This window comes from Thermobia domestica, chromosome 7, assembly GCF_964235325.1.
Source record: "Thermobia domestica chromosome 7, izTheDome1.hap1.1, whole genome shotgun sequence".
Lineage (NCBI taxonomy): Eukaryota > Metazoa > Arthropoda > Insecta > Zygentoma > Lepismatidae > Thermobia > Thermobia domestica.
Window position 1 is genome coordinate 292,165,379 of NC_137460.1, and position 72,089 is coordinate 292,237,467.

General features: G+C 34.2%; 1 protein-coding gene across 3 annotated transcripts; it reads right to left on the reverse strand.

Moving 5' to 3' along the window:
* Positions 1-29,176: 29,176 nt before the first annotated feature.
* On the reverse strand, positions 29,177-51,660 carry LOC145691047 (uncharacterized). Of its 3 annotated transcripts, none has more exons than XM_081766661.1 (3): positions 51,601-51,652; positions 50,286-50,835; positions 29,177-32,793 (listed from the first exon to the last, which is right to left on the reverse strand). In XM_081766661.1, the coding sequence occupies exons 2-3, from the start codon at positions 50,759-50,761 to the stop codon at positions 32,064-32,066; spliced, it is 1,206 nt and encodes a 401-aa protein (XP_081622787.1). In that variant the 5' UTR covers positions 50,762-50,835; positions 51,601-51,652; the 3' UTR covers positions 29,177-32,063. The 3 variants fall into 3 exon arrangements, with proteins under 3 accessions (XP_081622787.1, XP_081622789.1, XP_081622788.1); XM_081766663.1 differs by lacking the exon at positions 29,177-32,793 and adding an exon at positions 35,621-39,342 and having other exon boundaries at positions 51,601-51,660; XM_081766662.1 differs by lacking the exon at positions 29,177-32,793 and adding an exon at positions 49,919-50,134 and having other exon boundaries at positions 51,601-51,660.
* Between the last annotated feature and the right edge of the window lie 20,429 nt (positions 51,661-72,089).

The following is a 72,089-nucleotide window of genomic DNA, read 5'->3' on the forward strand; positions in this document are numbered from 1 at the left end:
GATTAATGCTTTTTCACTATTCTTACTTCTCTGAACATCCAGTATATAATGAAATAATACATTACATACAGAGTAATAATGAGATTAGAGATTTGAAATGTTTTCTACTAAAAGAGTTGTCGAACGTTAAACTAAAAGGAATCATTCATATATTTCAATTTAATTCACTGCAATGTTAGAGCGTCTATTTCTGATATGAGAGGTTCCTAGTTCGACTGCAAGACTTGTGAGGCTATGGTGATTATTATTGTGTATGTAATTTCATTTTTTCTTTCAACAATTATTATATAATAAATTCGAACTCTTCAACCTTCAAGAGGCCGCGGTGGCTAAGTGGTAGAGCGTTTACCTCTGGTGCTTGGGGTCCCGGGTTCGATCCCAGCCCCCACCAAGTGAACTTTGTGGTGGACAAACACCATGTGCGTGGGTTTCTTTGGAGTTTTCCCGTTTCCTACCACTTTCTTCATTCCACCATTTCATTCATTACTCATCATCACCATCTCCTTTAGCCTAACCGGCATAATCGTGGACGTAAAACTCAATGATTTCCTTTAACCTTCAAGACATAAATGGGACAATAAATTAAAAACTTAATGAAACTTACTTAAAATGATATAATTTTACGTTCCACGCTTATACTCTATTACGTTAAAGTAAACGGATTATGAGGTGATTTTAGTTTAGCGTCCCGTTCAGCAGCGAGGCTATATGAGACGTGGACCTACTGATTAACGTGGAATTCGAACCACATGAGCTCCCGCCGGGAATCGAACCCGGGTCTCCCACGCCAAAGGCGCGTATGCTAACCGCTTAGCCACGAGGGAGCTCTAGACGGATTATAAAAAAGTTGTGCACATAAAAAGTGTTGAAGGAAACAGATGAACCTGAAGGAAAACTCATTAACACGATTTGTCTACATCAATAATTTTACTTCGAGTGGTATTGAACCAGGGACCTCAAGTGCCACTAACACATTGTGCTTATTGAGGCTGTTACAGGAAATTGTCCTTTATTATGGATGTTATTCAATATTGGCCAGGCCCACAGTAAATGAAGAATGTTTGTAATATAAAATGAAGTATCTTTTAAATGAACAATACAAATACGTGAAAATAATAATTTAAAATGAAATTAATAATACTCTGCGACACTCTGTAGTGCCTAGCTTCGAATTTATTGCTATCTAGTTTGAAGACAAACAATGACACGGGAACCGATACATGTCATTCTGAAGCTCACGTAAGGATAAGCAAAAGAAATAATGTTGACTTACAAAGAAACACTGACCTTTCCTACGCACAAAAAATAATATCCAAGAGTTTCGTTCTCGAGATGATAAAGTTATGCCACAGGAGTCACCATTCCCGCTGTTCTGTTTCCTGTACTGAAAGTTATTTTGTTCAAATGTCTAGTTATTTGTAAGTAATACCTATACTAATATTAGCGACGTATAGAGCTAAAAGATTCTTGTTTGATCGTGATGGGATGAAGGCATAAATTTGACAATAAGCTGTATGCTCAATGTTGGGGATCCAGGATTCGATTCCCGATGGGTTGCTCGAACGAAAAATTTAAAAAGCTTTCTTCAGGACATCTACCCTATATACACTACGCGGATATCTGGACGGTACGTAATATTCTTATTTGCGGTGCGTTATGCTTCCTCACATATGTTAAATTGTAAAGAGTGAAACTGTATCAAAATGGTCGAATTCAAAGTATTGATTTTTCTTTCTCCTCTGATCTTCTCAGAAATTGTTTGCAATATTAACTCTTTAAATCCAGTTTGTACTATTTTCGTTTAATATCTACGTGCTTCAAACAATTTGATGTCACATAATTTGTGTCTGCTTTGATTATGACAAAGTTCCCGTGTAAACACTTACTCTTCCTTGTTTTCATGAACTAATTTAGGTCTAGATAGGCCATAAATTCCTATGCAGTCATATCATTCTAAATTATGTTTTGTTTAACTATAGTGATGCCATTTTGCAGTTCTACCTTGTGTCACACTGTGATAACTGAAGGAAATCTATTGCTGATCCATTGGATGGTATAAAATGATGACGATAACAAAATATGATCCATACTTGTAAATCGGTTTCCACTCTTTCCTGAAACTAGACGTGAACTCGAACCTAATGAGCTTCCTCCACCTGGAATCGAATTCAATCTCCCATGCCTAAGGTGCGTACGCTAACCACTTAGCCACGGAGTATTTCTATTCGAAGAATTATTCGAATAATTTTTCAGAGCGAATATTCGGAAAACAAATGAAAAATGATAATTTAACAGCACTAATTTGAATCCAACCAATCCGTGTCTTATACATTACCTAGCAATATATTGCTAATGATATTGCTTGGTATTTTTTTAAGACTCGTACTGATTGGTTGAGTGAAGTTGATTTTGGGATTTAACGTCTCGTTTAGCAGCAAGGCTATATGACGTGGACCTACTGATTAACGTGGAATCTGAGCTCCCGCCGGGAACCGAACCCGGGTCTCCCTTATCATAAGCGCGTATGCTAACCACTTAGCCACAAAGGAGCTAACGTTCCAATTGGATTCAGACTAGTATTGTAAAATTACTTGAATATTAAGTACAATTTACTTGTTCTGCGTGGAAATTTTAGCATCTATTCAGCATTTCATCGCTGCAATGCTGTGGTTATGGCAGCTAACAGCAAAATGTACTTAGAAAATTTATCTTGTAAGATCAAAGTTATTGCAGTGTACATTCTAAGGTATAAGTATATACAGAATAAAATCATATGTCTGAAAACTGTCTGTATTCCTGTTTGAAAATAATAAAATTATTAAAATTATTTAATATTAAGATGAGTTGGAAGCAAGGTAATTCAATGATAGAGTGCTTACCCTTGCTGTGTGGAGGTCGTTGCTTCGATCCTTACCTACGTAAATTTGTGATGAACACTATCGTGCTTGTGGGTTATCCATTAGTGCTCCCGTACGTTTCTAAACTAATTGTTATTCGTGATCAGAAGATCGATTCTCTACGGAATACGTAAGAAAAAGAGTTTATAAGAACAAACTGTTTTCTTTAGTTTGAATTCACAAAGCATATTGTGTAACGGACACGTTAGCTCATTGTTAGAGTGCTCACCTTTGTTCCTTATCTCTTTAAGTGAATAACAACAAACTGTCTTTCTTATATGAAAATGACTAAAGATTTGAAGACATGTTAGTTTGGTGGTAGAGTGCTAAACTTTTACAATATACAAGTGCAATTCTCTTCTCTTTCTATTCACAGATTACAAATAATAATAATAAAAAAACAGAAGTTTCTTGTTTCGTTTTATTTGTTCAGTGATGGAGTATTCAAATTTGGTATTACAAATCTCTATTTCTATTCTATTATCTTGGAAAAAGGACACTCTGTGTGGCGAAAGAAAGAGGTGTTAAATACAGATGGAATAAAAATGATTTCATTTTTCTTTTCAAATTCTAAAGATTCTACATACGTGGGTCCCTGGTATGATCCGTGAATAAGTAAGTTTGTAGTACTAGATATATACTAAATACTAACAATTTATGTAAAATTTGCATCTAGAGCTAAAGGACATTTGGCATCATTATTAGTAACCTAGAAAGAATCGCATATAGAAAAATTGTAGTATTCATAAAAGTAATAACACTATTTATAACAACAATAATAAATACACTTTAGTGATATAACAGTCAATGCCGGATCTATAAATCACAAGAATCCACCCAAAAACCTAGTGAAACCACAATTTCAACTGATGACTTTTTAAGTGATTTAACAAATGTATTATTCGAATAGTGTTTCAAACAATTTGATGTCACATAACATGGGTAAAGTCAGTTTTTCGTGTGAAACTGGCCATGTGGAGACATTTACTTAGGAAGAACCACAAGAGAAGTCAGTGGCGGCGATTGGGCGTTAAAAGTGGGGGGCAAGACATGATCTGAATATTTGTTTTTCAATGTTAGTTTACTTGGTTGATGCTAACACTTTGTTTGACGAAAGGTTGTATAACTAATAGGATACTATCTTTTTCAGTTAAAATACCGTATATCGTATATCATATTTTATTAAGTAAATTGACAAGAGCATCGCAAATAGGCACTAGCCCTTTGTATTGTTAAAACACAAAAGTGTAAGAAGAGGTTTGATTTCTTCCTCAAGAACATCTTAAAATTCTGTCTGAAAAACTGTGTGATCAGATTATTTAATAACAAATTTGCAAAACAAATAAATGGAAAGGATAATATTAATCATAGTAATGAAGTAGGGGATACATGTAGGTTCTGCAGACAACTTTCCCCTCAACCCCCCAAACTGTCAAAAATTTATGAAGCCATCACTGTCTATTGTACTTTAACACAGAAGGATAACCTAAAGTGAGATTGAATATGCTTTTATGACATTTAAAATCATAAAAACTTACATCTAAAATTACACTACACTACACTACACTATACATAATTACACTTTTATTCTATCCCATAATGCCCCCAAGCTAATGTATTTACTCCATCCCGTAATATGTATCTTTTGTCATCTGATGAATCTAATGGTAGCTTATGAACGGTTATACTATATATATCGTGCTATAACTCCTAATGAGGTTTATGTTTTTATACGTTTTAACATTTTTAAATAAGCTCTGGTTATAATCATTAAACTGCAACTCTTTTGATATTACAGCTTTAGTTACTCCTTTAGCTTTTTTCTCTTCTTTATTTTCTACTCTATAAACATAAATCTTTGATCTCAATCCAATAAACTCTGTCATTATCTTACCTTTATTCTCATCTTTCATCTTACCTATTACTTTTTTGTTTATTAGTGGTAGTCCATATGTTATTTTCCTTGTATTCACTCGTGTCAAACTGGTCAACTATTTCTGCTATATCTTTGTAAAAGTAATCAGTCTCAATCTCATATATAAAGCTGTCAGTATCCATATAGCATAAATCTATATTGTTTCCATATTTCGGCTTCATCGTGTTATAATGAAAATCATACATTAACAGTTTTGATAGTTCTAATACACTCATACCAACATATATTGGCTTATTAAATGTTAATCGCTCTTTTTTCATATGTATAGCACATAAATACTCTGTAAATATTGTTCTGTAATCAAAATTAGGTTTTGCAATTAATTTTTCTACTCTTTCAGGATCACATTCCAATTGTATGGGTTACCTTTTTCGAATATTTTCCATTGTTTTTCCGAATACCGAGTTATTCATGAGCTTATAAAAATCTTCTTCAAACTTGTTTTTAGCTCGCTTTCTCATTTTTGTATTTAAATCAATGTATTTCTTTAGCCAGTCTGATTGTTTGAATTCTAATATTCTATGCACTTTCTTTAATATCATTCCAAGTGACATATATAGTTTTAAGTTCCTATAGTGAATTACATATCTTTCCTAAATATAAAGTGTCGTTAATAATTTTGATTGTTTAGATTCTGGTGGACACATATTTTCTGGAGCTAATGGTAAATCAGAATGTTTGTTGTGTAAATACTTCGGATATTCTAAATCTACTTCTAATATGTAGCCAGTTTCTGAATCATCTGGAATGTTCATTATATCTATGCAAGGTTTAATCCATTTAGTCTTTATAAGGCATGTATTGACTCATTGCCCATCCATATAAGTTATTTGCGTCTAGATATGCTAGGTATATTGGACACTCATCTTTATTATAATCTTGCATATATTTGTTATTTGCTTTTACATATCGTTTACTACATTGTGAGATTCCTCCGTATTCCCTTTTCTACCATTAGTATTTTATCATAATCAGTTAACATTTCTAAGTTAATTTTAGTCATCTTTAACATTGCATCCCACGAAAGACCCGGTGCTGTATAATACCATGCAGGATCTAATCCATATGCCTTTAAACACACATCTTTAAAGTTTTCAAATATATCTGTTAATTGGACATCTGTTTTGTTATAATGTTCAGTTAAGTCCCTCACTAACTTCAGATCGAATTCTTTACAAACTCGCACATGAAGCTTATGACGTTCAGGACTCATTTTTTCTCCTGTTAATCTGTTTGTAAATTTGTCTATAGATAATGGAACAGATTCTTCTAATTTTTCAAATGAATCAACATAATCAAATGGATAATCACCTTTAGTATTAACTAGATCAAGTTTATCAATTGAGAAAAACTTTAATATTTCTCGAAATTGTTCCGGTTTTAAATTACTAGTTAACTCTGCTAAACTTTTTGGCATAAATCTAAATGAATCAACAAATCTTAAATTTATTCCATCTTTTTTTGGTCCTGCTTTTACATATTTTTCATATATTATATACATTTTTTCATTGTTTGCAATCAGTTTAATTTTCTGTGTATCATAAGCTAATTCCTTAATAAACAAATGCGTATCATAACCAGTTAAATTGTGAAGAAATACAGGAATAAAGTTGGGATTTTTATTGTTTAATTTGCAATAACTGTGAGCTGCACCACTAAACTTTCCAGTTAAATGATCATGATCTCTTACTTTTGCTTTATTTTTATTTATCTTATACAAACACATTTTTAAGTCATGCTTCCATCCTTTTATCTTTTCACTCATATCATCTCTATCCTTATAGAACTGTATTTTCCCCTTTAATACATTTATTTTTTATCAACGGCTGGTGGTAAGGCATTCAAGTTTTTCTTACATATATGACAAGTATCCGAACTGCTATAAGCTTCTATTTCCTCCTCACTAAGCGGGGTCATATCAACTACCCTGTTATATATTTCCTTAATTTCTATTGCTTCCTTTTGTAACATTTCAATAAATACTTTTGCAGCATCTGGACCTATATAACTAACAGGGGCTTTATAGTCCCCATTTGATTTGACATAGTAACAAAAACTCATTGGTTCATGCTTTTGATATTTTACTGTTTTACTACAATTATGTTCTATTTTTAACTTACATAAGATGCATTCAAAGTCGGCAATTATAAGAAATGGAACTCTTAATGATCGATTATAGTTTTGAAACTCTATTTGATTGTCGTATGGTTTTGGAAGTTCTATTCTAACAGCCTCATGCTCTTTACAATATAGCATATGGTTTTGCAACTGCTTCTCATTTCGAAAGTGCCTCGTTAAACATCTGTCGCAGAAGTATAGTTTTTCCTCATGTTTTGTCACTTGATTTCTTATTAATCGTGATAGGTTTTTATCCAACAAAAATGACGGTTTTTTCATCTTTTACATATAATAAATTGATATGAGTTTCCTGCTTATTTTTTGTGATTTGAAGTGGATATATATTATAGTTTTTGTCATAGCTATAAACATTGATGGAAATATTACTTCTTCTTTCAAATTTTGGAATATCTTTTAATTGTACAGGAAATTCAATGTTATCGCAATACTTCTTTTGCAACTCATTAACAAGCTGTTTATAATGTGAAGGTCTTTGATACTGAGAACATCTGTCTATAGGTTTTAAATAGCTTGCAATAGAATACAAGAAACATTTGTTGTCTTTATTTTTAATATTAATCACTGCTTTCTTATCTTTAATTGGTTTAGGAAGTTCAATATAGGAAGAAGCTCTTAATGGTACATACTTGTTTAATCTGATTTGTAAGTATTTAATTTGATGTAGTGTCCATCCTGATCCTCTACCTTCAAACTCTTCCATTTCCCTACGAAGTTTTTGTTTTGCATAAGATATATATTCATTTAAGTCAGTTGATTCTAATATTCTCTCGTTTGATGTTTTAAAATTGCGCTCTTGTATTTCTTTATCTTTAATATAGTCACAAATGAAAACAAGGTTAACTTTAACAGGGTGAAATTTTAATTCCTCTTTGATTTTGTTAATAGCAACTCCTCCACTTGTATCTAAAAATTTTATTGGGTCTTTATATCCTCCTGTGTTTTCAACTTTAATGGTTTGTAAACGCTTCTTTAATGCTGTTTCTTCTAATCCTACTTTTATAGGTATACGTGTTGGTTTCGGTTCTACAATTACTTCTTGTTTAAATGGGAATATATCTCTAATCTGTCTTTTGCTTTGTTCATCATCATATTGTTTAAGAAGGTTTATTAGCTCGTGTTTTCTTAATCGGGAATATCTTCTGATTCCCTTTTCTTTACATTGTCGTCTTAACTCTATTACAGTAAACTTACTATAATTACTCATCTTATTTACTATATAGAAAATCTTACTATACTCAATTTTTATCTTCGCCGGATTATTTCAGTTCATTTTTGTACTATTTTTACTTCCATATATCCTAATACAACACTTAACATTGTACACTCCTGCCATTGTCTACATATTACGCGTTGTATTAGAACACGACTTTGATGAGAATAACCCATCAAAGTCACATATACACATATTAAAATTAAATCATTTTTGTAAACTTACTCATCATCATCGTCATAATCATCACTACCATATTTATATTTATCATCACTACTCAAATCAGATGTTTCTTGTTGCATTATTAATAATTCTTTTTCCTTTAACAATATTTGCTTCTCTAGTAGTGCTGCTAAGAGTTTAAGATCATGATGATTTAGTTTAAGTCTATCATGTAATAAATCAAATTCTTTCTCCATATTTATTATATAGAAAACCAACAAAAATGAAATAAATTTAAAAAAATCTAAGAATAAAAATGAACATGACTAGTGCTAAGGAAATATTATCTTACAAACCTATATTTGATTGTGTATGTAAATATTTAGATATTGGTGGTTATAATGATGAAGACAAAATAAATTTTAGCATCTCCATAGGTATGTTAGATCATTTGTTCAAGAAAGCCAATAAAGAAAAGAACTCATTTCTTATACAAAACATTCTCTATACAAACGTTATGAACTTGTCTGATGAGATAATAGATTCACTGACTGATGAACAATGGTTATCTATAGGTTATAATGATTATGAGGAGGAATATAACTATGATCACATTACAGATTTCATACGCAAATATCTGCAGAAACTTAATTTGAGCGAAATATGTTCATGGAAAAAGTTATCAGAAGAGTTTATAAGAGAATTAGCTGATAAAGTTGATTGGGAGATTATTTCAGGAAGCCAAAACTTATCAGAAGACTTTATAAGAGAATTTGCAGATAGAGTTGATTGGAAAGAAGTATCGTATAATCAAAAGCTATCTGAAGAATTTATTAATGAGTTTATAGACAAAGTTGATTTTGATGCTATATCTTATGGAAGCAAACTCTCTGAAGCCTTTATACGAAAACATGCAGATAAAGTTTCTTGGGGACGCTTATCTGGAACTGAACAATTATCAGAAAACCTTATAAGAGATTACGCTGACAAAGTAGATTGGGAAATAATTTCATTGTTTCAAAATTTAAGAGAAGGATTTATTGCAGAGTTCAAAGACAAAGTTCATTGGCATAACATTTCAATTTATCAACACCTCTCTGTAGAGTTTATATACTTATTTAGACATTACGTAGATTGGAGAGTTATAATAAGAAAATACCGTATTAATCCCGATTTAGGTAGTATATTGAATTTAGCATTTGATGTTACAACAGATGGTTTGTTTAATGTTTAACTAATTAACTTTTATGATTATTATATCATAAAAGTTGTAGCCTTAATTATTATATCATAAAAGTCGTAACCTTAATTTTTAGATAAAAACCTATCATACAAGCGATCTATACTGTTAATCAATTCTTCTTCCGATAGTGATGTCCAAAACTCATTACCCTTACCTTTACGAATATCTAGTTCTTGCTGCATTAGGTTGAATAGCTTAATACTGTTAGGATCTCTAAACTTTTCGTATATTATTACATGATTCGGATATTTTTCTTCTGCTTCATTAAGAGGTTTATATAAGCTTCTCTGACAGCGAATAGCATAATAAGGGAAAGGATCATTAAGTTTGTTCTTCTTGTATATGATTAGACAATTATGTTTTGAATTATCGTTATATATGGTGCTGCGACTGTTGTAAGATGATTTATTTCCTTTTCTTGTTTCTCATTGTTTATATGTAATTCATTTATTTGTTGTTTTATTTCTTGTAGTCTTGTTTGAAGTTGATCGTTGTTAGTAAGATATAGCTGTTGAAAGTCTTTAAGGAAGTAATTGATAATGATTTGATTACATTTAAGACAAAACATAGGAGAAATCCATCTAGATATATCTAAAATCAATTCCTTACATACATATTTTCCTCTTATTTCATCCCATATCTTTCCTTTACCTCCTGTCATTGTTTTGATAATTTCATCTCCTATTATTATAGTAGATGAAATATACTCTATTAGTTCTTTTGATTCTTTATTTTTCAGCCAATTATCAAATCTTTTCCCACCATCTTGACACAACTTAGTAGCATTAAAATATCCTGTACTCTTATCTATAATCAACTTGAAATCACCAAAAATACCATACCAATAATTGTCTTTAATCTGTTCATAGCAAATATCGTTTAAACTAAGAGAACAATCCATAGTACCCATATTTATTATATAAAAAATGTTGATTTTTTTGCCGGAGCATATCTGCTCCAGCTAATTTTATCATAATATTCAAGTAGTTTCTTACTCCTTACTAATCTTAAAGACATCCCCACGAATTCGGTGCAATTACTTTATATAAGAAATTAACTCTTTAGATTGTTTATTTTCTAGCCATTTATAAAATTTCCTCCCTCGTTCTTTCTTTATCTCTTCCTGTTATTAGATATGTAGAAGAGCAGGTGCGTATTTCTTCTCCAGTCCTTTTTTTTGTATTGCTAATTTTTTGATAATTTCTACAGCCGGAATTTCAGCCCTGGAAATATATGCTATGAGTTCTTATGAATTTTTATAATTAAAGGAGGCTAATTTTTCCTGCTCGTAACATATCTCATCCAAACTAGCCTTTTATGGTTATTATTCCATAAAAGACAACATTTATATTTACACTACAACATTACTCTTATCTACCCAACTACTATGTGAATCATCAAAACCTAGCCATTTAACATATACTTTATCACCTTTCTTTCTTAACACCTTTTCCGCCAAGTATTCATCTTTATGTTTCATCTCTAATAGTACTGGTTCGTAAAATCTACCTTGTACATCCTCTTCTTCTAAATCTTTAATTCTATATGTAGGCGGATTAGATGGAATAACTTCACTGATAAGAAATACTTCTGTTGACCAATTAGGTGTATATCCTTTCTCAAATAACCCTTTCGATTTACTTATACGAACATGATCACCTAATTTGTATTTGGGTTTAACACGCTTATATTCTTTCTTATACACTTTCTCCAATATTGTTCGCTCATTCTTCTTATTAACTTCTATAGGCTTTAAACCAATTGTTCTATGCACTCTATTATTATACTCACTAACCAATGTTGGTAATATCTCTATCTATTTATAATTTACCTGTGTTGTAAACTTCTTCCACATGTTCTGTTTAAGTGTTCTATTAAATCTCTCAACAACAGAAGCTTTCTTACCACTATAAGTTGAGTAATGATTAATCTTATTTTCCTCCATCAACTTCTTAAATTCTTTATTGTAAAACTCTTTACCTTGATCAGTTTGTAAGTTACTAGGTTTTCTCATTCTTAATATGGATTCGAATGCTTCTGTAACATTTTTACCACTCTTATCTTTAACAGGAACAGCAAACGCATATTTCGAAAACACATCTATAACACTAGTTAACAAAGGTTTTGTTACATAAAAGGAAATACCTGTTCTTAAAGGAACTTTTTGCGCTGAATTCGAGTATGCACTCGGTTTTTCTCCATCACGTACGATTTTCCCGTAACAGAGGGTTTTTCGGGAAAACGCCTCAAAAATTTCCCTTTTCGTTTATTTTACACCCCAAGATCTTGTCCCCTTGCATATACTAACATAGATATCATACCTAAGTATACTTTGATTCATATTTAACAAACCCTCCAAGTTTCGTAATAATCGCTTCATTCTTTCTAGAGAAATAAATATGTTTGTATGTATACTGTGTGTACTGTTTATTGCACCTTATAGTAATGCTTTCAGATCTCTTAAGTTGAGGTAAAACGTTTTGCTTTATTACCACAAACATATATATAAAATATAATACAATATAATTTACAAGTGTGACAATTTACAATAAACAATAATACAAATGTACCGAAAGGTCATGAAAAGACAATCAAAATTATCACAATATATGAAACTTCCATTGGGTTACAAAAACGTACACTACTTCCTTCTTTTGTAAGAAATGTTGCATTCTCTAACAAGACCCCAACAATAGTCCCCCATCATTGAAGGATCCCATCGTCCCTGGTACCTTTTCTCCATTGCCATTATATCTTGGTGGAATCTTTTCCCCTGTTCGTCGCTGAGAGCACCTAGGTTAGCAGGAAAGAAGCTGAGGTGGGAGTGCAAAAAGTGGATTTTTAAAGACATCCTACAACCCAACTCTTTGTATTTCTGTATCATGTCCTGTACGATTTCTGTGTAACTCTCAGCTTTGTTATTGCCCAGAAAGTTGCGCAAAACACACTTAAATGCTGTCCAGGCAGCTAGCTCAGCACTGTTTAACTTGCTGTCAAAGCTATCATCAAGCATTAATTTCCTAATTTGGGGACCAATAAACACTCCCGCTGAAATCTTAGCATCACTCAGGTTAGGGAACTTATCTCGCAAATACTTGAAACCTTCACCAGATGTGTCCATGGCTTTGACAAAATTTTTCATAAGTCCTAACTTGATATGAAGTGACGGTAGTAATATCTTATTAGGATCTACCAAAGGAGCGTATTTGACGTTGCATTCTCCAGGTACGTAATTCACTCTAGGTTCCCATTCCTTCACTTCATAATGTTTGTCATCAGCTCGGCTATCCCATAAACATAAAAAACATTGGTACTTCGTGTAACCGCACTGCAGTCCTAATAAAATACCAACTATCTTGAGATCACAACATATTTGCCAACAATGGTCCTTGTAATTTATAAGATTTAGCAAAGTTGACATGGTGTCATAGGATTCCTTAATCTTCACTGAGTGCGCAAGTGGTATAGAAGGTTTTTTATTTCCATTATGTAAAAGGACAGCTTTAAGGCTGACCTTTGACGCGTCGATAAATAACCTCCGTTCTTCTGGAACGTAAGGAATTCCTAGCTCCGCCATCAACCCATTTATATCCGTACATACGCACACATTATCTTGCATTGAGAAATAGCTTGAGAATTGAACATGCCTTTTCCTGTACACTGATATGTTCGTTTCTGCATTAAATAAGTTCCACTGCTGGAGCCTTGATCCCAGAAGTTCCGCCTCTTGTTTTGTCAGGTGCAAATCACGGACTAGGTCATTAAGTTCACATTGCCGGATGAAATGTGGCTCGCGAACACAGTCAGGGATGAACGTTGGATCCTTGGATGTACATGTTGATGTCGATGGTTCATCAAGGTCATGATCATCATCAGAGTCTTTTGGCCGTATCTCTTCCCAGTTGGTAGGGTACTCGGGAAGTGGAAGTTCATCCCCGTGCGGAATAGGTCTAATTGCGGATTTAACGTTGGGATAACTTATTGTGTATTTGCTTTTTTAGAATGTCCCTTAACTACTGTGAGACAAAAATAACAATCATCCAGATGGTTGGTGGGTTCTCTCCACACCATTGGTACAGCAAATTTCATGAACCTCCGTTTCCCTTTGGCCCATGCAAGTAAAGTGACGTAGCACGACGCACAAATTATGTTGGGTGCCCAAGTTTTGTCCTGATCTCCCACACGACATCCGAAATATATATAATATGCTAGTTTCACCGATGGCGTAATGGATCTACACTGTCCTTTAACTACAAACTGGCCACACACATAACAAAAACTATTTGGTGAGTTAACACACGAACGCCGTCCTCTTGACGCCATTGTACTGATCACAAACTAAACTTCTGGTCTTAGTTGGGTATAATGCCGTTAAGATCAAACATGAAAGCACTCTTAGCAGCAAAGACAACTTTGAAAGTGAAGTAGTGTTAAACCACACGTCAATATAAAAATGTACAAAACTCCCTCACCAGGTGTCAAGAACACAAGAAAGAAAGAAATGCGCGGGGGGAGGGGGGAAACGATACCGTAGTGGAAAATTCAGACAGCATTAGTTCATTGTTGTCAACAATGAGTCTGTATTCCATTCTTTCTTTCTTTTGCATTCTGTTACATTTGATAACAAATATTGATAACCATTCCATGAACAAAACGAAAAAACTTGGAGAATTGTATATATATGTATTAAGATATACATATACTGTACGTTTAAAAAATATACGTTGGAAGTATATTCTATTTTTATACACGTTTCTAATTTACAGAGTGCAATACAAGTGTGTTGTTGACTATTGTAAATATTCATTTTTATGTCTGTGTTTGTAGTAATATAGCAAATCGTTTTTACCCCAACTCAGGAGATCTGAAAGCATTACTATCAGGTGCAATAAACAGTGTACACAGTATACATACAAATATATTTATTTCTCTAGAAAGAGCAAAGCGATTTTTACGAAATTTTTAGGGTTTATTAAATATAAATCAAGGTATACTTAGGTATAAGTTCTATGTTACTATATGTAAGGGGACAGGATCTAGGGGAATAAAATATCTGAAAAAGGGAAATTTTTGAAGGAATTTCCCGAAAATACTCTGTTAGGGAAAATTGTACGTGATGGAGAGAAGCCGAGTGCATATTCGAATTCAGCGCAAAAAGTTCCTTTAAGATCAGGTGATTTTTCTCATGTAACAAACAAAAAGTTTAAATTTGTTAACTAGTGTAATCGTTAGCAGATACTTATAGCCTTTATTTAATTTGGAAACATCTTTTAATACTCCACTATCCATTTCAACAAGATCAGCTTGCCAAAGATCATCAATACCTTTTATAATTACACTTAATCTGTCAAAGTTTTTTCTAGATGGTTTGTGAATTTCTTCTGTAATGTCTTCTCTAACACCTTTACCTTCTTCTAGTCAATCGGGCTTTTTAACGAATTGAGTTTTAGTAACACCAGATACAGAACAAATACCTTTCTTTAGATATCTTCCATTCTTTGTTTGTTCAATTCTAATAATATCTTTCTCCGTATCTGTCAATTTGTTACACTTAACACAATACCTCATTATTTATTGTACAGAAAATCAACGAAAAAAAATTAAGATTTATCATTACCTAATTCTATACTTTTAACATTATCGTCATCATCACTTGATTCGTTTTCATCTTCTGTTTCTATATACATAATAATCAATAATAACTTACCTTCTTTTAAATCAGAATCTTTGGTTGGTCTAATTGTTAACTGATCATGTATATTAAAGTGTAATGGAAAACTTTCAACTAAAGCGTCATTTAAAAATAGATCTATAAGATGTTTACTAAGACTTGATTCTATATGCATTAACCTACCTTTATAAAGAAATTTGTAGGCAGCAGCTAAATTATATACAAAAAAGGCTGGTTTCCCAAGATCATATTCTTCCAATCGACATGGTAATTCAACAATTTTTTCTCGTGTAAGTAAATTAAACTCTTCTTTCACTGATTCAAGCTGTTCTAATGTTACAGCATCTCTTTTATCGATAGCATTAGATACATTAACCAATCTTTTATTCTTAAAATCAACCCAGGATGTCAAATCTTCTCTAGATTCTTCTATTATACTTTTAACATTACCAAAAATATCCATATTTATTATATAGCAAACGTCTTTAGGAAAGCTCTCTCTCTATGTACATTACAACAAACAATAATTGTCCTTCTTCCATAGCAGAATTTTTATTTGGTTTAATCGTAATTATATCGTTCTTCTTAAAGTCAAAAGGTATCTCTTTAATCAAAGTATCACCCAAATATATATCTAAAAAGTATTTATCCAAACTTAAGTCCATGTGCATTATTTTCCCATTATAAAGAAATTTGTAACCGTTAGAGAGATTAAATATTCTAAAGATTGGCTCTTTAACGTATTTAACTTTTAATCGATATAGTAGAGGCATGGTTTCTTTCTGCATAACCAGTTTAGTAGTATCCATCCTAATCTTTTGAAAATCTTCTTTCTTTATGTATGTGTCTTGTAACGTTTCTAATGCATCTTCAAATCGTTTTCTATCGTTCTCTAATTGAGCTTCTACTGATCTAAGTTGACTTACGCTAACAACATCATTTAAATTCTCCAACAATTTTAATTTTTCTTCACTAATATCAATATTACCTTTTCTATCTTTAACATTACCAAATATATCCATACTCATTTATTATACAGAAAATGCCCATTCTAATTTTTCAAAAAATTTCTTTAACATCTCTATTTGTTTAGATGTGTGTTTAAAATCAATATCAACATGAACATCGTGCTTTTTCAACAGATGGTACAGTACACATTTTAAGTTAATAAACAATACTCTTTTCGGATACAGTTCTTTAAAGGTTTCGTATAAGTTTTCGAAGTCGTTTATAAGTGTTTCTTCCATATGTCGTAAGTTTAATGGCTTTTGATCGGTGAGGTGATAGTGTATTAAATAAACATCATCATAACATTTTGTGTATTTGTTTTTCTTTAGTACTTCTAAAACATCTTTTGTTGATATTAAATGTTTTGATATATCTCTAAATTCATCATTTAACACCTTGATCACATCTTCAGGAATAATTCTATCCTGTAAAGCTTGCAAACGAGATAACTGTAACTTAAATGTTTTTATAGTACCATACCATGGTTTTCTTACGCAAGCAGCTCTCATTCCTTCATTAGTACTGCAAACAAAACCATTCGCTACAGAACAATCATCACAAATGAATGTACTCCTAAATTTTGTTAATGACTTACTACCACAATTACTGCATTTTAATGGTCTAGAACTATAATTTGATAACATATCCTTTAAGGGAATTATTGGATATAACTTTACTAATTCTTCTTCCGTATACAAAAATTTAGGTATTAACATTTTCCATAACTGAACAACTGTATATGCGTTGTTTTTATCTTTTAAGTCTATCTTACTAACATCTTGAAAACACCAATTAAAGTTAAATCTAACTAGTGCATCTAGTTCATCCTCATGCTTCTTAAAATAATCTAAAAATCTATTGTGTATAGCTTCCACATTTATCTTAAAACAAAACTTTTATGGATATAAACCATAAAAGTACTTAAACTTAATAATATTTAATCATTTTTAATCATATACATAACATCACTAAAAGAATACCTTTGATTTAGAAGATTTAAAACCTTAACACAAAGATGATCACATATAACTGAATTAAAGTCTTGTATTCGTTCGTCATTGTAAAATAAGTTTTTGGTACCAAGATACAACTAGTGTTGTTTAGGAGGAACACCACCGTAAGAATCGAACACGTACTTTATGTTGTTATCTTTCCAATAGCATATCCAATGAGTACCAATGTTTTCTGATTTATCAAGGTTAACTACACCACACTCATTTACATAGGGTTTTTGTGGAAGTTCGTCACTCATAAATACACCTCTAAATCGTTTTATCTTTAATTCTTTAACCAACCTCTCTATATCGAAGTTGGTCAATGGTTTTAGTTTTTTGACTTCTTTGGTTTACCTGCTCCCTGCTTTTCTTCTATAGCCATATTGTGCCTTTTTTGTTCTTCAAGTTCTTGTTTATTCTTCTTAGCATCCAATACAGTTTTAGTAATCGCTGCTGCATCACCTGCTAATGAGCCAACTGCTCCTAAAGCTGCTAAAATAGCAGGAATTGTAAAAATAAAACCACCCATATGCTCTTTCTTAATCTTTTTCATTTGTGCAGTAGTTAAAGTTAAATCCATTCCTTTACCTTCTTTAATTTTCTTAGATTTATCACTAAGTTGTTTCTTTGTTAATACATGATCAATATTTAAATCTTTTAGTTCATTATAAGGAACACTAAACATACAACCTTTAATAGAACACATCTTCCTATTTATTTAAGAGAAAATCTTAGTTTGTAAAAGTACAGTTGTTGTTGCTCCACCAAATTCAATTAAGGAATCATTCTCATCTGTTATTCTTATCTCAAAATTGTCAACTTTGTCTTTGGATATAGGGAAAAATAATGGATAAGTAGGCTCATAAATAATACTATGTTTAAACTCAGCATCTGTTTTAAATGATGCTATAATTCCTGTTTCTCTATGTGTGTATTCTGTATCTTTAACAAACATACCATCTGCTATATTACAGTGAACATTTATAGTATCAAACGGATGAAACTTTGGCAACTTACTTTCAATATGTGTTTTGTTTTTTTCTAAAACTTCAAGAACATTAAACTCGAGGACAGTACCTATACCTTCAATTGTAACATCATTACTATCAGTTTCTATTTTAACTCTATTTCTTAAATGATCTTCTGATAATGTTATGTTGATGGATTCAGATTTTAAATACTCATTAAGTGATTTTAAATTATATTGCCCTTGTGGTATAAAAACTTGTCTATCACCATATGAGAAACTGTTTTTTTCTGTTGTTTGGAGTTAGATATGTATGTGTAAAACCCAACTAGTCCTATACTTAAATAGTTGCTACTGTTGTCTAATTCGTAATGGAGTTTCTTCTTTAAAACAGAAGTATCACTCGTTAACTTAAATACCTTAGCCATTTATTATATAATAAATGAATCAGTTTGATTTACCTAGAGATATTCCAAGAGAGAAAGTAATCAAGTTAATAGAAGATGTCATTCAAAAGTTAGAATATAGTTTAAAGAAGAAAAAGAGAAAACTACGAATTGTTAAATATGCATACTACACTTTCATCACGTTGTCGATTATACTTTCTGCAACAACTGGATTTATTAATATTTTTATACCTGTAACAATTTACTCAATATTAACAACATCTCTTGCAACTGGAAGTGCTATAATAACAGGTTTGTCTTTTAAGTTAAACATAAGCAAAAGAAAAGATGAATATAAAACCATTGTCACTTGTATTAACTCATTTAAAGAACAGTTAGAGATGATAATAACATTAAATGGTGAAATGGATAACGAATATATAAAAGATACGTTGCTTAAGATCAGAGAACAACTTAAAGATATAAGATCATAAAAGAGACGATTTTCTCTATAATGAATGAGTAAGAAAACTATTAATTGGGATGTGAAAGAGATGATAAAAGAAACAACAGTTAAGAAAAGAAATGGAGAACTTATACCTGATGATATTCGATGTCTTATAGTGGGTCCATCTGGGTGTGGTTAAACTTTTTTGTTATTTAATTTTTTATTACAGCCAGGTTGGTTAAACAATAATTACTTCTATATATATTCTAAAAGCATGAATCAGCCAAAGTATGAGCAGTTAAAAGATCGATTTGAAAAAGCAGAACTAAAGTTTGAGGAGCAAATAGCAACGTTCTTAAGCGGTAATGATTCTATTGTACCTATTGATGTGAAAAATACTCTGTTGTTGTGTTTGATTATTAGATTTTAGAGAATCAAGATACTGTTAGAAATTACTTTACAAGAGGTAGGCATAGACATTTAGACTGTTTCTATCTTGCACAAACATATTCAAAAGTACCTAAACAGCTTATAAGAGATAACGTTAACTTCCTATGCATATTTAGACAAGATGATACTTATCTTAAACATGTGTATAATGAGTTTGTTGGAGGAGATATGTCTTATGATAAATTTAAAGAGATATGTTCAAAATGTTGGCAAGAAGATTATGGTTTTATAGTAATTGATATGACAAGGAAGGTAAACAATGGTAAGTATAGGAACAAGATAAAACACTTTATAAACGTTTGACTTTTTTCACGTTTATTGACGTTTGTTCGTCTTCTATATAATAAATGGATGAGAAAGATATTAATAAGAATATCATGTTAAAGGAGTTCTTAAAAAAGGGCTTCAAATCTTGGAAGAAAGAAAGAGCAGGTATATATGATAAATTTAAAACACAAGAGCAACTTGTAATTGATGCTATTCAAAATTTAGGAAGTGAGATCAAAGAAGTAGCAGAACAAAAAATCTAATAACTGAACTTGTTCCAGTTGTACATAAGACGGCTTCAATAGATCCTAGTCTACTAGAAACACCTAAAAAGATAACTTGTGATAGTTCCCCAAGTAGTAGTGATACGCCTATAACAGGAGAAATAAAACAAATGAGAAAACAAATTAAAGATAAAGTGGAAGGAGTAGAGCCTTAAAGAACAGCACAATCATTTGGTAAGATTGCAACGAAATATTATAGTAAAAGAAATGATAGTGTGTTTGGAATAAGAACTGTAGAAGAAGATGGAAAAATAATAAATAACATAGGAAATTTGGAAGTTAAAGTGAATGGCGATGATTTGATAATTAATGGTAAAACTTATAAAGGAACAGAAGGTCTATGGGAATTATTAACGATGAATACTAATAAAACCATTGAAGATTATGATGATGACGATTTTGAACAGTACAAGGAAATAATAATAGACTCAGATGCTGCCTTCCAAAAATATAATCGAGATAAAAAATTAGCATCTAATAGAGGTTCTAAGTACATTAATATTATCAAGCCTTTTTAGGATAATTATATTAAACCATCTTTACTTCCAACTCCTAAAAGGACTGGTGAAGGAATTAAACAATATACAGAGATACCTAAAGAATATATATGGATGGATGATGTGAGAAAGTTAATTGATCGGTTAATAGTTATAGATGGAGAAGGAAAGGCTGGTAATAGTAACTTTTATAATGAGAAAGTAGGTATAGTGAGTATGATTAATAATAAGCTTTTACATTTTATTCCTAATGATCCAAATGGTATAGGGTATTTGGTTAAGATCTTAAATACATTACCACCACGATTCTGGAATGATGAGAAGCTTGGAAAAGGACTAATGAATAAGATTTTAAACATGAAGGGGATACCGGAGTTACATATACCAGGCTTCAGATTTTGTGGGCCTTTTACGAAGCTTCAAGAAAGGTTAGAAAGAGGTGATGAAGGTATTAACCCATTAGATGAGGCTTGTAAAGAACATGATATATACTACAGAGACAATAAAGATACAGAGTCAAGACCTATTGCAGATAAGGAATTAGAAACTAAAGCATGGAAGAGAGCATTTAGTAGTGATGCGTCAATTGGTGAACGATTAGCTGCTTTTGGAGTTGGTACTGCTATGAATGCTAAGGTTAAGTTAGGATGGGGATTATAAGTTTTTAAATGTTATTATGTATGATTCTTTTATGGGTATACCCCATAAAAGCGTTGTTTCAAGATTTTCTTTATAATAAGTGGATAGTGTTGAGAGTTACGAGTTACAGAGTTTTAAAACTAACACAAGAACATTTAATAATTTGAATGAAGCTAACAAAGATATTGAGTTTGATTTCGATGTGGGCGATGGGTTCATACATCCACACAAAGCAGATTGTCATATGACTTTTGAAGTTGTTGATGCATCAGTTGGAGGAACATTTGGTGCAAATGATACTATAAAACTTGTAGATAACTTCTTACCATTCTTCTTTTCTCAAATTGAGGTTAGAAAGCATGGAGTTGTTATAGATAAGATTGAACTACCTGGAATAACACCTACAGCTATCGGAACATTAAAGATTTCCTAACCCGAAGTTGAATATTTAAAACAAGCAGGATTTGAAACAGATGATAAACTTGGTCTAAGAAAGCACTTTAGTGTTTTGTATCCATTAAGATTAATTCCAGGCTTTTTAAGTGATTATAAAGAAGTTATGTGGAAAGGTGGATTGAGAATAACATTTACAAAAGCTAACAACAATAACGATGTCTTGTACAAATGGACTGGATCAGGAGCAAGTGCAGCAGCTCCTCATGATGGAAAAATAACAATAAAAAGTATGGAGATAAGAATGCCTATTGTTGAATACGAATCTAATTATGAAAACAAGTTAAAGTTGAATATTCTTAAAGCACCTAAAATCATGTTTTCATTCCATACTTATCAATGTGTTCAGAAGACTGTTGTAGGTTCTTTCTTGGAGTTTGATGTTACTACTCAATTTAATTCTAGACAATTTGATATGCCTGGTTTCGTAGGTGTAATGTTCCAAACTGATAGAAGCGGTAAACAAACGGCAGATGCAAGTAAGTTTGATCATTGTAAGGTAAAGAATATCTATCTTAAGAATGGAAGGAATGAGGTATTTCCAAAAGAATCAAGAAACTTAGATATTGCTAACAAGGATTATTTTAAGATGTACGAAGATTATACTGCATTTAAGAGAATAACATGTGGCAATACCGAAATGTACTATGACCCTAAAGAGTTTATAGATAATAGACCAATGTATGTGATTAATTGTAGTAAGAGGAAGAATGTATCGGTAAATGAGAGAACAAACATAAAGATTGTAGTAGACTTTGCAGAAGCTGTGGCTGCTAATACTATATGTTATGCGAATTTAATTGGACAAAATAACTTTACATATGATCCCAAGAATGAGAAAGTAGTAGAAGAGTTTTAGATAGTTAAATGTATGTTTGTATTGTTTTATAGAAGTTTTTCCATAAACGAAATTGATAAAAAATAATTAGCTCATTTTTTGTTTGATTTTAAATGTTATAAAAGTCTATGCGATCTCACTTTGGGTTATCCTTCTGTGTTAAAGTACAATAGTCAGTGATGGCTTCATAAATTTTTGACAGTTAGGTGGGTTGAGGGGAAAGTTGTCTGCAGAACCTACATGTATCTCTTACTTAATGAAAAATGAGACTTGTTTTGCAAAAGTTACATCGAAACCGGGAATTAATGAACAACTTATATTTTTAATTCCACAATGCTATTAAATGTACGTTATTACTCTTAGAAAGACAGTAAATACTACGAGCGTATGCTGTGTCATTTAAAGAAGTATTTTTGTAGCTTCCCGAAACATGTTCGTTGCCATTAGGTGCAGTTTTCACTTTCTTGGCATACATCTAAACTCAACACTACTTAGAATCACTACACACTCCAGTTATACAAAATAATTCTGAAACCTAGAATTATGTTGAGTTCAATAAATCTAATTGTATATACACTCGTACACTCCTAAACACACTACTTCACTCGTATATTACATTGCAAAACAATGGAAGAGATAGAAGTTGTTTCTTATTACTCTGTTTTTATTCAATATTCCTTACTATTAGAAAAAGAAAATACATTTTAGGAACTCTCAATTTTTATGCAATTAAAGAATAATTTGTGAAAGCCTTTTTTTTGCGAAACGTTATCTCAATTAGTTTCAAAGGGGCTGAATAACAACATTAAGTAAGAAATGAAAGTACGCTGGAATTATTGCGCTCCAATAGGTTAAATTTTGGACCATTTTCCGTGGCAATTGAAACAATTCCTGTAGCTTTCTTAACACCACGGGAAGAGAAATAACTAATACGTACTCACGCAACGGCAAATATATGGCATCATTACTTTCTGTGAACCAGTAGTATATACAATAACTTTATATTTCCGAATGAACTATATACATCAATGTGTCACTTCAGAAAAGTGGGGAGGCAACTGCCCCCCTAATCGCCACCCATGAGAGAAGGCACATATTAACACGAGATGAGACCTCCATACATACAACGAAAATATGTTTACGCTATCTCGCTGATCTGAAACAAAGAGAAATGACATACAAGTTTGCAAGCGTAGGCAAAGGAACCTAACATAACCAGATTAAGGACGAATCATATGCAGCGTTGTGATCGTGTTCAGTGGTCAAGGCGCTTGCCCAGTAAACTGGAGGTTCTTGGATCGAATCCACGTCGGGCAATTTCTTTACCTTAGGAATTTTGATGGCGATTGATCGGCGGTGACACACGTTTTATTATATTCAGCTATTTTATACTCGGATGTTTCAATACTTTAACCACCAAAACTTCAGGAATAATAATAATAATCGCGTAGAAGATCAAAAATTAGGAACTTATTATAACTCATTTCATGCCATTACAAGCAGAAACGTGACATCTGGCAAAAAATATTTCGGTTTTGTTTAATGTTGCCCATGAGAAGAATTTCTCACCTCGATTCTAAAACAAAAGAAACAAAATGGGGATGAGAATTAACATGTTATATTCGAGACGGGACCAGAGTAACTCAAATTAACGTCTCGCTTTAGAAATGACAATCGAAACGGAGCGAAAGTATCGTAAACATTCTTCGTCTTATCTCGATTCTCGAAATAGTGTATGCCACTTTTTAAGTAACAATTGCTCTGTGGATTGAATCTCATACGCTATTTTGTTACTTTGTGTTTCAGAGCTCAATGAATTGTGGTCTGTATATATATTTTTGTAGCAAATATTTTATAATTATATCTGCATATTCTACATGTTAGTTTAATACATGGCTTACTGTTCAATTATATTCAAATATTTTCAATATAGTTATTTTGCTTAAAACGTACAGTAGAATACCTTCTACATGAAACTTTAGTGGAACGATTTCGTTTAGATTTGGGTAGTTGCAGAGGTGTGTATTGAATGTACGGAACCCCTTCCACGAAATCCCTACGTTTAAGTAAGTTTTGCCAAATCTTAAGGCAATATTATGACTTTTAATACCATTATTATTATTATTATTATTCCCGAAGTGTTGTGAATTTAACGGTTCACCCTGTTCCACCCAGCTCCTGCCTAGTGGGAATTGTGCTAAACAAACACACCTGTGTGTACGTTTTCTCCGGGTTCCGCTTCCTTGCACTTCCTTTATTCCAATATTTCTTTCATTCTCATCATCGACGTCTTCTATAGCTTAGCTGGCATGGCATTACCATAACTTAAAAACAATTTTTTATGGCACTTGTGAGTTCAGTATCAATACTTTCTACATGAAATTTGCCTGGGAATTTTCCGTTTAACATTTAGCTAGTTATAGGGATGTATGCAGAAAGTATGCCTTGATGGTCCTGACATTTCTCTTCAATATAGACTGTTTTGTAACTTTTGACTAACACTAGGGACAATGTCACAGATTTTCATACAATCTGTCCTCATACGGAGTTTGTCTTTATTATTATTATTATTATTAGTGAACATTTGAAACCTCAATATACGTCCTATTCCAATGCAAATAAGCATACTGAATTTAAGAAAAATGAAAAGAAATTATTTGGACCCTCCATAGGAATGAATTGCCTTATAAGAGATACTTTGGGACAAAAAGAGTGGGAAGAAAAGGTGTCAGCTATTGCACAACATGAAAAACGAACCTTCGGATTTCTTAACAGAAACTATGTAGGATTTGTCTTTATCACCATACATAGTAACGCCTTTTTTGGGTTAAAAGACATTGGATTATGTATGCGTTATGATGATATTCTAACAGAATATACATACAAATATTAAAAAAATACATCCTATTTACCAACTTACGTTGAACGAATATAAGGAACGTGTTGAAAATGGCGAACGAAAATATATTATCGTAGTGTATCGTATTCTAGTAAGTGTATCTCGATCGGAACTAGGAGACATTCATAGAGAGAGAGATTATCTTCTGCGTCATATGAAGCGAAGATTAAAGTCACGCGGAAAACATAACACCACGTTCAGAAGGCAGTACACACTTGACTATTATTTAACTATCGATGGGAAAATGATGCAAGTTTACACGCAGTTTTTCCTTTGTATTCTTGACGTTAGTGATAAAGTGTGTCCTTTCGTTTTACAGAAAGGACTTTCTTCCGGAAGTGCAGACCATGAGCTTCGAGGGAAACACAAGCCGAAACAGTTTAACATCAGCAGCAAAAAATGTTGCAAAGGAGCATGTACTATCAATGCCCCGAGTTGACTCTCATTATTGTCGATCTTCATCAACCTACTATTACGATGCTGAGCCAGGACTGTCTTTTGAGAAGCTCTACAAGCTTTATAAGGAATACAGCATCAAGAAGAAAGTTTCACCTGAAATTGTAATACAGCGGACTTCATAGTGGAAGATTCTGAAAGAAATGAATATCAAGATGTACAAGTCGAAGAAAGATCAATGTAAAACTTGTGTCAGGTTTAAAAATTTGTGTTCTGAGAAAAGGGAAGAGAGAAATTGGTTTATGAAGAACATTTGAAAAGAAATAAAGCAAGATCAGAAAACCAAAAAGACAAAGAAGAAGCAATAATGGACGACTCCCATGCAGCTATCTGTTTTGATCTTCAGCAAGTCTTGACAACGCCATCATGTAAAACGAGTGTTTTGTATTATGTTCGTAAACCTAATGTTTACAACCTGACCATCTACAATCTAGCCACGCGCGAAGGGTTTTGTTACATATGGGATAAAACAAGGGGTAAAAGAGGTTTTGATGAAATTACCTCTTGCATTCTACTCGCGAAATTTATTTCCTCGAGTAAAACAAGTGACGATGTATTCAGACTGTTGTGGTGGACAGAATTTGAACAAGAAATTTGCAGCAATGTGTATGTATGCCGTCCATAATACAAGTGTAACTAACCTGTATTGACCACAAGTTTCTTGAACCAGGACACACTCAGATGGAAGCTAATTCTACGCACAGCGTCGTAGAACGCACAAAGAACATAGATAATTATACACCTTCTGATTGGTGTATAGTTGCTAAGATAGCAAGACGGAAGTCGCAACCATTCACGGTACATTCGATGACAACAGAAAATTTCTATAATTTTGATGCCGCAAAAAGCTATTATAAGTTAGCTACGTTCATAGATCAGAATGATGTTACTTTACCATGGCAAAAGCTAAGATGGCTAAGATTCACGCAAGACGAAAATAAGATTATCTTCAAGGAAAGGATGACAGAGCCTTTTAAAGAATCCTCACATTCTAGATCCATACGAACACCTAGAAAGGAGTACAACCTTCCTCAGCTGCACTCAGGACTGCTACTAAATTCCAAGGAAAAGAAGAATGATTTAATGACGGGGCCGCGGTGGCTCAGTGGTAGAGCGTTCACCACTGGTGGTTGGGGTCCCGGGTTCCATCCTAGCCCCCGCCAAGTGTAGTTGTTGGTAGACAAACATCGTTTGCGTGGGTTTCCTTGGGGTTCTCCCGTTTCCTCCCACTTTCTTCATTCCACCATTTCACTCATTTCTCATAACCACCGTCTCCTTTAGCCTAACCGGCATAAGCGTGGGACGTAAAACTAAAAGTTTTCATTTTAATGAATTAATGAAACTCTGTAACACTATAGTAATACCGCAAGAGTATCGCAACTTTTTCGCAAGTCTCGCAAGTTACATCCGATGACGCTAAGGACTACTTAGAGATATCCTACTCGGACACTAAGTGAAAGAACTTGTGCGTAATCTGGTGAATCGCTAATGAAGATCGAAATTAATCTAGTAATGGGTAAAAAATAATCAGCACTGTTGCATCTCTATGTTTAAAAAACTATTGATTTCTCTACCGTTCTCTTCGTTGAGCAAACAGAACGTGGCTAAGTCCAATCTAGAAAAATTAATTTTTCTCTGATAGAAAAAATACTGGAATGCTGTTATAATTGTATTTTTAATTCATTTTGTATAATCGGTAACCAGTTTTATACTGTTTTGCTATTGCGTAAGTAAACAACAGTAGTATGTAAAAAGTCATTTAAGAACATTGTTGTAAATAAATTGTTTATGACATAAGGGCGTATGTATGACACTAACATGTAAAAATTCAATAAAAAGTTATGTATGAAAATATACATGACAAAAGGCATAATAAGTAACCTTTGACCTCTAAATATCAAAATAAGAAAAAGATTTCAGATTGCTTCTAATCTGAGAGAGTAACGAGAGATTCAAATCAAGCAAAAATTTTTTTCTCTCTCTCCTCTAGAAAAATAAAAATGCAACTTACGCCTCTCTGCCATGGAGGCGACGATATTAATATTCCTTCCAGTTCGCTGTAGCAACTCTATAAATAAATTAGTAAAGTTCGTTTATTATCGTAAGATTCTATCCTATAATTATGACGGGCACAAAGGAAGTTCTTTCGTTTCCTTGGAGGTGTATGTTCAACTGACCGTCACACCGTGAGTTGAATGTGAATGGAGATAAGGCAATGGTCAGTTGTTGGTGTGGGTATATCGAACATACTACCTGGTTGTGGCACTTCAGTTACACCGTGAACTTTCGTAAGGACAGAGTGAACATGGGACCTCCATAGAGCGACATAAGGACGTGTGTGCTGTACAAGTTTAAACTGGGTTCTAATCGCTGCGGCGGGGCGGAAGATATGCCAGGCCTTTGATGATGGTGTCGTTACTACTCGTACAGTTCAACAAGTTGTTTAACTAGTTTAAGGATGGTGACGAAACACTCAAAGACGCACCACGTGCTGGAAGACCAACAAATGTACAAAATGAAGATCTTCAAGAAGCAATTGTGAAGAACAGTGGCCAGAGATATAAGGAACTGTGACTACAATTCAGTGTAACTGGGAAAAAAATTCGTCATTACGTCCATCAACTTGGGAGACACTAAAAGTTGGGTTGATGGGTCCCACATTATTCGACTCCAGTCCAGAAGGCAGCTCTAGCATTCATTTGTTTCTTTGCTGTCTTATGAGAGGAAGAAGCTTTTTTTGGACAGGGTGTTTATATGTAATGAGAAGTGGGTCTGTACGAGTTCACTGCGCCGTTATCGTTGCTTAGCATCCCATGAACCGGTTTAGAAATAGCCGAAACCAGCACTGCACTAGAAGAAGGTTCTCCTGTGTTTGGTGGAGTGCTCGCGGCACCATGCATCAGGAACTGCTAGCAACTGGTCAGAGCATCAATGCAACTTTGTGCTGTCAACAGTTAAGCCGTGTTCAAAGATAACGCAAGATTCTGGAGCCGGCACTTTTGAGTCGCAAAGGTGTGATCACAACGCTAAGCCCCACGTGGTTATGATGATCCGGGACACCATTCTATGCCTTGGATGAGAAATACTATTGCATCCGCCATACTTCATGGACATTTCTCCATCCGAGTATCACCTGCTCCATTCCTTCAAAAATCATCTTAGGGAATTCCAGTTCAAATCCCTAGTTGAACTGAAAAATGCACTTATACTTTCTTCGCTTCATGACCCACCTAGTTCTAAAACGATGAAACCGAATGCCTTTCAGAACGTTGGCAGAAGGTCGCCGATGCTGATGGAAACTATCTTTTATCTTCGGGCTACGTCTTAGGTGACATATCAATGATGGAAGTTAGTGGGTGAAAAACTGACAGAACTTTTTTGGTTATCTTTATATTAAATAATTTTTCTTAGTAATTTTCTTTGCTGTGATTGGTTTTGAATAAACTTACTATTTATATATGTTCAAGAATATCAGCTCAGTATTTCTGCCATACACACACACACAAAAAAGTTGTAAACATACATACGTACCAAGTGTATTTTTGTCTATTCTGTGCTAACTGTACATTAAATTCCAAAAAAGATATATTCATACATTTTAATGGAGTAGATTCCTCAGATATTCTTTTATGCTAATGTCAATTTTCGGAGTAGATCATTTTCAAATATGCGCATGTATCGCTTCTCCGTTATTTTTTCTATAATCCTAAGTAGCCCTGTTCGATATAATTTTTAACATGTATATATGTTTTTGTATATGGTATACACGGCCGAATTGTCCTAGGTTACCTTTGACTCCTACTCTAATTTCAGACTCTTTCCTATTTCTCTGCCTTACTAATTGTATTTTATTACTGCAGACAATCCAACCTTTTATCTTTGGGTTGGTATATATATATATATATACTACTAAAACTTCGTCAAATTTAGGATGGATGGGCGCGTATTCAAATATGCCTGCGATTATTTTGTGTTACTTTACAACGACTTCCGCTTCCTATTACATAAACCTATTCACATATGACACGAATTTTTGCAGAGTGAGGAATCTAAAATCACCAAGTAACTGGTTAAATCATCTTGTCTGATCACTAAGATAATTTTTTTCTTACTTTCTATTGTCCGCTTATTGCTAGATACTTTATTTTTTTATACTTATGACTTGACAGACGTCACGCTGACTTCCGCTTTAAATATCGTGTATTAAATCATTACTTTATGTCACTTGCGATTTATAATTGAATTCGTTAATTTTGTTTCCGCAATAGCGTTTTCAATGACACCACCTGTTGTTTTCATGGGCTGCGAGGCAGATTGGAACTTGCGCAATTGATGTGCACAATTGTGGTGGTTTCTTGTGAAAGTGCTGTTCATCTTACAGAACACGTGACTGGCGCGATAAGCTTGCACGACAGTACAGACGTACACACTTATCAGTAGTAGTACGAAATCAGCAGTAGTGTGTACTCTAGATTACACCACCATTTATTATGGGGATGCAATACGCACTGTACATGGTCTGAAATATCGATGCAGGAAAATTTTATAGGTTTTGCAGTGTTGTAGAATTTCCTCTCCAGGCTCCCTTTGAAATCACTAGTTCACACAACTCCTAACGTATAAAATAGCTAACCTACTATCGCAATGTAAAGTGAGATAATTTAAACACCTTTCCAAGGTTGTACTCCATCAGGAATATAATCAGCGACCACGAGTATTGGGAGTACGTGTTGATTGTTCTCCTTTAGAAAGAGCACTTGCTTCTTGAAACAAAGTTATAGGAAGTTTTGAAGTTTGTTGTATGAAACGAATCTATTACATATTCCATCATACAATATTGTTTCTGTTCTCTCTCTATATATATATGGTCACTGGTAATTCGATACATTCCTTACAAGTAATTTGGAACATATTTACCTATACGAACCGGGGGTCGCAAATCAGTAGGGTCTGAGTAAGTTGCACATATGTGATTTCTTTTAAATTTTCCTGCTAACGGGAGGTACGCAAGAGAGTTTTAACCTGGCCCACTTCGACACATCGTAGAGTGATTAAATATTACACGTACAATTGTGCAGACTTCGTATATCCAATAAGTTTAAGAAAAAACTTTGCGTCAATCAAAACTCTTAGAGATACAATTGCGTTCAACTGCCTGATATGGAAACTGGGTTCAGAAACAAAATTTTGAATTCTTCATTTAATATATATCAAAGTAACTTTGAGAGCCTCATAAAGATGGCCGGAAAACGTCAGTGTTGTAGCGTTTGAATCGGAACATGTGTCTAGAGGTTGACCAAACTCTCTCCGTCAGTTTTGGCGTTTCTTTCGTGTATACGTAAAACATTCCTTGCACTGTTTAAACTTTAACTAAATTCTTTCTAGCACTGTCGGTAATATGAGCTTTTCTAACACTATGTATGTCATGTACGTTGTCAAACGCTCTTTTGAAATAAATTCTTCTTCACACGTTTGGCATATAGGATGACAATCTCTTTATACAATGTTACCACGTGTGAGGTATTTGGCCTGAGTTTATTAAGATGCGTGTAGCCACATCATATAACAAAACTTTTGGCACACCCATGGCAAGAGCGAGATGGTTCACGTGTATTAGCATGTGTTGTGTTAAATGTGAATTTAGCAGAAATAATTTTGACAGTATTGTCAGGTATGTGGCGTTTCACATCTCTTTTGTATTATCATGTGTTCTGCCAAAGTAGACTTTGGACTAAATCCCGCCACATTTGACATTTTTAACGTTTAACTTAATAATCTGTTAACGTGTTCTTTGCCAAATAAGCATTTTGACTAAATTTCTTTTTAAGCTCTTGATGCTTGTAAGGTTTTATGCAACTATGTATTAATATGTGTCTAGCTAAATTATCCTTATGCCTAAACTCCTTTTTACACTTTCGGCACCTTACCCTTTTGACTAAATTCCCTTTTACACTCTTGGCAGCAGTGAGGTTTTATAACTGTATGTATTAACATGTACTTTGCCAAATTACTCTTTTTGCTAAATCTTTTCTTACACTCTTGGCACATATAAGTTTTCATATGTTTCTATGTATTAACACGTGGCTTCCCAAATTACGCTTTTCCGTAAATCCCTTTTTACACTCATGGCACATCTAAGGTTTTATACATATATGCATTAAAATGTGTTTTGCCAAATTAATCTTTTGATTAAATTCCTTTTTACACTCTTGGCATATTTAAGGTTTTATACCTCTATGTATTAACATGTGCCTTGCCAAATTAGGCTTTTGCGTAAATTCCTTCTTACACACTTGGCACATGTAAGGCTTTATACCTGTATGTGTTAAGATGTGTGCTGCTAAATTACCCTTTTGTGTAAATTTCTTACCACATTGTTGACACGTGTGAGGTTTTGTACCTGTATGTATTAGCATGTGTGTTGCCAAGCTACACTTTCCTCGAAATCCCTTACTACACTCTTGGCAGTTGTAAGGTTTTATACCTCTATGTATTAACATATGCTTTTCCAAATTACCGTGTTCACTAAATCCCTTTCCACACTCATGACACATGTGATGTTTTATTCCTGTATGTATTAGCATGTGTCGTCGCAAGCTACTCTTTCGACTAAATCCCTTATTACACTCTTGGCAGTAGTAAGGTTTTATACCTTTATGTATTAACATATGCATTGCCAAATTACCGTGTTCACTAAATCCCTTTCCACACTCTTGACACTTGTGAGGTTTTAAAGTAGAATGTATTAACATATGTCTTTCGAAATATGACCTTCGAATAAATCCTTTTCCACACTCTTGGCATGTATGAGAATTTTCATCTCCATGAGTTTGCATATTTCTTCCCAAATGTGATCGAGTATACTCTTCGCAAGAATGAGATTTCCCATCTGAGTTGAAAATTTTTCTCTTTCGTGTGGCTTTTACGAAAACAGTATATTTATGGAAGCTGTAAAAAATTGAACAAAGAAGATAATGGAAATAAACAATATGAAACATCAAAGAATGCAAACGCTTGTATGTAAAATAGAGCAACAAACGTAAGATACTTTTTTCTTTATAGTGTATATCAAAAGTTTTGGGTTACCAGGCTCTCATACATTATATTAAATGATAAAATGAACGGAGATCTTACGACAAGTTTCCACATCATTTATATTGTCAAAAAAGAAACTGTCCTTCCTTCGAAATCTCGAACTCCATCTACATTACTGTATACGGTATCAGACTTAAGTACATAAAAAGATTCATATGTTACACTATGGAGAGAACATATCACTATAGATTAAAATGCAGATATGAAGTCACAGAAAATGTTTATGTATTGTTAATTTTAGTACTAGAAAATTAAGCAATTTTTGAGAGAGCTTCTTGCGATAATCATTACCAGTGTCTATTAATATAACGACAATTGAGCAAAGGAACACTAACAATTTTTCAAATTTTAAACAAAGTGTATCATTTCAAGTTATATATCAATCTCCACATATGTTCTTAATATCCTCGGAATGCTTTGAGGTATTAAATTTTAATCCACTTAAAGATCTTTACAACTGTTCTCATATATCGTTAGATATGTTATATATCTAGCCTCTTTTCCGAAATAAATCCTTTTCATAAACTTTCAGTATTTAATTAATTCTAACTTTTCACCTATTCATTAGAAATACCCGACATTATGATTGAACACTTCGAAGCTAAGCAGATGTGTTACCTCATTCGTCATCCTTGGCTTATTGCTGTTACAAGCTTTTAGAATATCTAACGCTATCATGCTCTAACATCCTTAGTTTGCAAGACAGAAATAAGCGTGCTAATCTATGTTTTCTCTTTACTTAATGTATACCAGTCGAGAAATCACAATTTTATAATGGGGGTGAAAAGTTGCTATTCCAGGGTGTGACTACAACAACTTCATCCAAATGTTATTTGCATCGTAACAGACTTCCATGTTCATTGTTTATTACTTTAAAAATTAAAAAAATGCGTAATGTCAAATGCTCAACTCTGTATATTAAACAATAAGAAACATGTTATACATTACATTAAAGTGAGTGTGTGTTTCCTTATGGTTCATTTCTCATTATCGTGAATATGCTAATAATTTCAACTTTTCTGAACCAAATGAAGTGATTGTTTTATGTGCTTTCCTTACTGTATATCTCCCTTTATCCCTCTCTCTCTCTTTTCCCAACTTGCCAAAGAAAACCAGTCTCACTCCGCTGATATCTACCATATATCGAAACTGGGAAGGATGCATTTCGATATAAGCACCGTTAATAGGAGTCAAGTCAATGTTTTAATTAACTCAATGCAAATTGCCTGCTAAAAACTTATTTGACAAGAAAGTGAAATTCAACTACGTAATACATCAGACGTATAATTGTAACTGTAAATTAAATAACATGCAGTTTACACTAACATGAATACTCAGAATGTGCTATTAATCTATTTACAAAAAATTAATAATATACCATCTTCCGAGCTCGGCCCTTTCACGAGTTACTACCGACGTATTTACCAGGTGCCTCTTGCCTTAATATGTTTGTAATACTCACAACGATGTCTGCTGAATAGGTTACGCTTAAACTCCACAAAAGTATCGTCCGAACGTACGAAGTTACAGGCAGCCGTAGCTGATCTTATGAATTGATGTTCTGAGTTGCTCGAAGCCGAAGATATTGCTTCTTGCGCTGAAATCTTTACAATCTTCTTCGGTAATACACTAACAAACGAAGTTTCACTTTCATACTGTCACACATTAAAATATTATTATCATACATATTATACCAAAAGACAGTTCATTTATTTAATATACAGCCCACCGAAGCCTTGCTAACAGGATGGGTGAGCGAGGGTTTGCGCTGCACCTTTTTCGAGTTCGGGTTCCTCCGCCTGAATGAATTGTCATCTCAGCCAATCCCAATGTAATCTTGGCTCTGAATTTTCACTTATATTGTCGGGACAGAAACCATGGCTAAAATGAACGATAAGACCCTTCTATTGAATGCACTGCCGAGCGATTTTCTTTCGTTTTCGCCATATAAGCCGCTCTTGCGATTCGATCGCAACTATCTTACGCACACAGATGCAAACATGTATGTATATGGTTGCGAGAGAAGTTTTTTTTTTTTTAATTTTCTTCCTAGGATGTCTGTTTAATAATGTTTTAAGATTACCTTGTTTAGACTGTCTTTCTCCTTTTGGATAAAGCAATGAGCCTCAGAAAAGTGGTGGTAAAAGAAAGGAAGACAGACGAACTATTGAAAATAAATTTTCTAATATGATGAGTGCCTACCTCCATCTGGGTATTTATCATGTTACTTTCATAGAAATGGTTATCATAATGAGAGGAGGATAAAGAATGTGTCAAAAATTATTATCTCATGAGTCTCTTGTTAGTGAGAAAAAATTTAGCCTATAAGCTTATCACTTAAAATAAACTGTCGCGTGCACGCGTGTTTTGAGAGACACCGTACTTAAGACGGACATACGGAACATACTGCATGTTACTTATCAGTACGTATTCTTGACACACAGCTTCTCTCTAATTAGCTCAGGAAACGAGTGAATCACTTAAAATTAAGTTTCACGTTTCAGGTAAGTCTCTCTCAATCAGCTACTTTCATCCTTTTAACGTTAGTTTCATTAGAATAAGAATCCAATGAGTTAAAATATAAGTTCATATTGTACATCGAGAATAAAGTACCTGAAGATCGGACTATTTATCGAAGTGAAAAATACAACGTAGAGTCTTTGCTGAAAAATGTGGGCAACTGACCTGTGGTTTAAGCGATGAAAGCGGAAAGTGTGTGTAGTATCCTCATTAAAAAAATTAATATATATTATGAAATATATTTATTATAAAGATTCCATCACATATCATCTGATGATATTTAGTAACGACAGTTTTGCTACCATACAAGAAATTTTAGAAAATGTAATTATTATATACGGATGTCATGAACTGATATTGAGCTGTGAACCAGTAAATCCAAAACACAAAATATTCAATTGTTTTGATATTTTAACATGCGAAAAGCCTAAAATTCTACGTCTCGTGGCATAGGACTTTAGAAATAAAGCCCTATGAATAAAATAAAACAATTTGATCGTTATTCTTGCGTAATTTACTTTCATATTTCGTGTTTCATTCTCTCTTTACTAAACTACATCTCTCATGGGAAGCAATTTCAAGGGCTTCATACATAATATACCTTTTTCAACTTGAGGGAGTAAAAATTACGAGATACCTTCTTTCCCTGCCTTTACCAACACATTCTGGAAAAAGTAGAAAGTTTTATTGTTTTTTCACCCACCACTTTCGGACATCGGTATGTCAAATAACACGTATCTGGAGGATAAAAAATTGTCCTTATCAGCATCGACGACCTTCTGCCAACGTTCTGGAGATCCATGGATTTCACAGTGGTAAACTTGGTGGGTCGTAAAGCAAAGAAGTTATATCAATTGAAGGGGTAATTTGGATAAGGCCGTATAGAACTATTTCCGGTAAAATGACATATACATATCTTCTGGAAGTTTGAGCATATCCGTATGTGTGTAGGTGGTGTTAAGGTAATATCTCTACTCCGTAGCGAACGCCTGTCTTCGAAAAAAGTGTGTGAATACGTTGATTAATTCTTTTAAAGGGCATTTCTTTTTCTGGTCTCCTGAAAAATTGAAGAATTGCTAGTTACGCTCTTATCCAAATTTACCCCTCAATTATATTTTGCACCTATACTAATGATTTGAACTGGCGTCCTCTAAGGTAATTGTCCAAGGAATGAAAATTTGGTAAATGGAAGGTGCAATATCCGGGGAGTATCGCGGATGCAATAGTGGTTTCCATCCAAGCCGCAAAATGGTGTCCCGGTTTATCCTAGCCACGTGCTGCGTAGCATAGTCCTGCAGGAGGACCCCTCTGCGATTCAGTGGTGTTAGTTCTAGAGTCTTGAGTTTCTCTGGAACACGGCTCAACTGCTGACAGTACACAGTTGCACAAGTGCTCCGACGGCTGGTACCACTTCGCGATGAACGATGCCGAGAGTAGTCCACCAAAAACATTGCAGTACCTTCTTCTGGTGCAGTGCTGGTTTCAATTGTTTGGGACCAGTTCATTCTATACTAATCAATGACGACGGTGCCGTGGAGCTTCGCACAGGACCCAATTTTCATCACATGTCAACAGCCTGTCCAAAAATGACTTCTTCAGACGATACACCAAATAAACAGTTGTCGGCTCGCGTTGAATTATAGTCCGAAGTCAAATCATGTGGGACCCATCGATTAATCTCACAAATCATGGAGGGCTAGAGGGGGACATATCACCTTCAATCCTGAAACTGCGGGGCAGTCTCCCCAATGATCTGATTTGAAATTTGTGTTTTGGGGAGAAATATGATTGTGACCATTTGCCACTAAGGAAAGTGAAATGAAACTGATGCCCATAGAATAACACTCAAAGCTGCTGCGCTCAGAATGTTGAAGAAAACTCTGCTCCACTTATCCTATATAGCATTGTTTTCCAACTTCATAAATAGTTTGAACATCACTTAAAAAAGATTACAGGAAGAGTCTTACCCGTCGAACCAATGTTGAAAACAGATTTGCGCCGCTGTCATCGGTCCAAATGGTAATGCTTCCCAAGTTGATGGAGGTGCTGGCGAACGGTTTTTCCACTCACACTCAATTTTAATGCCAATTCCCCACATGTGTTGACACTGTTCGCGTCAACTGCTGCCTGCAGATCATTTTGTACACGTGCTGGTCTCCCGCAACCTGGTGCGTCTTCGAGTGCTTAAACTTGTAAGCCACCCCTGCACTGTCCGTGTAGTCACGACACCCTCACCAAAGGCTTGGTATATCTTCCGCCCTGTTGCAGCGGCTATTGACTCTATTTTGAACTTGTAATGCATTCTCGCCCTTATGAGACTCTGAGAAGGTCACATGTTCACTCTGCCCTTATCCAAATTCGCGGTGTAGCTGAACTGCCACAAATAGGTAGTATGTAGGATATACCCACACCAACAACTGAGCTTCGCCTTATCTCCATTCGAATTCAACTCACGGTGTGAAGCCCAACTGAACACAGACCTCAAAAACCGATAAAAGTTTCTTGGTTGTATTTATATACAGGGTTAGTCAAAAGTCCTTGGACAGCTGTATAAGTTTGAAAATCGACAAGTAAAAAGTGATGATGGGAGCAGAGGTTTGATCAGGGGCCGCAACTTTTGAAGTGTATGTCATTTATGGACGCCATCTTCAAATCCGCCATTTTGGATTCAAGTCAATTTTTTTTAAATGGGAAGGAGGGTGTATGATACATCAAACAACACTAGCTTGAGGTCAGGAATTTAGTGGTGTAATTTGACTTTTTTCTATCTTGTACAGTTTAGAGGTTATTAATGTTCAAAGGTGGGATATCACCTTGATACTGAATGCTACAGCAAATGTTCTACGTGTTGTACATCCCATGCAATGCACAACTGTAGTCGCCGCAACCACTCTGAGTGGACAAGGAGGAGAATGCCTCCTGAAATTTGGTAAGGCTTGTTGGATACGTTCCTCCAGGTGTCTGAAATCACGGATTGTCTCAGCATACACTATCTGCTTAATATGCCCCCATAGATAAAAATCAAGGGGCGTTAAGTTGGGATCTGGGTGGCCACTTCACGGGACCACGGCGACGAATCCACTTCCCTGGCAGTTGTTCATCCAGCCATTCACGGACACCAAGTCCATAGTGTGGAGGGGCTCCATCGTATTGAATTTAACATGGGAAAATGCCGTCAGCGTTCAGTGTGGCAGGGAACACATGGTCCTGCAGCAGCATCAGATATTATGGTGCAGTTAAGGTGTTGTAAATGAAAAATGGCCCAATCATGTGGGTGTCCCATATGTCATACCACATCATCACCTTCACTGGACTATGTTCTCGACTCGGGTCAACCCAGTTCAGATTTGCGTCACACCAGTATCGGAAATTATGTCGATTAACCTCTCCGTTCAAAGTGAAATACGCCTCGCTGCTCAACAGTATGCCCTTGGCAAACGCAGGATCCATTTCATGTTGTTCAGTAGCCCACATGCAGAACTCCAACCGGCGATCAGGGTCATACTCGTTCAGTTTATGTTGCATGTGCAGCTTGTAAGGATGCCAGTGATTGGCGTGTAATATACGGACAACGGAGGATTGGCTTATTGCACATGCTAGGGACACACGACTGGTACTTCGTTTAGGACTTTTCACAAACGACACAACTGCCGTTGCAGTTTCCTCATTGGTGGTAGTCTTTGTTCGTCCACTACGTGCCCTATCTTAAACAGAACCCGTCTTCCGGAATTTGGTGATCACGTGAGCCACCGTGCTGTGCGATACCGGTTCCCTGTCTGGGTGCAGTCTGTTGTAGTCAGCTGCTATTGTTCGGTAGCTGCGTTCCCCTAATATAAGGATGATTTCGATCTTCTGTTCACGTGCCAGTCCCATTTAGATCACCTGGAACAAACAGAGAACTGGGTCAGTGTCAAGGTAATTTTCCATTGAACATTAATAACCTCTAAACTGTACAAGATAGAAAAAACAAATTACTACACTAAATTCCTGAGCTAAAGGTAGTATTATGTGATGTTTCATACACCCTCTTCCCATTTAAAAAATTGGCTTGATTCCAAAATGGCGGATTTCAAGATGATGGCCATGAATCACATACACTTCAAAAGTTGCGGCCCCTCATTAAACCTCTGTTCCCATCTTCACTTTTCCCGTCGATTTTCAAACTTATGCAGGTGTCCAAGGACATTTGACACCCTGTATTATCACAGTTAAAGTCACTTTCCTTTCTGGCGAAGTGTCTAGAAACTCTTCAACATTTAAGTCCAGTAGCTAATAAGATCGAGAACCTCCCATTCCTGTATTGAAGGTCAATAATAAGCAAAGGTTATCTCGGGTTGTATTTACCGTTCGATCTGTGAAATTCAAAGATAAGGCTATGCACTGGTTCTCTGGACATTCTATGGAAGACATGGCAGTCTCGTGGTAAGTTTCAAGTTCCGCTGGCTACTAACTAAACTAACTCTATGGCCTATGGAACCCGGAGGTTCAATGCCGCGTTTCCAAAAGCTCTCCACTGACTTATATCCTTACCCAATTACATTCATATTCTACTTTTTATTCCTATTTCTGCCAGATCCCTATTGTCCTCCCAATCTCCGCCTAGGTCTTCCTAATGCGCGTTTTCAGGTTGGTCTTCCAATTAGGATTTTCAAAGCGTATCTACTTTTTTCTATCTTGGCTACATGACCTGCTCCCTGTGCCTCCAAGACTTGACAAACCCAACAATGTTTGGTAGACCGTATAAATTATGTTTTATTCGTTATAAAGTTTGCGCTTCCCCACCCTCTTGGGTTCGAATATTCCTCCCAGGATCTTATCTCAAAAACTTCCAATTTATTTTCTCTCTTCCGAGTAAGCGACCATGTTTCGCAACCATACAGAACAACAGGCATGCTTATCACTTTATATATTTTAAGCTTCAAAGACGTCGACAGAATTCGCTACGACGAAAGATTTTGAACTGAATAAAACACAAATTTCTTGCCTTTATTCGACATTAGTTTCTTCGTGAATATGCCCTTCGTCTGTTAATACTGATCCTACATATTTGAAAGCATTCACTTTATCCAAAGTATTCTTCGATATTTTAACGCATGCATAATCTGCCGTATTACAATTCCGATGAACTTCCATGTATTTAGTTTTCTCTGCATTTACTTCTAAATTCATGTCCCTGCAAGCGTTTAATAAGAATTCTGCATTTCTTTCCATTGTTCTCTTATCATCCCCCATTAAATTTTCATCATCAGCATATGTCATAACCTGCATACCATACCATTGCATACCATTGAACTCTAGTTAAAGTCTTTGATCTTCCTTATAGCGTATTACAGAACAAAGTTGAATAATAATGGCGACAATGCGACTCCTTGCTTCAGGCCATTCTCGATCTGAAAAGTCGTGGACAAACATTTTCCTGCCCGGACTTGACTTTGGGATTCATTTAAACATACTATAATTAATCAAATTAGCTTTTCCGTTATTCTAAATTCTGTAAGAATATTGTACAATGCTTCTACTTTGACCAAGTCGTAAGCCTTTCTAAAATCAATAGAGAGTTGATGTACCTGGGTGTTGTATTCCCACTTCTTTTCGAGTATTTGTCGAGTAGTAAATATTTGGTCGATACTTGATCGATTTTGTCTAAATCCGCACTGATAATCTCCAATAATTTCATCTGCGTATGGTGTCAGTCTTGCTAATAGAATATTTGAAAGTGTTTTGTAGGATGTTGACAGAAGAGAAATGCCTCGATAATTATTACAGTCAGTTTTGTCGCCTTTCTTGTGAATTGGAACAATGATTGATTCTTTCCACTCTTGTGGCAACTGTTCCTTGTTCCAGATAAGAAGAATGAGTTTGTGTATCTTGTTCCACAATTTTTCGTCACCAGCTAAAATTAACTCAGCCGGAATTTCGTCTACACTCGGAGATTTGTGTTTCTTTAATTTCTTTATGGCGATTTTTACTTCTATTCGATTCCCCATGCCGTAAACATAGCGAACGCCTAATACCTCACTTGCCGGTAGATGTTGATCGTCGCTATAGAGACGCGTCGAAGTACTGCTGCTAGTGTGCCACTGGCGCAGGGTTTCGTCGAGTCGAAAGAAAGATCTAGTGTCGGAGTATTGAAGTTACCAAAGCGTAACAGCGAAGATTTCATTTTGGTCCGCGCTTCTTCGATTCGTCGCAGAGAATCGCGAAGGGACCAACATTAACTATTGTCAGTCATGTTCATGCGGTTATTGTTATTATTTTTCCTAACGAAATGTTTCTAACATGAGCTACGGGAGTGAAGAATAACCCTTGCCTCTACATCATGAAGTGAAAAATATTGAGATGAGTGCGTATAATTATATGAATTTAGATGGCCACTGTAGCCGATCATTTGAAAGTGAGTATGGGAGAACCATGAAATAAAGAGAATAGACGCGCGTCATTTTGTTATAAAATTAATGGCAGATTTTATGTAACCTCAAATGGTTATTGTCGAATATACACGGTTACAGGAGCAATCTGATTAGCTAAATTAGAAATACCTCAACGATTTATGTCTCTACAAGCGACGTTTTCTCCATCGCCTCCGTGACCAAGCCGGAAGAGCACGCGCCTATCAATCCAAAGGATGGTGGTTCGCTCCTACCCTGCGGCACGTATTTTTTTTACTTTATTAAAGTTTTTTTTCGATTCTCCTTAATGGGGCAGACTACTAAATACTTTAGAAAAACTAATAATTTTTCTTTTGCCCGTTTTTCGTAAGTGGAAAGAGGTAATAAGATGTAACTTACCACAATAATAGATAATATTATTCTACACCCGAAAATACGAATCGGAAGAATTTTCAGTGTTGCCATCCATAGAAATTACAGTGTGACCAGAATTTGAATTACTCAAAAATCTAGATAAAGGCAGCGACTAGAAAAATGAACTCAATGGTAATTGATGACTTATCATGCTGTCTATGTTTCTTGTTTACCACTTTTTAAATAATGTTTTTTATTTATTTTGTAATAACTTATTTATTTTGGAATAATTGATGCGTACTTCAATCCGCGAAAGTATGATTGAAGACCGAAAAGAATTAAATATTTAGAGCACAGCTGAATTTCATTTGAAGTTTTGGTAGTAAATTACAATGTAATTTTAGCAGCAAATGTGAGACACTGAAGAGAATAGAATATACGTTCCACCGCTAAACATTATCACACATTCAGTAACATACAAAACCCATTCACCCCATGGTTAACCGAACCTGAAAGTTCATAGCCTCAGAAATAATTTTTTTTTTACTGAATATCATCCTCGATTAAATCAAGCCTAACTAGATTACTATCATGTATTTTCATACGATCCGGTTTATAATATTCTCTTATCGTATTCTGACTTACCAAATCGCTTATATAGATTTGTAACAAGAATTATACAATATCTTTGCTTATTACCTACGCAAGCGACGTGACCCACCTATCTTAGACATTTCAACTTAGTTATTTGTGTAATAATAAGTTATCACTTCGTGTTTAAAGATCAGCTTTCTATATAGCAATGTAAATTTTGATCTAGTTCAGCTCACGCTAAGTAACTTAATCAAAACTTTGTCCCTGCATGTCTTTTTCCCTGCGTGTTAGTAACAAACTATATAATGCGATAGCCTGGACTTGTGAAATTGGGACGTAATGAGCTTAATTGAAAGCGGCATAAGAGTCGAAGGAATTATCCTTTTTTCAGTGTAGTCTTCTATGTGAATTGTTTCTTTGAGAAAAAAAAAAACATCGTGAAGTTGCTCAAAGGGCAATTTCTACTTTTTACTAGATTGCAAGTAGTGTTGAAAGTTCATACGTTAAAAAATACGAATCTTGTTCCGTAATAGGCCTATTCCAATACTTCAATATTTTCCTCCGTCCATATCTCCGACTATGTGCAGCGTTTTATTTTCCCATATAAAATTGTTGTGTAGTTTATGAGTTTACATTAATGCTGATTTGTTAGTACTACTGAGAATTATTTCTACAAAATGGTGCAAACGTATCGCTCCCGTCACGTGTTCCGTAAGATGAATAACAGTTTTTTAAGAAACCATGAAAATTATGCACGCCAATTGTGCAAGTACAAACCTGGTTCCCAGCCCACGAAAACAACAGGGCATGAATCGTAGTGCAAACAATTCTAAAATGAGGAAGTCATTTCCTACACAATGCAGACGGTAGCTGAAAGTCATAGATAATTTCATTCTTCTTGGCTCTCTTTTTTATCTCCCACTTTCTACTAAAAGCCTTCTGTTTTATTTTGCACGCTAGGTATAGATCTCGGGTACTCTTGTTAGTTGTAAGCTTTGCCACGAAAATTGTCTACAAGTAATCCTCACGTATCTGTTAAGATTTTAGGCTACAGAGAACTGATACTCTTCTCTTCTACAATAGAGATAGGCATTAATTATCTCATTATCCAATATACTTCTAGTAAGGAAGAGTATAACTGTCACTAAAGGGAAAAAATATCCAAGAACTATTCTTTAAAATAAAACTCAATTAGTCACTTTAATCAAGATCTTAAAATTTAGTTATTTAATTGCTCTCGGGCAACTACTCAAAGAATTTAATATTTAATTATTTCATAAACGGACCACAGCACACATTCCTTAATAGTGTGATGCCCTGCCATTGCATTAAACCATTATAAAGCTCCGTTTACAATGTTTCCCATTACACGATGATGTAACGTATTGTCAAACAAGAATCTAAAAATTCTAAAGTTGTAATATGATGATATTTCGTTATAGACAAAGCATTGCTGTCTACACCTAATTAAAACGAAGTATCGAATAAATTTATGTATTAATTTGGAGAAAACGAAGCAGCAGAATAGTGAAATGATTTACATTTTTTTCAATACAATCGGATTTTATCATGTTCTAATTGAACTTTGGTACATTGAAGTTCTCTTTTCTGGAGCGGATGCCTACAATTACTTGTCACATGGTCACTATCAAGTATAACGTCCTACAATTATGCACCCAGGCTAAGAAAAAGAATGGGGATTAGATAGATGACAATGGTGGAATGAGGAAAGCAGAAGGCATATGATAACTTTGAAAAACGCAAGCAACTGGTTTCCATAAACCACGAAGGCCACTTGTCGGGATTTGGGATCGAACCAGGAAACTCGTGCTAGTGGTTATAACTCTACCTGTCGTAACATAATACGTGTTTAAACAGCAGAAAAGACCAAGGTGTTATTTATTTTCTTGGCAAATGCCATACAAAAGTTAGGGAATATGGTCGAAAATATTCTGCCTGCATTAACAATCGTGTGAACGGCATTGGAGTAAAAGCATTGCGTGACACGAGAGCAGAAACGTCGCTAGCGTCTTATGATCTTTGGAAGGAAATTACAATCAGCTGAAGACGTCCTCATTGTAAATTATAGTGGAAAGTTTAAGAGAAAATGTAGAAACATGACTGTTTTCCCCGTTGAAATATACTCACTTGCACTCACATTAGAAGATTTTGTTGTAGCCGACCTTAACGAGAAATTTATTATTCGTTTGTATGCATTAGAGCAATTACAAAGTATCATTAAGCTTAGTCAAGGTAACATTAAATCATAACAGAATACGACATTAGACTAGTTGTCTCTCTTCTCCGCATTGAATCAAAGAATTGTGGTGATACTGATGACATTTCGGTCGAATCAGCTGATTAAAACATCAGCTGATAATGACAAATAAGTGAAATGCTGGAATGAAATGGGAGGAACCGGGAAAACCCGGAGAAAACCCACGAGCAGGGTGTTTGTCCACCACAAAGTCTACACGGCGCGACCTGGGATCAAACCAGGGACCCGAAGCACCGGAGGTGAACGCTCTACCACTGAGCCACTGAGACACCGCGCTTCCACAACAAGATGATAGGGTGTTAAACGAGTTCCATCAGAAGAACAGTTGAAAGCAGCTTTTAGTCGCGCAAGCACACTAGATCACAACCAAAAGGAGCAGTTATCGGATTTATTGTTTCAGTATTGAGATATTTTACGAAATATTCCGGCAGGCTCAAAGGATTCCAATATTAAATGGAAAACGATACTATTGAACCAGTGGTTCGAAAACAGTATCCGATTGTGTACGAACACTTACCTTTTTTTCGAGGTGAGATCAAAAAGTTTTTGCAATTGGGGTTATCACCAGTATTGAATCTATTCACAGTAACCCCATTTCAATTGTTGAAAAGAATAATACGCAGAGGATATGTGTTGAGATCTGTTAATCATAATTCAGTTTTGCGGCAAAATAAGACAGAAAGAAGACTTGTTGGCTATATTGCAGAGAAAACAGTTTCCACCGCTCTGGACCACCATTCTTCGTACCATCAGTGTTACTTGCACCCGAAATCTCAACCATATACAGTCTTCAATTTTGAGGGACGCTAATATCAATATCAGAGAATACACTTCGGACACCGTAATGCCGGACAAGCCTTAAACGCAATGATGTCTCGTGTGCTAGTCTCAGACTTACACCGTAAGATCATCAGATATATCGATGAAAACTTGGCCACGAATAACACTTACGAAGAATACTCGAAGCTTTTCGAGCAAATTTTCGCAAAATTTAAGGAACCTAACATCGCGCTGAATATTTATAAATGCATGATTTTGCACCGAAAGTACCGTCTTTACGACATATTGTTAGCCCATACGGGATAAGGAAGGATGGAAAAACTATCAAAGCAGTTATGGAATTACCGACGCTCGATAATATTAAAAGTTTGCAATCTGCTTTGGGAATATTTGCGTGCTGCCAGAACTTTCCACCTAATTACGCTACTCAAGCCTCCTCAGTGAAATTATATGAATTGCAGTCCAAAGGACGGAAATGGCAATGGAGTGAACAGTGTGAACAAGCAATTAATTAGATTCACGATAAAATTTGCACTTACGTTTCCGTAGCACATCTAGATTATTCAAAATCCTTTTATATTCAGGTGGATGTTTCAACAATCGGATTAGGGTGTACGCTTTGGCAGGGACAGGGTGACAAAAAGGGAATAATTCACTACATTAGCAGTACTTTGATACCTAACCAACGTCGGTACACAATTTCAGAACTGGATTGCTTAGTAGTCTTTTAAGCTTTAAGAAGACGAAAAGATATATTAAGAAAACGCATAATTATTGTGACTGGCCTTCATGCCCTTCTCTTCCTTAAATTTGTCAAACCAAGTAATAATAGACTATTACGCTGAAGTGCGGAAATTAATAAATTTCAACGCGACATAAATTTGTGCAGGAAAAACTAAGAAATTTAGTGACGCTCTTAATAGATTGTTTCCATCGTATGAACACAGGCTACTTAAAGTACATTCATTTCAGGAGCTGCAAGACGAAGTTTTTAATTTTTAATGGAGCAGTGAATGTCTTAAGGTTTTTATGCCCAACTTTTCCTGTGGGCTACAATTATGGCATTAAAGAATTATAATGATAATGAAGAGAAAAGGGGAGCAGTTGAAATGAAAGAGAAATTAAAGTAAACCTTTGTAGGCTTTTAGCTAAGATAAAAAAATCATTATTTATTTATTCAATGACCGCCTCGAATTTCAAACCTTAGAAATTTGTTTTTCACCTTTAGGTATATACCCACCATTATCGACCCGCCAGCCTAAAGAACCACTAACTCTTATTCATAATCAGGTATGTTTATTTAAAATGGCACGTTTTGTGAATTTCTTTACAGCATTTGGAGACCTTGGATTGAATTTGGGAAACAGGAAGGACAGAATTGGAAATGTCGAAAGAGGTAGTCAATATAGATCACGAATTCGGGAGCAGCCCATCACTTTAGAAAAATATGAATACCCCGTTTTGGATACAAAGTTTCTGGGTCAAATTTTTGTTAGGATGTTTGTGTCTTCCTGTGATTTGTTTACTTTCTGGTGTTTCTAGTTTTGAGGCCCGGAATTGTAATAAAGTTTTATTACGTAATCCAACTTAGATTTTCATTTATTTCTCCTTCTATTTTTGTTTAGCTGTCTCCACGCAGTTATGCAATTAGAGAAATGATAACAAATTAAAGATATCCACAAAATTTAATTAGTGAAAAGTTATTAAATTAAATATGAAATTTATATTTTAAATGTTTAAAAAATATATTGTTTTCTAGTTAATGAGTCCTTTTTTGTGCTGTTAGCGAATAATGTGAATGAAGTTCTAACTGACAAAGAGATACTATGAAGTAAGAATAAATTTTAAACAATAGTGAAACTAAATCATTATTACTGGGTTGGGTAAGATTATTTGTCATTTTGGCTGCATATAATATTCATGATGAAAAGTTAATATGCGTTTCTAGCAACAGTACTGAGACCTTGGTTTAGCCTGAGCTTAGCAATAATGACACCATGAATCAAGAAGTGTTGGAAGATATATTGTTACTATACCTTAGGAACATCGTTATCTTTCTCAACATTATACGATGAATCGGAGTAGCGCCCGATTAGGTCTCAGCCATACAGTACTTTTGGCATGTATACTGTATCTCAAAATTTCGTTTACGCCTTCATCATATAGTATTTAAAAAAGTAAACAAATAAATAGAAGGAATAAAAGTAAAAATTGGCGTTTGAATTTTGATGTAATTGTAATATTTAGCTTGGTTTTAAGAAAATACAAAAATTGTACTTCTTTTGGATTTTAAAAACAAGTTTTCTACTTTTCTTGCGCCGGGCATACCGAACTGGTTTCGAAAAAAAAAAGACACCAGATCACTATGCCTCGGTACCCCATCACTGCGACAACCACTCCCGGACATGACCAAATTACCGACATCAAATCATTACCGATATTGGATCAAATATTGTTGTTTAAAAGGTGCATATACACAATATTAAACCACACCATACACTCGTAAGCAGTTTCGGTTTTACCGTAAAAAAGAGAAAGAACCATTTTCAGGCAACACTTCGGAAACCAAAACACACAGCATGAATTGATGTTTAGTATTTAAGTATTTAGGTGTTTACATTGTTTCATATGCTTTTGTTTTTTTTTTAATGTATGAAATCATATAATACACTCATTGAAAAATATTGAGAAACCTACCGAAATATATATTTATGCTGACAAATTAATATTTAAAAAAGGAGAAGAAAAAACTTTATTCTTTCTACTAAATGAACAGACATAAAGAAGTACAATAAAAAAATAAAAAAACGGCTTTATTAATGGCGACCTAAAGCTGGCTTTAACGTAATACAGGGTGAATAACCATATGCTTAATCAGACAACAACTCTCATGTGCTCTACTATATACAGTGTTGTCCAATATATCGTTCCCCATGGTGAATTCTCAGTGACTTGGATGAATATAAAGGGCGTTCCTTTTTACATTCAATGTTTGGTGTAAAGACAAGATTTATAGTAATTTACTGTTACGTTTGGAATCTTATTTAATTTCCGGACTGTCTCACCTCTTACCAAGTTAAGCAAATTCTGCGATTTCATTAACTCAGTTTAAGATAAACGAAAAAATACATATTTAACTAAGTATTGCAAGTATTGAAAAGATGTCACCGTTTCTGAGGCTTATCAATTGCTATTATCAAAACAAGATAGACAGTTTGTGTTGAATTAGAATTTATTAACCTAGCTTCGTATAGAAAATGGGAGAACACTTGGAACAGCCTCTCTCTCAAGCTTATACATACATGTTTGTCTACGTGGTTGTGTGCTTGCTTCGCTCAAAGCACATTATATACAGAAAAAGACAAGAAATCGCCAACACACACTGCATTCCTTAGGATTGTACTTTCGATTAAGTCTCGTAGGTATGAATTTCAGGGAAACCTTCTCCCTCCCAACGCTTTGCTGCATGGAGATTGGCAGGGAAGGAACAAACATTCGTGTGTGTAATCGCGAACTGATCAGTACGTCTGCGTTGAAACGCGCTCCCCGCCTTATTATCAAGGAACGGTGGGTAGAGCATTGAGATTCGTAAACTGTGCGAAAACTATATGTATTCAGGTGTTATATAACTCAGTGTGTTGAAACGCGCTCCGCACCCTATCGCTGCCGTCTTAGTGGGTCGAGCATCACGAGCAGTGAACTCTTCTCAATTTACACATGTTTCAATATTCTTTTATGTGTTCATATATCGAGTAATAGTGTGTTGTTTAATGTATCTAAGGGAAATTCGAAAGGACCGAATATGAGAACGCATCCCGCATTGACGTGGACAATGGTGGATTTTCATTCATAGAACAGCTAGTGACCCCTGCGACTGCTTGTTACTCAATAAAAAACGACGGTCTCAAAGTGGATTGACCGGTCGAACATTGTTGTATCATAAACATATTAATGCAAAAACCATCTACAGATCGTTAATAATATACAAAAGGCAGAGCTCATGAACAAGAAATATTATTAATTCGTGTAAATCAATCGTGTAAATCAATATTTGTACTATTAATGTAACTTACACGTAATTTAATTAACAGGCACGATTATATATGTTACATACTATATAGCAGAATTTTACTTTCTTGCACAGTCATTTGTAGCTTGTTGTTTATATCGGGTTAATCTAAATACTCGTTCACACATTTGACGACACTTTATCGGCCATTCCCAGCTTCGGCGGATATTGGGTAGAGGTATGGTAGAATCGTTGTTTTTTGTGGTAAGACTGGAAAAATAAAGATCAATATAGAGAGACAAAAGGAAATAAGCAGCACACTCGTGTTAGTTAAAAAACCAAACGACAGTGAAAAACACAATTTGAAAAAAAAAAAAATTCTAAAGACATAGCTCTCATCAAATAATGCACTAAAACATACCTGAGGGGCTGAGCAATGTATCCTTCTTGATTACTACGTTCTTCAACGTCTTCGTCGTGGCCATTCTTGTCTATAATAGTGGTCGAAATATGACTGCTTGACTCTTTCGTGTTGTGTGTAAAATCGGAGGATTTTGTCTTGTTGTTACTTTGAAAACTTTTGGCATTTGCAAGTGCTTTACATGTTGGTAAACGCTTGACTAAATATATTGGTTTTGCAGTTAGTTTCCAATCTGATACTGTTTCATCTTCATTACTTTCTGAAGAGATATTCTCTCCTTCCTTTGCACTTTTTCGTTCCTCACATTCCACACGTATTCCAAGAGGATCTTTATGATCGTTGATGTTACTATTACACAGTTTATAATTACATTCTTCAATGGGTTCGTTTTCTGTTTTCACTTCAACTTTAATAGGAACGTCTTCTGCTTTCATTTCAGTTTTATTACAGGCAAAGTTCAAATATTGAAAAGCCATCTCGTTAACAAAAAACTGTTCAAGTTGGAGATTTGAAACCTTCAGCAGTTAATGTTAAAAGAAATCAATCAAATCTGAAATCAATAAGAAAAATATTATTCCTTTTAACAAAATGTATCAGCGAACTGGGAGAAGACGACGGTGAGTACTATTTCAATTAAATTGCTTAATGGGTTGAATAGTTTGGGATCTGACTAAGAATATAAAAAAATACTGAAACCAGTATATCAAAGCATTCGAAATCTTGTTACAACTCATACAAAAATATGGAGATACCTAAACACCAAAACTACAGAACCATACTGAAATATGGAAATACTATTTAATATCCGATTTTTTTCTTTACTATCTGACCTGGTAAAGAAAAACCGAATATATTCTTTTCTACTTTTCTTCTATTATAGGCTGTAATCGTGTTTCCCTGCCGGCGTTGAAATTCTATAAGCCTAAACATTCATTTGCATTTACCCAGCTTTGCCACGGCAGGGTACGATCACTTCCGCACTTATATTTTATTGAAACCGAAGCCGGGCACACAGATCAATAAAACATAAGTACCGTAGAGTAAAATATGTATGAATGGTGAATTTTGGCGAGAGTATTAACGGACAAGAATTCACTAAACAATATAAATCACAAGACCTAGTTGAACTATGTAAAAATATAATGTTACTAGACATGAAATATACAATTAAAAATAATACAGAAAATTACAAACGAGTAACTATTATTAACGTTCTCTGATTATTTTAATCTTTTCTTTTTAATTCTGTTCGAGTACGTGTAACGAAGTGATGGCTTTTAAAATACCTGAACGAATCAATGTTTTAACTACTCACTGTTAATCTTCGACCGGCCAGTTGATATCGCTGGGGCTCTGGGGTAGAATCCACTTGATGACAGGTTGGCAGTTTTTTTTTTTTTTTTTTTGGCTGAGGCCAGGATGAGCTTGGAGTGGCGAATGTTAACTTTGAGATTCCAATTCAGCTTCCCACTGATAGAAATAAGTGATCGTCCTAACTGATGTTCTTAGTTCCTTGTTACTCGCTGGTTCAAACTCAGACGTTCATTACGGAGACTCTGATACTATACACATACTTGAAAATGTCAACAAGTATTATATACGATTCGTGAAATCGAACTTTTGCTTTAGCTCGACCCTTCCAAGGGGAGCTCTTCTCTCTTAATCTTGGGCAGTGACGCACCCTACTCGGTTTTGTGGGTGCTCTTCACAAAAATGCCCAACAGGCACGCGTACCAAAAACACAGTGATGCTCCTTTCAGTTGGCTATTGCGTATGAATGTTTAGGGCTGGAGTCTACCGCTTTTGACGTATAATGTTGAGTCCAAGCTTTTTGGCTTAAAAGATACGGATGCTTCGAATTAACCAACCAGCGATGGGCGGTGAAAACGCATAGGTGTTATTGCAAGTGTCCCGTTTTCTGGACTCAAAAGAACAATCACAAAAGGAGTCGTTGTGTCCATATCATATGTCTATATATAGCCACAAAATCGGACTGAGGCTCATCAACACAGACGAAGAGACATACCAAAGCGATGATGGAAGAGTTTCTAGAATGTTAGGAATTATACGAGGCTTTCTTAATAAAGTTCGAACATAAGTCTATTTTCCCAATGTTCTTTTTTAAATCCAAAATGAGCTTTAGGTCGGTGATAAGGCTTATACTATGTTTCATGTACATTATTATCTTTCTTTTTGCTATATATAGATATATTCGATGAAAGCACGATTCTTGCATTTTTCTTTTTTTGTGATTAAATAAAGTTACAAAGTCTCCACCTACGATCAGCATGACAGAAAACGCTAAAAATTAAAATTTTCTTTACTACATTACTATCTTATATTCATGAAATAACATATGCAAAAAGTGCTACACAAAAATTTCACTTAAATCTAGATGACCTTTTTAAAGCGTATTAAACACACATTTAATTGTTCTTTGCAGCTTTTAGTCTTTACTCAAATACATATAGCGCTAGCAATTTGTAGTGAAATTTATTTTCAGTCGTTATTGTTTGCTTTAGCTTGCAGGTATATTTTCGATATTTTCGGTTTTCCAGCGTTTGTCACTCTTCTTCTTCTTCTTTTTTTTTCTAGTAACTTATTGGTGATATTGAAGTATAGCGTCCATTCTAGTGCCAATGTTATTTGAAACATGGAAGTACTGGTTAATGTTGGGTCCTAGCAGAAGGTGTTCATACCAGAAATGAACGGATCTTTTGTACAGAAGGCTTTCAGGCTAAGCAAAGAGCAACTAGAGAGCTCTTACATAGTGATATAATAAGGTATATACGCACTTAGTATTCTTATAGTCCAGGGGGTCACGTTGGCTCAGTGGCAGGGCAATGATTTCTGGCGCAGGGCTTCTTGGTTATATCTCAACTCACGCCAAGTGAGATTTGTGGTGCACAAACACCGTGCTCATTGGAATTTGTCAGGGTACTTCCGTTTCCTCCCACTTTCATCATCATCACCACCGAGTCCTTGAACCTAGCAGACATATGCGTGGGACGTAAAACTTAAATATTTCATTTCTTTCTTTCATTTTGCAGTCCAGCGCATCCGTACCTTACACTAACGAAAAAACAAACGTATTACAGCCATATGTGTACATCACATTTCACTGAACTGAACCATTTCATAAAACTATTTCCGCTGTCTTGCTACTTTTGTTTTGCGTTGCAATTGTGTATTTCGATGTTTATAACACCAAAATCTATATAACGGAACCTTAACATCGAATAGTCCTGTGGGCAATATATGCCAATGAAAAACTTAATTTCTTTTCAAAATTAAAGTAAAATAAACAGCTGAGAGAACTATGATATCTTTCTACATAACTAATCTTCTGAAATAACTTTATTTTACTACAAGCTTATCTATATTAATAGTTTCTATTATGATGTAAACGGTTATATTTCATATTTGGATGAAGGAAACAGTCTTTCTCCTACCTTGCAAATAAAGAATAGTATACTATTTTCGTTCTGTTTTATAAATATTAGTTTCAGTCAGACGCAGCTTTCAGTACTTTATATAATATTTGCCAGACAATCTCTTCCTAAACTGCAAAAATAATTTCTACTCCTACGACAGTGAATGCCACCTCCCAAAGCTACGGAAACCTCCCTATTTTTTCCGGAGGGAGACAAAAGTGTAACCAGTGCTTTCGCAGTATGCCTTTCAATTTCAGTGAGAAATTTTCTTAATTTATCACTGCAACACTTATATACTCGAATGACATATTAACACTGAGTGCTAATCGCCTATAAATACATCTGTTGGGAGTGTATTGCTTTAACTTTGTAAAATGTTTATAAGAAAGAATAAGAAGAATGTTTCTATGTAAATGGGACTGTGTATTTGTATGAATTAGGCGAAATGTTTAAGTAGATTGTCGTATGACTTTAAGGTTAAATAATACGGTATACAGGAAGTTGATGGAATTCTGATTAATTAAAAGAGTAAGGTGTTGAGGATAAATGTGCTAAGATTAAGTTAAATAAAAGGTAATTTGAGGACACACTTAATTTAATGAAGAAATAACATGGAGTATATGGTAGGTAATGGGTTTGAATATACGGTATTTTAAGGTTAAATGAGATAAGTGAAAGTGATTACAAGATAATTACAATTAGTAAAAAATGATAAGCATAACAGTTTGCGCAGTTGTTAGGAAAGAACATTACACTTTAAAATACAAAGAATGGCTTTATTTAGCACCTTCGAACGTTTTACGTTTAGACAGCAAGAATACAAATTTACATTGAAAGATTTGAACAAGTGGCATTATCGGTAGACTTAACTAAGGATAGGAAGATAGCAACATTTTTAGCAGTTATGAGTGGACAAGCATACGAAGAATTGTGAAGTTTTTGCACTCCAGATAAACTTGCACAAAAGTCAAATGAAGAACTAAGAGGACTTATGTTGGAGCATTATGGTATTAAGAGTAACGAAAGAACTGAAAGGTTCAAGTTTCATTAGTTAGCATGAACTTCCGACGGTTGAACAAACTGTAATTGCGTTACAAAACCAAGCTGCATACTGCAAATTTGATACGTGTTTAGAAAACCCTTCAGGAGACAAGTTTGTGTTTAGAATGAAAAATAATGTAGCTTGAAGTTGGACATTTAGCTCCTTCAATTTTCATTACGTAGTTGATATTGCTGTAAAAAACACGGAAGAGCAGATGATCGTATTCAGCAGTACGAATGAACGAAATGAGCTTCAAGTTATCTGATGCAACCTAAAGGAGTAAGAAAAAGAAAAGAAGTAGAAGACAGATCACAGTATACTACAAGTGATAGTAACTCTCCAAGACCTCGGCATTATTCAAATACTAGTAACACACCAGCTAGTACAACACAGAAATTAAGTTATTCAATATGGTAAGAATCACTAGACGAAGGCAAAACCAAGATTAATAAATTCCGGAATTGTCAACGCTTAAATGTATGGTATGATTGTCCTGCTTACAACAAATATGTTTTAAATGCGCTGGAATCCATCACTTTGCTAATCCTTGTATACTACAATAACTGCATACAGAAATAAACGAACTACATATTGATGATCAAGTTAATAAAAATATATAAGAATTGAAACAGCAAGTACAACAGCACATGAAACATCTTCCATGTTAGACAAGAGCCAGTGCAATCCTTGTCTCAAGTATTGACATTGGACACATTGACTTACCAATATTTGAATGAGGTATTAGAAGAACTGTCGGACAACGAACAGAAAGATTTTAGTAACAACCTGGCACATGTAGAAGTACTTTAAATTACGTTAGAAACAGGCAGCAATATATGAGAACTAATTATAAAAAGAAAATTGATTGCTTCGATGAATACTAATGATTACAAGCTACTGACAGATTATGAAGGAGATTTATATTAAATTTACAGAACACAATATTGTTCACCTACGAAACTGGAACAAGACAATTACAAGAACAGAAATAGAAGACACAATAAAAACCGGAAGTATTATAAGAGAAGACAGAAACTAACAAATGATGAGATAATAGATGTTGAGTAATATATTTTGAGTTCAAAAAAGGAAGTAATTCAGTTAATTTTGAGAGGCCAAAGGAATTGGCAAGGTAAATTACTTATAAATATTGGGATATAATGACAGACATAGAATGGAGTTAGAAACAATCTGGCGTAACTAAATGTACTACCATGAGCAAAATAAATGACGCGTCTCTTTATTTTGAAGTTTTTTGAAAATATCTCCGTTTTCTTTATATGTTCGAAATTTCGGAAGGTTTCCCCAGCAGGACAGGTTAATAACAAACCCGTTTTTAATATTTGTGTTAGATATTAGCTTAAAATAAAGAAATTAGAAGCAAAAAACATTAAATCGACAGAAATCTCGAGAATTACCAACTCTGCTAAAGTGGGAAATTTTCAAGAACACGAGGGAATTCTGCAGTTCAACACGAAGCAGCGACATCTATGTCATTGAGTGAAATGTGGATTAAATCTACAAACTAAACTTTTAACGAATATTTCTAGTATGTCTTATTATATGCATTATCTGCAAACTCCAAATATATGAATATATGCTAAGTATTAACATAAAGATAGAGCAAATAGTGGAAATTATCTATGGAAAAGGACGAATTGGTAGGACGATCGTAATGAAATATCGTCTTTACCGGAACAGGCTCAGTTCACGTAAAAAAACAAATAGCTCAGTTAGTTAAAGCAACGAGTCTGTATGCTGAAGGTAGCGGGTTCGATCCCCTGGAAGTATCGTTATCATTTTTATCACTACACTACGGTTATTTTTTATATTTTTTTATCTGGGAAAGAATCAAATTGTAACGTATGTGTAAAACTCATGACGATACCAAAAAAAGAAAAAAATGCTGTTGTCGCGCTTGCAGTAGCGTCCTTAATTTTGTTTGCAAAGTTTCGTAATTATTTCCCCTGTGCTCACTGCTCACCATATGCTCGCTGGCGCATAACGAATGTTTCCCAGTAAATGTTAATTCTAATTTGGAGAATTTTATAAAGTTTCACAATATTTCTCACTAGATAGTCTTCTATCTACGTGTTTGGATATTTTGATAACAGATTTCCCTATTAAATGTTTAATTTTCCCTAGATGTTTAATTACGGAAAAGTTTTACAATGTATTTGTATTGAATTGAAATTGTTTTGAATTTACTACATAAGGTAAGTAGACCGAAGGAGGAGAACTCAAGTAATTGATATTCTACGTAAAAGCAACCTATTGTAGAATGATGGTGCTTCTTACCTTCAGCACATAATCTTTACGTTAGAGAGTCAGACAGAGAAAAATCCTGGTTTTTCCTCCTCTATGACCACCCATCTTAAACCTCTACATATCATTGTTCGTCTCACAAAATTTCGGTGCTCCAAAAACATTCAAATAATAATAATAATAATAATAATAATAATAATAATAATAATAATAATAATAATAATAATAATAATAATAATAATAATAATAATAATAATAATAATAAGAATCCTGAATATGCCATCCTTACATAATGTAGGATATCTTAGTTTCCTAGTTTAAATCTTAAATATCTTAGTTTAAAATGCTTTCTTTAGTACTTATTTGAGCAACCATGTAGGAGGGGGTACGACTTTTTATTTTGCCCCTCTCATTTCAGTAGCCTTCCAACAGAAAGTAATTTTTGATAAGCAGGACAGACAAAATGAATAAGAAATATATTTACAGCATCCTCTCCCCTTTCATGATTGGAATATCACGTAATATTTTTCATTCTACGAAAGATGGCCCTGTGCGGTTAGGGGTAGGTAACTAAAAAAATACCTAATATATAGCGCCCCTTGATTGTAATATTACCGCTTCTTTATTTGTACGAGGGAGCCCCTACACAATCAAGGGTGACAAAAAGAATAGGAAGAGTGTCTATTGATTCCAGTGGTGGATCCAGCACGAACTCCTGGGGGAGGGGAGGGGAAGTGAAACATTCTTTTGATGATGTGAAGCTGTCACAAATTACCACTTAACTAAACTAAACAATAGTGGGGGGAACCGGAACCCAGTCAGTTTAAATTGATGTAAAAGTTTAATTTTTGGATTCATATTAAAGTTTTGGTTTCAAATGAGAATTTCAGTCCAAGTGGTCAATGATCAAATCTCGTGGGGCTCTTCAGTGTAGGCTATTACGGTCCCCTTATGAAAAAAGGCAAAATTATTAACATGTTTATAACTTTCGAATTTTTCGTCTATTTTAAAGAAATATTTTGCTTCGTATTAAAGTGTTGGTTCCAAATGACAAATTCAGTCCGAGTGGACAATGATCAAATCTCCGGGGGGGTCTTCAGTATAGGGGGCTACGGCTCGCTTATGGGAAAAGGCAAAAATATAAAAATGCTTATAACTTCCGAATTTTCCGTCTATTTTAAAGAAATTATTGGCTTCATATTAAAGTCTTGGCTTCAAATGACAATTTCAGTCCGTGTGGACAATGATCAAATCTCGGAGGGCTCTTCGGTGTAGGGGTTTCGGTTTCTTTATGGGACAAGATTCACGTAGTTGATATTGCAAAATTGTTTTGTATATATAAGTGTAAACTTGCACCATTTGGTTAATTTTACCTCTTATGTTTTGCAGATTCATATTCCAAGCAATAGTTACTTCGCAGAGCTAAAAGAAGGCAGTTACTAGTTTCATTAAAATGAAATGTCTTTTATGAGAGGAGCAGACGAACGAACAGGCACCCAAACGTTGGTTGAGTCGTACGGTTGAAACTCGTTTAGCTCGCTTCAATTATTATTATTATTATTATTAATAATAATAATAATAATAATAATAATAATAATAAAGTATTACAGGGACCTTTGGTGCAGGGGGTCCGTGGCTCGATTCCACTTCGTGCCAAGTGAAATTTGAGGTGGACAAATACCGTGTGCATGGGTATTTGTTTTCTTGAGATTTTCCATTTTCCTCCCACTTTCTTCATTTCACCATTTCATTCATCATCATTCTCCCTTAGCGTAAGTGCATAATCGTCCAACGTTAAACTAGATATTGCAATTTCAATAATAATAATAATAATAATTCAACTGAAAGGACTGTAATTTATGTGGACAGCAATTATCATAAATATGCAACCATTATAAAAACAATGCTTTGAGTAGAAAGATAATTCTTCCCAAGTGTTAACGAATGCGCACGAGATAAGACATGTCTCGAGAAAGAGACAAGACGCGCTTTGTGACATCCAAGATAATACGAGGGAAATGTTTTGGACACGAGATAGCTTGTAAAATGTCTCGTCTTGTCTGGAATGTCTCGAAAACAAAAGTCTAAGTTTTAAAATTATTTTTCAAGATCTATTCTCTCAGAAGTAGTTCTCTGCCTTAAAATTAATAACGACATTTGTGATTTAAAAAAAGATAAACAATGCCTAAAGTTAGTAGTTAACTTTTCGAAAAGAAGCTTCATTAAGGGTGAACCTGAAAGATGTCCACAAACTTCGGGAGGTGATTCGTGACATCAAAAGGAGACAAATGGTCCTCTTGCAGTTTTCGAATTCAGCTTCGTTGTCGAGATACAGGGTTGCCAACTGGTCGTGTTTGAGAAACTCACTGGGAATAAATTCAAGTCCAAGAATAAACTACTACACATATATTTTTCAGGTCAATTGACTTATACCATGTTGTAAGGTCAAATATTTATTTATGAAGTGTGTACAAAATTCGCCAGGGTCTTTTCTGAGAAAATCGTCGAGAAAAAGTCACCTCCAAGAATAAACTACCCCTCGTAAATTTTTCTAAGAGAAATATCTGATACTGCAATATAGGGTTGTTAATTAAATATTGATTAATGAAAAATAAACAAAATTGTTTATACCATTTTTGAGAAAATAGCGTTTTTCGATTTTCGGCTGTTTGTAAACCACATTTATTTTAGGTGGTAGGAAAAATGGAAAAGCTCCTGTAAGAATACTAAGTAAACCCTAAGTTTAAAATTTGGTGTAGATAAGTTGAACGGTATGGCCTCTAGGCGAGTGCATATAAAAGTGTGCCGAACGGACGGACCGGAAGGACGGGTGTCGAAAAGTCACATTTTCGATATGTAGACGCCATGAAACATGTAAATCCGTTGAAATCTGAATTTGATATTATTTTCACAATCACTATATTTTCTTCTCTCTTTTGTCGCTCGAAAAAGAAAAGCCTGAGTTTACCACAAAAAGCTAGGGAGTTTCTCAAAAAATATTCAATTACAGGGCCACCGCACTAAACTTTTTCAATTCAATTTCTTAACTGTGTTAGGCCGCAGTTGTTACTGAAGTGTGTATTTGGATAATACGAATAAAATTATCGTATTATTCAAATACATCGAATGTCAGATTATCGAATAAAAAACTTCGATTGAAGAAAATCCATACTACAAAACTAACTCACACTTTGAGCACATTTTCATTAGACATATAATAGACCAATTAATGCAATCATTGTTTATGAAATATGAAAAAAATCAAATGGGTCACTTTGGGAAAGTCATTCAAAAAGAACACGTCAGGAGTAACCTACCTCTTGTGAATTGTTTCGAACAATGAGTTAAGGTATACTTTTGGTTATTAATGAAATATTTATTTGCGAAATTTGAACAAAATCACTTGTCGTTCGAGAAAATTGTCGGGGAAAAAACTTTGACCCCAAAAATAAACTATCCGTTGTAATTGTTTTTCATAGAAATGACTTATACTAAAATATAGGGTTATTAATGAATTATCAATAAAATTGTCCGAGTAATTTTTGAGAAAATCGTGAGGGAAAAATAACTCCCCGAATAAACTATCTCTTGAGGATTCTTTCAGGGTAAGCGAGTTATTCCATATTACTAGGTTTTTAATGAAATATTTATTTCTGAGTACGAACAAAATTGCTTGACTCATTTTTGAGAAAACGGTGGAGGAAAAACACCCACAAGAGTAAACTACCCCTCGCATATTTTTTCAGGACAAACGAGTTTTGCCATATTGTTCGGTTATTAACGAAATATTTATTTATGAAATATGAACGAAAACATTTGAGTCCATTTTGAGAAAATCACTGAGAAAAAACTCACCCCCTTAGTATAAACTACCCCTTGTAGATTTTTCTCAGATAAATGCCTTATACCACAAAATAGGGTTGCTAATTAAATATTGATTTATAAAAAAAGAAATAAAACAAGATCGTTAGAGCCAGTTATGAGAAAAAATATTTTTTTTTATTTTCATTGTACAGGAAACTACCCTTGTTTTGGGAGTAGGAGGGAAATAAAAAAAACTATAGGAAATACTATGAAAATCTTAAACTAAAATTTGGTGCAGATAAGTTGAACGGTATGGCTTCTAAGCGAGTGCACAGAAAAGTGTAGCGAACGGACGGACGAACTGATGGACATGTATCGAAAAATAACTTTTTCGGTGTTAGGGGCTATAATACGTGTAAATTCGTTGAAATGTCAAATTTGATTTTTTTTTCGAACACCATACTTTCTTCTCTCATTTGTCACTTCAAAGTAAAAGGAACTCAGAACTACAGATAAAAGACACCTACTTTTACACATAGACATTTATTGATTTAAAACTGTTTTAGTTTGTGTCATTTCACTTCCAATTGAAAGGTTTTACAATGATTAACGGCATACCAATGACGAGACGGAAGTTTTCAGGAAGTAAATGCATTCAGAAGTCTAGACTGCATTACAGCCTGTTTTTATTTCTGCAATTATTAACAGCTGTAATTTCGTCCAAACGCTACATGAAATAATTTTTGGTTGACGTCAATGTATTACTATTTTAGTATTGTTCTCTTCAGACTTGGTTGAAGTATTGTCTTAACGGTTATACATTTTTTCTTTCTTATTTCATCGTTACACATAAGAACAAAATGTTATGGTGAGTGGATAGATTCGAACCTACGAACATTGAGTTTATATTCTTCCAACACTTTACCAATGGACCAAGCTTTGCCTTCACGTTAACGCCCGGTTACAGGGTTTACTACGATTTAAATAAAATGGCTGGCTGTTAGAATTCCCTGCTCACATATTTCGATAAAAAATTTTCATTGCTTCGGAGATACGTAGAGCAGTGTTTAGATACACATTTTAGGAGAGTGAATGTTGGTGTATATAATAATTTCATGCCAGGTAAAAGCTAGATAAGTTTTGATAAAATGTTTCATATGTAGTTCTCAATAATAAGCTTGCTATTCGGAGTGAAGTTCCAAGGTTCAGCATTGCCTAGCAGTTTTTGCTATTAATATCCCTTCTAACAATATTGGCAGTGGACAAAAGTTAGCCCGTGTTGAAGCTTTTTGCTCCTAATTTAGTTATCTTACTTACTTAAGGAATATATTGAAAATTGTCAGCAGGCACGTATGCAGTAATTTATTTCGGGAGAAGTCCGACTTCAATATTAGGATAAATTATAATAAAATTTAAAAGATAATCCTTAAATGTAGGCTAAATTTACAGAGAAGTTGGGATTTCAGAGGGGCGTCCGGACCACCTGGACCCATCCCTAAATGCGTCCTTGTTTGTCAGTAACGTTTCCTCATTTTGAAACCCTCAAAAACTTCGGATATATAAAGGAAAACGAGTTAATTTCGATAAAATATCACTTCAGAAGACGCGACAGTTTTATTGCACATGGTGGTATCCCAAGTTCACAAGGGCAAGAATTCATTAATTTTGATTCTCTGTCATTGTGCTCTATCGAAAGGTTAGGTTTGTAACATATTACTCCTACGAACAAGCATGACTGGCAAATAGGAGTACTGAACACAACTCCAGAGAAATGCATGCTGAACTTACGTTTATAGCTACGCTTTGGTGATTTGCCCTCAAGGTCAATCGAGTGGTAATTCAGTTCCGTCTCTGTTCTTAAGCCATGTTCGTATTACTTCGAACAGTTTTGATAATGAAAAGCATGCCTCTTAATATAACAGACTTCTTTCTCGTAAGAAATCGAAACTCAGTTGGTCAGAGCAACTAGTCTGTAAGAATTAGGTTGTTAGTTAGTTAGGAGCCCAGTACGAGTAAGGGTTTTTATTACTATTGTTTTTATCTTTTTTATGTGAGGAAAAATCAAATTGTGACATCGCGATATCAAATGTATTTGATTAGGTAGCTTTGTCTTAGCTAAACTTTAAACATCAGTAACCGTCGAAATTATTTCACCAACTGATCACTTACTGAACATTTCAAACACGTCAAACCAGTGGCATAATATGAAGGTTAACCTCTCCTCCGCAGTCCTTAGTTATGCGTCCCTACTTTCAAGGGCGGACTAAGGGCCGGGCGACTGCCCGGGGCGCCAGAAAAAGAGGGGCACCAAAACGAGCCTCAAAAAGTAAATTTTATAATGTGCTTTCTACTGACGTTTTTGGTTTATATTCTTGTAAAGTAGTGGCAATTATATGATCTTTTTCTATTTCACTATGGAAGAAGAGAGTTTCATAGTACTAAGGAGGCTGTATCGAAAAATTGAGAGATGGCATGTAGAATAAAGAGTGTTAAATAATAATAATAATAATAATAATAATAATAATAATAATAATAATAATAATAATAAATATGAATGTCTTTGGAGAGCCGAAATTATGTGAGACGAACAATGATATGTAGAGGTTTAAGATGGGTGGTCATAGAGGAGGAAAAACCAGGATTTTTCTCTCTCTGACTCTCTAACGTTAAGATTATGTGCTGAAGGTAAGAAGCATCATCATTCTACAATAGGTTGCTTTTACGTAGAATATCTATTACTTGAGCTCCCCTCCTTCGGGCAACTTTGCTTATGTAGTAAATTCAAAACAATTTCAATTTAAGACAAATATTTATAGAGAAAATTAAACATTTAACAGGGAAATCTGTTATCAAAATATCCAAACACGTAGATAGAAGACTATGTAGTGAGAAACATTGTGAAACTATAAAATTCTCCAAATTAGAATTAACATTTACTGGAAAACATTCGTTATACATCAGTGAGCACAGGGGAAATAATTACGAATCTGTTTGCAAACAAAAATTAGAGACACTAATGCAAATGCGACGATATTTTCTCCCTCTCTTTTTTTTTGGTATCGTCATGAGTTTTACACATATGTTACAATTTGATTCTTTCCCAAATAAAAAATAAATAAAATAACCTTAGTGATAAAAATGACAACAGTACTTCCACGGGATTCGAACCGTCTACCTTCGGTATACAGACTCGTTGCTTTATCTAACTCAGCTATTTGCTTTCTTATGTAAACTGAACCTATTCTACAGTAAAGACGATTTTTCATTACGATCGGGCTAACAATTCGTCTTTTTCCATAGATAATTTCCACTATTTGCACTATCTATACGTTAATACTTAGCATAGATTCATATATTTGGAGTTCGCTGATAATGCATATAATAAGACATACTAGAAATATTTTGTTAAAATTTTCGTTTGTAGATCTAATCCACGCTTCTTTCAATGACATAGATGTCGCTGCTTCGTGTTGAACTGCAGAATTCCCTCGCGTTCTTGAAAATTTCCCACTTTAGCAGAGTTGGTAATTCTCGAGATTTCTGTCGATTTAATGTTTTTTGCTTCTAATTTCTTTATTTTAAGCTAATATCTAACACAAATATTAAAAACGGGTTTGTTATTAACCTGTCCTGCTAGGGAAACCTTCCGAAATTTCGAACATATAAAGAAAACGGAGATATTTTCAAAAAACTTCAAAATAAAGAGACGCGTCATTTATTTTGCTCATGGTAGTACATGTGAGATAAATAGGGATACGGAGATTGATGTCTAAAAATATAGAAAAGATGAGATCAAAGTATACAGCGCTATTAGATTTTTTTTAATACCCGGGAGGAATGCTGGGAGTGAAATGTTTTAAATTTGTACCATGCTTACAAAAAAGAACAAGAAGAATGCTGCTATGTAAATGTGACTGTTTATTTGTGTAAAATTAGGTAAAATTGCGTAAAATTTCTCGAAATTGGTAGGAGTGCACATTTTAATTTGTGTTGTACAAAATAGTACATATTCAGTGCAAATTTCTGGTATGATTTTTATTCGAATTAAAAAGAAAATAAGCTTTTGAAGGCCAGCTTAATATCTATCTCGCACGCCGTCAAAAGATCAAATTTCTTGAAATTAGTGTCGACACAAATTCTAATTCTCGTGGCACATATTCGTTACGCATTTTCGGTACTGCTTTGATTCGAATTCAAAAGGAAAATAAGGGCTTAACCCAAAATCAAAAATTCAATTTTTCGATATTGGTGAGGGTAAAAATTCTAATTTTGATGGTAAAAAGTTTGGACATATGATGCGCAAGGTTCTGCTACTGTTTTCATTCGGATCTGGAAGAATAAGAAGTTGTGCGGGCCAGCTTAACCCAGTATCAAAAATTCAAATTCCTCGAATCGGTGGGTGTACAAATTTTAATTTTGCTGGCATAAATTTGTACATATTAGGTACAAGTTTTTCGTACCGTTTTGGTTTTTTGGAAAGAAGAATAAATTGTGCGGGACAGTTTACGTCAAGCTGGTCCTCCATCAAAACTACAAGTTTTTCGAAATTGGTGGTGGTAAAAATTGGTACAAGTTTTGTCTTCATTCGAATTTGAAATTCGTGCGGGTCACCTTGACGGACATTCGAGCAGTCTATACACTGCGATTTATTGCTGCTTCATCGTGAAAAACACTGTAAAATATTACATTTAATTTTACCTTTTTTAAAAAAAGTAGAAATCCGTGTCTGACTTTATGCCGCAAACTACTTTGATAGCTGATAAACAATTCTAATACAAGATTAGTTGAACTTTATTATAAACATATCACACACTACATCGTGCAGTTACTTTCGGTACAGCACTCGGAATAACTGTTCAAAAACTAGAATTCTTTCACTAATTTTCCGTATTGTGTCCTAAGTGATTTGCGCTGGGCGACATGAAAATAACTCATACGTCATTGTTTAATTTCAAGAAAGCAATCATAACTGTTGAAAAATTTCAGTTCTTTTACGATTAGCGAACAAATACTGCGTTCAGATGTGTGTATAAGAAGTGGTGCCAGAAACACAAAACAACCTGTACTAGGTGGCCACCAAAAACTGAATCCTATCTAACCAAACCTAGGCAGGGCCAAGCTGAAAGACCCGAGCTCTACGTAGGGAGGTGCGTCCCAAAAAGCAGGCACGTCAGCGACGGTGAGTATATATTTAAGCGAGTGTTATTAAAAACGTAAAGGTTTTGGCAATGTTACGAGTTTCAGTACCACTTGTCATGGTTTCATACTAGTAGCGTTCAACACGTAAACATAAAATGAAAATTCAACACACTGTGTACAAATACACCGCCGATTGAAAATAATTCTAGTTCTATCGCTTGTAGTAATTTATTTTTTATAAATATGTCTTTTCATACAAAGTATTGAACTTTACCTGTAAACCTTCCAACATGTGGTGCGCCAAATAGACCAACACGAAGTACACACACATCTGTTATTACCTTATAGCGAAATACGTAGATACCACTTTCCACTTTCATTACTATATTTTTACGAAAATACGCATCTCAGATATCATGCACATGATATTTCAATTATTTCCCTACAACTCTATTAAAATATTATTAGAAATTTCGGACAATGTTTAGCAGAAGGCATCCAGCTATTTTTTCTTAAAAAAAATGTTAAAATTTCGGTAGTTTGTGTTCACATTAGGTTAGCTTAGGTTAGTTTCGGTTAGTTTATCTTAGGTCATTTAGTGTAGAGATCTAGCATAATCTTCGAAAAAAGAGATAATGTTTTACTTACTTCTATTAATATTACGTTAGTTAAGTGTAAGTTTGGTTAGATTTGGTAATGTTATGTTAGGTCTAAGTACTTGCATCTTCCATTTTGTATTTTTTACGCACTTCTGGGCACCGTATCCTTACATTTACGAAAATTTCTTATGTAAATTTTACAAATCAATTAATCCGTATAGCACATCTGCAGTTTACATTGTATATTATTGTTATGGACGAATGAGATGAATCTTTAGAGATGATTATAAGATGCCAAATGACGTAGATCGTTGTAAATAGAACTAATAGGCGGGAAGAACAGTTGGAGTTACAATGAAATTTAATGAATCAAAATTAAAGTGTCCTGAACCAACTCTGGACCTCTATTAGATGTTATGTTAACTCCTCTGCGGAGAGCAGTAATATTTTACTGTGACATAAAAACGAATTTAACTTTGAAATCATAATATAGTAGTAGAGTGCAATTTCATTTGTGATTGTACATAAATTACCGAAAAAATTCCGATTGTTGCGAATATCCCCAGTGAAGAATCCAATATATATATATATATATATATATATATATATATATATATATATATATATATATATATATATATATATATATATATTCCCGGGAATTTACCAGTTAGGAGTAGAAAATCTTTCCACGAAATACTTACCTGATTTATAAATATATATTTATAATTTATATACTCAGTGATAAAGTTGTGGCTCCTATTAATGACTTTTTAAATTATATGTTTAGTGAAGTGGAAATGTATTTAAATAACAAACTGATTTCATTTCCATCTCATAATCATTCATATCGATCATACATTGAAAAACTGTTAAATTATGATGATTCTGCTAAAAATACTCATCTTCAATGTGCATTCTGGTTTCAAGATACTGCTGGACATATGGATGTAACATCTAATGGTAATAGAGGATTTCAACAACGTTATGAATTAACAAAAAAAGTGCAAAATTCGACATGCTTGGACATCTTCATTGTGATACTTTTAATCAAGATAAATTTTTAATCCAAGGAGTAGAATTACGTCTCAAGTTAATTCATGCAAAGCCAAACTTTTGTCTCATCGCTAGTGATTCGTCTGTTGAGGCTAACGTGATAATTTTAGACGCTGCTTTACATATTAAAAAGATTAATGTTAGTCCTACAGTAAAACTAGCACATAACAAGCTTCAACAATCAACAACAGCGAAATATCCTCTCACAAGAGTGCAAATGAAGTCATTCGTCATTCCAAAGGTTCTTCAATAAAAACAATTGATAATTTATTTATGGGAGTATTACCAACTCGAGTGATTTAGGCGTTTACACAAAATGATGCCTATACAGGAAAAATAACTTCAAACCCATTTCATTTCAAACATTTTGACATCAATTTCTTCTCTATACATTGATGGAAAACCTGTACCTTCAAAACCATTACAACCAAATTTCGAAAACACCCTCTATGTTTCCTCATATCATACCTTATTCTGTGGATCAGGTATTCACTTTTCCAATCATGGCAACAATATTCCTCGCCTTGCCTTTCCTCAAGGATACACTATCTTTGTTTTCGACATTACTCAAGATGGAGAAGCCAGTGCTGTGCAGCATTGGAACCTTATACGTCACGGATGTGTTCGTCTGGAAGTTCATTTTACGAAGCCTCTACCAGCACCTATCTCATGCATTGCGTATGGAGAATTCCAACCTCTCTTAGAAGTGGATCATCAGAGGAACATCATCATGGATTTTTAAATTTACGTTATTTAAATATCATACCATATATGTACATGTCTGCATTTTTATACATGATGTCCTCTACACTAGATTTATTGAATGCTTTGCAAACAAATTCTTTATTTCACAATCATTTCGTTGGTGTATATGCAACCAATCAATTACCAACACATGTTCCACTACCTGCAGCTATCATCATAAATACAGATCCCTCGAAAAAACTTGGTACACACTGGTTTTCCGTATATATTCATACTGATGGACGTGCCCACTACTTCGATACATTTGGATTTCCTCCATATGTAATGCAACATATTCAATTTCTACGTAGAAATTCCACTTCTTATACATTTAATAATAAACAAATTCAAAGTGTGAAATCGTCCCTATGTGGGCATTATTCATATCTTTTCCTATGCTTCAAAACTAAAGGAAAGCCCTTAAATGAATTTCATTACACTTTCTCATCAACTCCAGAAAAAAATGATCGTCGCCTGCTGTATTTACTTTTACAGGTAATCATTTCTCTTGTATACATATCATGTCTTCATTCTTCTTCGTTTGTTTTGATTACTTTTTTCATATTATTGCAGGTAATCATTTCTTCTTCTTCTTATTTATTATAATGTGTTTATATATATATTATCATTTGTTTTATTTGTTCATGATTATAGATAAAATGAGAGTAAAAGATCGTCATCGTGTGTATGGACATCATCATTGTACAGTATGACTCCTATCTACGTTTCATCACCATCATCAACAGCAGTAGTATCATCTGTGAAGTTAGTATCATTAATTGAACTGTGTAAAAAAACAGCATCAGTGAACAGTATATGGTAGCTGTGAAGTTATCATCACCTGAACAATGAAAAAATCTAACGTTCTTTTAAAAATGTACTATACTAACCGTCGTTTTAATTGTGTAAATAGTTTCATCAGTAATAAATACTTTGTATTCTTTTTTCTCTTTGAAAACAAATGTTTTATTTTTTATTTTCTCCCTTTTCCTAATAAATAAATATGTTTTATGATCAATTATGTAATTAAATACACATATCATAAAACATATTTTTAAGTCCTTGAATTAAAGAATCTCATAGTGTTTTTTTTTAAAGATTCCAAAACTGATTTTTTAATTCAACGATGTAATCACATAACTACATAATAATAAAGAATTCAAATACTTAATCAGTTATTCTTTCGTAAATTAAATCAAGTATGTGAATTCTAAAATATTATGATAGGACTTTAATTTTTAAAATTTTAATATTAATTATTTTAGTTCCTTTTTTAAAAAAAATAAAAGTCCTATCATACTTAAGACTAAGTTGTATAATAATAATAATAATAAGAAGAAGAATTTCAAATACTAATTTCAGTTTAACATTCATTTCAAGAATTTGAATTCATAATAATAATAATAATAATAATAATAATAATAATAATTATTATTATTATTATTATACGTATCACTTATAGTATACGAGGAAAAATATGTTAGGATTTTTTTATCATAAAAAATTAAAAATCCTATCATATTGAGGTGTATGAAACGAACAGAAAACACACAAATAAAACATTTCACTTTCAATATATATTTTCTTACATTTGATATTACGTTGTTTAGTATACATGAAAAAAACAAATCAATTTTCTTCTTCTTTATGAAGAGACGTTCATTTCATTGATACCCTCCGAAGGTTGAGTATCGGTTTCACCCCACCATGGCTGTATCGATACACTATCAAATACATCAGCCATAATTGAATCTATGAGTTTTTGTTTGCAAAATACTTTCATTTCCAATTTTAATCGTTCACCATCAATGTTCACATCACTGTTCTTATCAAGAGAGACACTTGGAAAACTGATGTTCATACCATTAATATTACCCTGTTCATCTACACAGGTATGTATTCCGGCAAGTCCTCTGCATGTAAGGCACTGCAATTGTACATGATTACGAATAGTATCTGTACACAAGTCAAAATATTCACGTAACACAACACTACAAACTTTACTGTTTTTCACAGCATGTTCAATCCATGGTAATATTTCCAAGAAATAAAGCCAATCCCTTGAAGTTCAGTACACAGTGTTTCGAGGAGCATGAAGTAATCGTTTCTTCTCTAAAATCACTAATTTTTCACCCATTAGTTTTCGCACCAGCAGTTCGTTTTTTCGACCAAGAGATTTTATAAATGTAATTTCCACTTGAGAATTTAAATAATCCGTAACAAATGTGGTCAAATGTACAAGTTTCTCCCACTCTGCCAAATTTAACTCCACTCCAAACACAAGTCCTTTGCCAACACGAATCACTATTTCAAATGTATCACTATCCAGTACAATACAAATTAATTTCGTTTTCATTGAATTAAGTCCATATTCAACATTTAACAAGTACTCTTTCTTGGTGTCCATATTTGATGCACAAGCACTCAAAGACATGTTACTCCAGTCGCTGGCCAGCACAGAATAACGACACTATGCATACAGATGACAACGCATGCATGAAGAGGAAGGGGGGCGAAGAGGAAAATTCATGTTTCATCTTGTTTGTACATGCTACCATACACTTACGATGAGTAAACCAGTTAAGTAAATTCAAGATCGTGCATGTTACGTCCAGATACATTAATCTTCATTCCTTTATATATTAAACAGAGATTTCCACTTTGTAAATACATTAATAATGCACCATACTCTGCTTCCAATTTTTCAGTACAACGTCCAGGTAAAATCACATTTTCGCCTCCTTCAAATGTCACACATGCCTTTCTGCCATATCCTGTTGTAATTATCTCACAGTTTACAATACGAAATGGTACTCCAATCTCCAAATCTCACATTTTTGTAAAGGGTACCATTGATGGCTTATTAAGTTTATTTAATAAATTCATTGACGATGACATCTTTAAATTTTGACGTTTCTTGTTTTGCAACAGCTGCTAACAGAATGATCTGCACAAGCACATACGTTCCGCTTGCGCTCTTCGCAGGAGGGGTGGGGGGTTTGGGGATTCAAATTATTAGCCAATACACGACAAGAACACGAAAAAGCCATGTTTCATCTAGTTTCTACATCTGGTAAACGTAAAAGACTATAAGCATACCAACACCCCGTTCCCATCACCTAAATTTTCCCACGGCCTTCTGTGGTAACCGTAAAAGGCTATGAACATAACAACTAAAGGCTTGTCGAAACTTGCATCCCAATTCCAGGAAATGATATCGATTTCTAGGAAAACAAGATAATTTTTTGCTGACTCGACCTTCTATCCGCCCGGATATCTACTCCCCTTCCCCTCCATACAAGACAGAAATACCGACAAGGGTTATTGGGACCTTTACAAATTTTCAAATTTCTAACGGTATTCAATAGGGCTCTAATCCCTAACCAAGAAACTGAAACAAATCCTTGTCTGAACCTCCTCGTTTCCCTCCATACCCGATATGGAATAAACGACAAGTTTATGGGGACCTCCAAAAATTTTCAAATTTTTAACCTCATTCGATAACACTCCACTCCCTAACCAAGAAACAGAAAATTTCTTGTCGAAACCTAACCCTTAGCCTACATAACCGACATATAATAAACGACAAGGGTTAAGCGGACCTCTAAAAATTTTTAACGGTATTCAACAGGGCACCGCTCCCTAACCAAGAAACTGAAACAATTTTTTGTCGGAACCTCCCCCAACCCATCGATAACATACATAGAATAACCAACAAAGG

Excerpts from the sequence above, each read along its gene's own strand:
- LOC145691047 (XM_081766661.1), bottom strand. The coding sequence starts at position 50,761 with ATGGCTTTTCAATATTTGAACTTTGCCTGTAATAAAACTGAAATGAAA. Across the intron at positions 32,794-50,285 it reads TACATTGCTCAGCCCCTCAG|CTTCCATAAATATACTGTTT; the intron begins GTATGTTTTAGT and ends AATTTTTTACAG.